This window comes from Zingiber officinale, chromosome 1A (genome assembly GCF_018446385.1).
Source record: "Zingiber officinale cultivar Zhangliang chromosome 1A, Zo_v1.1, whole genome shotgun sequence".
NCBI classification, from domain to species: Eukaryota; Viridiplantae; Streptophyta; class Magnoliopsida; order Zingiberales; family Zingiberaceae; genus Zingiber; species Zingiber officinale.
Genome location: NC_055987.1, coordinates 26523143 through 26595231, shown reverse-complemented (window position 1 = coordinate 26595231; position 72089 = coordinate 26523143). Strand labels below are relative to the sequence as shown.

The following is a 72089-nucleotide window of genomic DNA, read 5'->3' as shown; positions in this document are numbered from 1 at the left end:
GGTCTCCTCGTCAAGGAGAACACGCGGATAGGAAGGGATCGCAGAGATCTTCACATCATCCGAACCCTAGAATACTTCATCTTCTTCGGTTGTAAGTTAAAGAAGCAAGGTGAGTTGCTTCTCACCTGCAGTAGGAGTAGTTTCGATTCGTTTAGTGTTTTCTTGTTTGTTCGAGTTTTACGGTGAAGCATGATCAGGGGTTTTGTTTTCTGCCGTGAGTTTCTCGAATTGGGATTTGGTGTTTCCTTGTTTCTCTTGTTTTCTGTTGAAACATGCTGTAAAGATTATGGTTTTGTGCTTACTGCCGGGGATCTCAAAGAAAAGGAATGAATTGTTTAGTTTAGGCATATGATTTGGATTTCCTTCATGCCTTGCAATTAGAAATTCAAGTTAGAGTTAGAATTTTCTGTTGTGACCTTGCTGTGCAATTCGGGATTGTGACCTTGCTGTGCAAATTGGATTGGTACGGATTATGGTTTGTGCCAATTAGCCCTAGCTGTTTTTTTTCAATTGGCACATTAGTTTAGACTTCCTTTTCATGCTGCAATGGGCACGAACAGCCCTCATTGCCCGGTTTCGGTTGGTGCATATGAGGAACAGAAATGATGTATATAAATGTAGCATGTAGAACAAGTATGGTTTTGAGTTTACAGTAGAAATTCCCATTAGATTTATTGGATTGATCCCTCTTGCTAATAAAAGAGTATACCATTAGCTGTATGTGTAAGTTGACTCTCCATCTCGTATATCTAAGGTTATGGCTTTTCTTTAGTCACATATCAGTTATTTCACATGCACCTATTGACCAATTTCATTCATGCCCAACCAAGGTATTAGAGTATGATATGGCACATTCACAGTAGAAGCAACAGCAATTTAGTCAAGTAACTCCACCTTTAGGGAAAAGTCTTTAAGTATGACCATGCATTCCTAATATCCTTTTGGTTAATGACTTAGAACTACATGAACAGATTTAGATTTCTAGTCCCCTTGCTACTAGAATAACATATGCAGATTTTGTTAAGCATTGTAGTGCAGATTTGCTTAAAGTATTTAGTTTCTTTAGCAGTGTAGATTTTAGTTTTGTTCATTTCTATTTCCAGTAAGCATGAAAAGGGTTGCATTAGTTTAGCATTGCAGGTTGTGACTTTTCCTTGTTACTGCCGAACATGTTTAGGCCATATATTGTACATTGCAGATTTAGTTCCTCTACTAATTCTTACACATGAACAACCCTTTTAATTTAGTATGCTACTTAGTTTTCTCATCCTGTTCTTTGAGTTTAGATCTGCTAAAAAGGTAATCATATTATGATCCTTAGTATGTTTAGCATTTTTAGTCTTGGATTCCTATGCTCAACGAACATGAACAGCTTAAGCTTAAAGTATGCATAGTTGATTTTTTTTTAGCAAATCAGTATCTATTTCTTTAGCATTTTACAAGTACGAACAACACCTTGTAGCATTTCAGATTTAGTACTTATTGTTGATTTAGTAGCATGAGCAGCCTTGCCATTTTTAAAGTATCAGTTGAACATGAGCAGTAATGATTCCTATCTTTAGTCTTTTCCTATTGGACTAATATGAGAAGTTATAAGCTAAGAAAGACCAAGACTTTAACTTGATCCCAATTTCAGAAGTTTAAGATCAAAAGCGCACACAAGGTGTTTGCTTAAATGCCAAGTAAGGGCAAGTATAAAGAAGTTATAAAGAAAGTATTTTACTTTTAAAAGGGCATGTACCGGACACAAGATCCAAGGGATGGGCTCCAAGTTGCCCCTAGGCACATGGCCTAGAAGTATCTTAGTAGTTTCGGGATTAGCTACCTCGATTCTTATTAAGAATGCGCGCAAAGTGGTACAATGCCGGGCCCAAGAGAAGTTGATTATTATTTTCAAGTATTAAAGTATAAATTTTAAACAAGTGAAATAAAAGAATAAATTTAGAGTAAATGAAGTAAGTTTCACTTTGTTTTAAAGATCAGCCAGTTTAGCTTTCTTTTATGCTAAGCAACTTTACATGTTTAGTAGTTTTAAATGTTTAGTAGTTTTACATGTTTAGTAGTTTTACATGTTCAGTAGTTTTACATGTTTAGTAGTTTTACATGTTTAGTAGCTTTACATGTTTAGTATACTTCTTTTATAGTTTCATTCTTATGAGCATGATTAGCTATACATGTTTAGTATTTCAGTTAGCATAATTCCTTTGCTATATATGAGCATGAGTAGTTTTATATGTTAGCATTCAGTTTTAGCATGTTTTTATTTATATACATGCATATCGAGTTTTTGTGAGTAGAGAGCGCTCACTAGGCTTTTTGCTGATAGACTGCACGTCCTCCTACTGCAGATAAAGGAAAGGAAAGGATGAAAGGAAGGCGACAAGGTGGTGGTGATGAAGGTGTGTGATGGCTGGACTATGGAGAGATCCAGAATGAGCTGGCAAATTGCCAAGACTTTTCTGTTTAGTTATTTTAGTTCTCTTTTAATGCTATGATGAAGTTGAGATTGTAATTGAGTCTATTCCGCACTTGTAGTTTGGTATGTCTTATCGTTGGAGTTCTATTTGTTTACTATTGCTAGAATAGTTTCCTTTTAGTTATTGTGATATTATTACTGCGTGGTTGTGAAGTATTTATACCAGCCGCATGTGGCTGATGGTTTATTATTTGTTTGTATTATGGGAAATGGTCACCGGTACAGGGGAGACTCTGCCGAAATTTTTCGGTAAGGTTTTCCTAGAGATTTTTAATAAACCGGTTAAGTAGAGTTAGTAGATAAGTAACGGTCACTCTTAGAGAGTAGTAGTAGTAGTAGTAAGAAGGGTGGTCTTTACAGTTGGTATCAGAGCGAGGTTCCATTCTCCAGCATCACACACATCAGCATCATCCTTGCCGTCTCCAAGTAAGAAAGTATTTAAGTTCTTTCTTTATTGCTTTTCTTTATTATTATTTGCAGTATAGAGTGATTTCTTATAAGTGCTTAAGTAGATAAGAGTTTTTGTTATTTTTCTTTCTTCATATACAAACATGTATGTATAGAAAGGGGTAGAGAAAATATCAAATCTTTTTATTTGTTTAACTAGATGTCAAGAAGAGGGCGTCCCCGTACCGCTCGTATTGTGGACCGAGCACAGGAGAATGAAGAGCCCAGAGTAGCGGGATCTTACGTTGTTGCTCAACTTCGAGAGGAGTGGCAGCACAAGTGATCGTCAATCGATGGCGAATCCAGCTTCCTCTCCCTCCTAAGTCATTCGTGGAGATTCCAGGCTAAGTTCCACCACCACAGAGACGACATCTCGACGAAACATACCCTACAAACGGTCGCAAAAACCCAAGATCGAAGCCAAGACAATAGGGAGCCGTAAACCCCACTCAAGTAATCGAACTGGAAGGGCAAGGGTCACAAGAAAGGCAGGGAGCCTCGGGGTAACCAAGGGGGACCGAAACAAGCGCATACCAAGTTTCCTCTATGTCCCGAATGTGGGAACACATCAAGGAGCCCTGTCTTTGGGTAAGACAGATGTTATTCATGGCGGAAGGACACATGGTTAAAGAATGCCTAACAAGCTCAAGCACCTCGTCATGTGCAATGGGAATGTGATGGCTGCACCACATAAACGAAGCATGGAGGGACCCTATATCAGTAGGAAGGTTAGAAGCTCCACCGCCGATTGATGGTGCGGGTATTCTCCTCACCAAAGAAGAAGTCGCTAGTGCCTCCGGCCGTAAGGTCAAGTAGTTATTTTTACATAGTCTACTTATTTGGGGACGACCCATTCTTTATAGATACATTTGCCGATAGTTTACAGGTCCTCTGAGAGTACGAACTCCAGTTCCGACCCTACCTTGGAGAAGTCATGGGATCCAATCGGTGGCCGAGCCGTCTTGGTCGAATCAGTGCGGACAGAGGCTATATGTAAATTTGATAGTTCTCATGCAGGTGACGAGATCATTTTGGTATGGATTTCAGTGCTGTTGTTTTGGTGGATTGCACGGAAGGAAGGTGATTTTTAGTCCGGGAAGGTGAACAAACTTTGAGTTCACAGGAGTGCCAAGGAAGACCCAAGAACGGGGAGATCAAAACTCAGAGGGGGTGCCGGGTATTACTCAAATTCCGGATTTTGCAGGAGTAGCCTTCTTCTATGCAAGAAGAAGACTTAGAAAGAACAAAGAAGTTTGAATGCGCAAAAGTATGCTGAGGCAGTTCCTTCAATGAGCACAAGAGATTGACGAAGAATTTGTTTCATTTCACATACTTATGATGCTTGAAGAGATGGAAGGAGCTGCTTCATGCGGAAGGAAAAGTGATAGCTTATGCTTCCATAACCTCAAAGATTATGAGAAGAACTACCCTACTCATGATCTTGGGCTGGTTGTGGTCTTTGCACTAAAACTCTGGCGACATTACTTGTGTGGAGTTCAATGTAGAATCTTCACGGATCATCGAGTCTTAAGTACTTCTTCACTCGGAAGGACTTAAACATGAGACAACAAGGTGGCTGGAGTTGGTCAAAGATTACGCTGTGAGATCCTCTACCACCCGGGTAAAGCTAATAAAGTGGCGGATGCATTAGCGGAAAGTCCGTGCATCCTTGATGTCCTTATCATCATTAGCCCCGCCACTAAAAGGAGTTGTCGATTGGCTTGAAATTACTTATGGGCAACTTTCATTGACCCTAGAGTCACCCCTGCTGAGGATATCAGAAAAACAAAGTGAAGATTCGGATATTCAAAAGATCAAGCAAGGGATACAAGAAGAAAGAATTTCGAGTATTTGTGGAATTCTTTATCGGGAAGTCGCTTTGTGTTCCCAATGATGAAGAGAAAGAAAATTTAGAAGAAGCTCATAGTACACCTTATTCCATGCGTCTGGTTCTACCAAGATGTATCAAGACGTGAAACAGAGGTTCTAGTGGTCCCGACTCAAAAGAGATGTTGCTAAATATGTCGAGTACACTGACGTATATGGAAATCAGAGAGCACGAGACCAGAGGAGTCCCGCATTCTTCCAATACTAGAATAGAAGTGGGAAGACATATTCATGGACTTTATAGTCTTCCAAGAACCACGAATGAATATGATGCGATATGGGTAATAGTGAAAAGATTGACTAAGTCTGCCCATTTCGGAGCTATCAGAATAGAATTCAGTTTTCTCAAAGTTGCTCCTATGAAGGAGTGATGAGATTTGGCAAGAAGGGCAAATTAAGTCCTCGCTATGTAGGACCTTCCCGATTACGGACACGATTGGGAAGGTAGCTTACAGTTGGAATTACCACAAGACATGTCAAGAATACACAATGTGTTTCATGTCTCCATGTTAAAGAAGTGCCTCCATGACCCTAGTCAAGTGATTGAGCCTCAGTCAAGATCCAAGAGGATCTTAGTTTTGAGAGTAGAACACAAATAGTGTAGAGATTAAGAAGCAAAAGTACCACTAGTGAATGTCTCAGCGTAACAGTAAGACGGAAGTCACTTGGGAGCGGGAGGACACGATAGAGGCAGTATATGTGGAGCTATTCTAAGTTCGAGGACGAACTTTTTATAAGGTATGGGGAATTGTAACGACCCAATTTTCCCTATTTCAAGTTCTAAAAGTCCATAAAAATATTTGGAAATACTTTTAAAATATTCTAGAGATTTTTAAGAATTTTTAGAGTATTTTTACGTAATTTTTGGAGGTCGTTTAGTATGTTTATAAAAAGAAAGAACTTTTGACAAAAATTGTTGAAAGCGAGGTTCGACCCCACGACCTCGGGTCGGACTGACTCAAGCAAAACCGGCCCAACCAGCTGAGATACACGGTTTTATTAACCTTATATGGAGTGAATAATATTTAAGCAGTAGTTAGTGAATAGAGAATAAATAGGAAGAAAACTAGTTGCAGCCGAGACTCGAACCTGCGAGCCGCGCTTTAAGCAAAACGCAGCCAACCAACTGTGCCAGCGAGTTATGTTAACTCAAGAGGGAGAAATATAGTTAAGTTGTAATTGGAACCGAAAATAACCCTAGTTATAAAGTGAGGACTAAAGTGATTTTCGGAAAACCTAAAATTTCTTTTCCTCTCCTCACCTCTCGCGTGCGACGGCGGCAGATCAGGCGGAAGGTGAAGCCGACCTAGGGTTCCTCTCCGGCGGTCGGCAAGGGCTTCTTTTCAGAAGCCGTTCACGGATTCGTGGTCTCCTCGTCAAGGAGAACACGCGGATAGGAAGGGATCGCAGAGATCTTCACATCATCCGAACCCTAGAATACTTCATCTTCTTCGGTTGTAAGTTAAAGAAGCAAGGTGAGTTGCTTCTCACCTGCAGTAGGAGTAGTTCCGATTCGTTTAGTGTTTTCTTGTTTGTTCGAGTTTTACGGTGAAGCATGATCAGGGGTTTTGTTTTCTGCCGTGAGTTTCCCGAATTGGGATTTGGTGTTTCCTTGTTTCTCTTGTTTTCTGTTGAAACATGCTGTAAAGATTATGGTTTTGTGCTTACTGCCGGGGATCTCAAAGAAAAGGAATGAATTGTTTAGTTTAGGCATATGATTTGGATTTCCTTCATGCCTTGCAATTAGAAATTCAAGTTAGAGTTAGAATTTTCTGTTGTGACCTTGCTGTGCAATTCGGGATTGTGACCTTGCTGTGCAAATTGGATTGGTACGGATTATGGTTTGTGCCAATTAGCCCTAGCTGTTTTTTTTCAATTGGCACATTAGTTTAGACTTCCTTTTCATGCTGCAATGGGCACGAACAGCCCTCATTGCCCGGTTTCGGTTGGTGCATATGAGGAACAGAAATGATGTATATAAATGTAGCATGTAGAACAAGTATGGTTTTGAGTTTACAGTAGAAATTCCCATTAGATTTATTGGATTGATCCCTCTTGCTAATAAAAGAGTATACCATTAGCTGTATGTGTAAGTTGACTCTCCATCTCGTATATCTAAGGTTATGGCTTTTCTTTAGTCACATATCAGTTATTTCACATGCACCTATTGACCAATTTCATTCATGCCCAACCAAGGTATTAGAGTATGATATGGCACATTCACAGTAGAAGCAACAGCAATTTAGTCAAGTAACTCCACCTTTAGGGAAAAGTCTTTAAGTATGACCATGCATTCCTAATATCCTTTTGGTTAATGACTTAGAACTACATGAACAGATTTAGATTTCTAGTCCCCTTGCTACTAGAATAACATATGCAGATTTTGTTAAGCATTGTAGTGCAGATTTGCTTAAAGTATTTAGTTTCTTTAGCAGTGTAGATTTTAGTTTTGTTCATTTCTATTTCCAGTAAGCATGAAAAGGGTTGCATTAGTTTAGCATTGCAGGTTGTGACTTTTCCTTGTTACTGCCGAACATGTTTAGGCCATATATTGTACATTGCAGATTTAGTTCCTCTACTAATTCTTACACATGAACAACCCTTTTAATTTAGTATGCTACTTAGTTTTCTCATCCTGTTCTTTGAGTTTAGATCTGCTAAAAAGGTAATCATATTATGATCCTTAGTATGTTTAGCATTTTTAGTCTTGGATTCCTATGCTCAACGAACATGAACAGCTTAAGCTTAAAGTATGCATAGTTGATTTTTTTTTAGCAAATCAGTATCTATTTCTTTAGCATTTTACAAGTACGAACAACACCTTGTAGCATTTCAGATTTAGTACTTATTGTTGATTTAGTAGCATGAGCAGCCTTGCCATTTTTAAAGTATCAGTTGAACATGAGCAGTAATGATTCCTATCTTTAGTCTTTTCCTATTGGACTAATATGAGAAGTTATAAGCTAAGAAAGACCAAGACTTTAACTTGATCCCAATTTCAGAAGTTTAAGATCAAAAGCGCACACAAGGTGTTTGCTTAAATGCCAAGTAAGGGCAAGTATAAAGAAGTTATAAAGAAAGTATTTTACTTTTAAAAGGGCATGTACCGGACACAAGATCCAAGGGATGGGCTCCAAGTTGCCCCTAGGCACATGGCCTAGAAGTATCTTAGTAGTTTCGGGATTAGCTACCTCGATTCTTATTAAGAATGCGCGCAAAGTGGTACAATGCCGGGCCCAAGAGAAGTTGATTATTATTTTCAAGTATTAAAGTATAAATTTTAAACAAGTGAAATAAAAGAATAAATTTAGAGTAAATGAAGTAAGTTTCACTTTGTTTTAAAGATCAGCCAGTTTAGCTTTCTTTTATGCTAAGCAACTTTACATGTTTAGTAGTTTTAAATGTTTAGTAGTTTTACATGTTTAGTAGTTTTACATGTTCAGTAGTTTTACATGTTTAGTAGTTTTACATGTTTAGTAGCTTTACATGTTTAGTATACTTCTTTTATAGTTTCATTCTTATGAGCATGATTAGCTATACATGTTTAGTATTTCAGTTAGCATAATTCCTTTGCTATATATGAGCATGAGTAGTTTTATATGTTAGCATTCAGTTTTAGCATGTTTTTATTTATATACATGCATATCGAGTTTTTTTTTGTGAGTAGATAGCGCTCACTAAGCTTTATGCTTATAGACTGCACTTCCTCCTACTGCAGATAAAGGAAAGGAAAGGATTTAGCAAGGAAGGCGACAAGGTGGTGGTGATGAAGGTGTGTGATGGCTGGACTATGGAGAGATCCAGAATGAGCTGGCAAATTGCCAAGACTTTTCTGTTTAGTTATTTTAGTTCTCTTTTAATGCTATGATGAAGTTGAGATTGTAATTGAGTCTATTCCGCACTTGTAGTTTGGTATGTCTTATCGTTGGAGTTCTATTTGTTTACTATTGCTAGAATAGTTTCCTTTTAGTTATTGTGATATTATTACTGCGTGGTTGTGAAGTATTTATACCAGCCGCATGTGGCTGATGGTTTATTATTTGTTTGTATTATGGGAAATGGTCACCGGTACAGGGGAGACTCTGCCGAAATTTTTCGGTAAGGTTTTCCTAGAGATTTTTAATAAACCGGTTAAGTAGAGTTAGTAGTAAGAAGGGTGGTCTTTACTGTTGGTATCAGAGCGAGGTTCCATTCTCCAGCATCACACACATCAGCATCATCCTTGCCGTCTCCAAGTAAGAAAGTATTTAAGTTCTTTCTTTATTGCTTTTCTTTATTATTATTTGCAGTATAGAGTGATTTCTTATAAGTGCTTAAGTAGATAAGAGTTTTTGTTATTTTTCTTTCTTCATATACAAACATGTATGTATAGAAAGGGCTGAAGAACCTCTCAAATCTTTTCGCCTGATCTCGGAAGAGCCACCTCCGCCTCCGCCTCTCTCCTCTTCGAGTTCCCAACACACCTCACTTGATAACCGCAAGCACCTGGCCGAGTTCCTCCTCCGAAGTGGTGGACAATCCGACGCCGGTGAGCGCCGCGCTTCCTCTCCCTCCCTAGCCTTCCATGGAGATTTCAAAGCAGCAGTAGTTCCAAGGCCGGTGACATCTCGAGACCGAAACATACCAAGGGCTGTCATGAAACTAGTCGCGAGAGCCAAGACAATAGGGAGCCAGAAACCCCACTCAAGTAATCAGAACTGGAAGGGCAAGGGTCACAAGAGAAAGCAGTGGAACTCAGGAGGTAACCAAAAGGGAGGACCAGCAAACAAGCAGACCAAGTTTCCTCTATGTCCTGAATGTGGGAGAACACATCAAGGAGCCTGTCTTTTGGGTAAGACAGGATGTTATTCATGTAGGCAGGAAGGACACATGGCTAAAGAATGCCCTAACAAGCTCAAAGCACCTCAACCACAGCCATTGTAATGTGGAGGCCAGCCTGCACAGTTGCACCACATGGAAGCAGCATTGGAGGGACCCTATATCAGTCAAGGAAGGTTAGAAGCTCCACCAGTTCCAGCCTCTGATGGTGCCAGAGTATTCTCCCTCACCAAAGAAGAAGCTGCTAGTGCCTCCACGGTCGTAACAGGTCAAGTAGTTATTTTTCAGCACATATCTACTGTACTATTTGACACTGGGGTGACCCATTCTTTTATATGAAACTTTCCCACGGTGATATTATATCTTTTCAAGAAAATAACGCGAGAATCCGCGGTGAAGAAATAAGGAGATCTTTCTATATCGAAATATCAGTTGATAAAATCATAGACAAATTAATAAAAAAATATATAGGAAAAGATAAGAATATATATATATATATATAGGAAAACTAAATATATAGGCAAATTCCTTGATCACCCGGTAAGAATGTGGAGAAGATTCAAAACAGAATGTTTCCACCTACTCAAAACTAAGAGGGGATGCCGCTTACTACTCAAATCCCGGTTTTTGAAACGGTTGCGTTCTTATATGCAGCGAGAAGAAGACTTGGAAAGAACAAAGAAGTTTGGATCCGAAAAAGTATGCTTAGGCAGTTCCTTCGCTGAGCACAACAGAATGAAGAGGAATTTCTATTTTTTCAAATCCCTATTCTTATGGTTCTTATGGAAGAGAAGGAAGGAGAAAAACCGAGATCTTCCTACTCAAACAAGAAGTGCTATAGTTTATAAGTGTTTTTTAAAACTCTGGCGACATTACTTGTGTGGAGTTCAGTGTAGAATCTTCACAGATCATCAGAGTCTTAAGTACTTCTTCACTCAGAAGGACTTAAACATGAGACAGCGCAGGTGGCTGGAGTTGGTCAAAGATTACGACTGTGAGATCCTCTACCACCCAGGTAAAGCTAATAAAGTGGCAGATGCATTAAGCAGGAAGTCCAGTGCATCCTTGATGTCCTTATCATCATTAGCCCTGCCACTACAAAAGGAGTTGTCAGATTTCGGGCTTGAAATTACTTATGGGCAACTTTCTGCATTGACCCTAGAGTCAACCCTGCTTGAGGATATACAGAAAAAACAAAGTGAAGATTCAGATATTCAAAAGATCAAGCAAGGGATACGAGAAGTAGAAAATTCTGAATTTCGAGTATTAGACAGTGGAATTCTTTATCAGGGAAGTCGTCTTTGTGTTCCCAATGATGAAGAGCTGGGAAAGAAAATTTTAGAAGAAGCTCATAGTACACCTTATTCCATGCGTCCTGGTTCTACCAAGATGTATCAAGACGTGAAACAGAGGTTCTGGTGGTCTGGACTCAAAAGAGATGTTGCTAAATATATCAGTACCTGTCTGACATGTCAGGAAGTCAAAGCAGAGCACCAGAGACCAGGAGGAGTCCTGCATTCTCTTCCAATACTAGAATAGAAGTGGGAAGACATATTCATGGACTTTATAACAGGTCTTCCAAGAACCACGAATGAATATGATGCGATATGGGTAATAGTAGACAGAAAAGCTATGCTGACACACGTCGTAGGCCACTGGAATTTCAAATAGGAGATTCAGTTTTCTCAAAGTTGCTCCTATGAAGGGAGTGATGAGATTTGGCAAGAAGGGCAAATTAAGTCCTCGCTATGTAGGACCTTACCTGATTACGGACACGATTGGGAAGGTAGCTTACAAGCTGGAATTACCACAAGACATGTCAGCAATACACAATGTGTTTCATGTCTCCATGTTAAAGAAGTGCCTCCATGACCCTAGTCAAGTGATTGAGCCTCAGTCAGTGCAGATCCAAGAGGATCTTAGTTTTGAGAGTAGACCTACACAAATAGTGGACAGAGCAGTCAAGAGATTAAGAAGCAAAGAAGTACCACTAGTGAATGTCGTCTGGCAGAACCAGAAGCACGAGGAAGTCACTTGGGAGCGGGAGGACAGTATGAGACAGAAGTATCCAGAGCTATTCTAAGTTCGAGGACGAACTTTTTATAAGGTATGGGGAATTGTAACGACCCAATTTTCCCTATTTCAAGTTCTAAAAGTCCATAAAAATATTTGGAAATACTTTTAAAATATTTTAGAGATTTTTAAGAATTTTTAGAGTATTTTTACGTAATTTTTGGAGGTCGTTTAGTATGTTTACAAAAAGAAAGAACTTTTGACAAAAAATTGTTGAAAGCGAGGTTCGACCCCACGACCTCGGGTCGGACTGACCCAAGCAAAACCGGCCCAACCGGCTGAGATACACGGTTTTATTAACCTTATATGGAGTGAATAATATTTAAGCAGTAGTTAGTGAATAGAGAATAAATAGGAAGAAAACTAGTTGCAGCCGAGACTCGAACCTGCGAGCCGCGCTTTAAGCAAAACGCAGCCAACCAACTGTGCCAGCGAGTTATGTTAACTCAAGAGGGAGAAATATAGTTAAGTTGTAATTGGAACCGAAAATAACCCTAGTTATAAAGTGAGGACTAAAGTGATTTTCGGAAAACCTAAAATTTCTTTTCCTCTCCTCACCTCTCGCGTGCGACGGCGGCAGATCAGGCGGAAGGTGAAGCCGACCTAGGGTTCCTCTCCGGCGGTCGGCAAGGGCTTCTTTTCAGAAGCCGTTCACGGATTCGTGGTCTCCTCGTCAAGGAGAACACGCGGATAGGAAGGGATCGCAGAGATCTTCACATCATCCGAACCCTAGAATACTTCATCTTCTTCGGTTGTAAGTTAAAGAAACAAGGTGAGTTGCTTCTCACCTGCAGTAGGAGTAGTTCCGATTCGTTTAGTGTTTTCTTGTTTGTTCGAGTTTTACGGTGAAGCATGATCAGGGGTTTTGTTTTCTGCCGTGAGTTTCCCGAATTGGGATTTGGTGTTTCCTTGTTTCTCTTGTTTTCTGTTGAAACATGCTGTAAAGATTATGGTTTTGTGCTTACTGCCGGGGATCTCAAAGAAAAGGAATGAATTGTTTAGTTTAGGCATATGATTTGGATTTCCTTCATGCCTTGCAATTAGAAATTCAAGTTAGAGTTAGAATTTTCTGTTGTGACCTTGCTGTGCAATTCGGGATTGTGACCTTGCTGTGCAAATTGGATTGGTACGGATTATGGTTTGTGCCAATTAGCCCTAGCTGTTTTTTTTCAATTGGCACATTAGTTTAGACTTCCTTTTCATGCTGCAATGGGCACGAACAGCCCTCATTGCCCGGTTTCGGTTGGTGCATATGAGGAACAGAAATGATGTATATAAATGTAGCATGTAGAACAAGTATGGTTTTGAGTTTACAGTAGAAATTCCCATTAGATTTATTGGATTGATCCCTCTTGCTAATAAAAGAGTATACCATTAGCTGTATGTGTAAGTTGACTCTCCATCTCGTATATCTAAGGTTATGGCTTTTCTTTAGTCACATATCAGTTATTTCACATGCACCTATTGACCAATTTCATTCATGCCCAACCAAGGTATTAGAGTATGATATGGCACATTCACAGTAGAAGCAACAGCAATTTAGTCAAGTAACTCCACCTTTAGGGAAAAGTCTTTAAGTATGACCATGCATTCCTAATATCCTTTTGGTTAATGACTTAGAACTACATGAACAGATTTAGATTTCTAGTCCCCTTGCTACTAGAATAACATATGCAGATTTTGTTAAGCATTGTAGTGCAGATTTGCTTAAAGTATTTAGTTTCTTTAGCAGTGTAGATTTTAGTTTTGTTCATTTCTATTTCCAGTAAGCATGAAAAGGGTTGCATTAGTTTAGCATTGCAGGTTGTGACTTTTCCTTGTTACTGCCGAACATGTTTAGGCCATATATTGTACATTGCAGATTTAGTTCCTCTACTAATTCTTACACATGAACAACCCTTTTAATTTAGTATGCTACTTAGTTTTCTCATCCTGTTCTTTGAGTTTAGATCTGCTAAAAAGGTAATCATATTATGATCCTTAGTATGTTTAGCATTTTTAGTCTTGGATTCCTATGCTCAACGAACATGAACAGCTTAAGCTTAAAGTATGCATAGTTGATTTTTTTTTAGCAAATCAGTATCTATTTCTTTAGCATTTTACAAGTACGAACAACACCTTGTAGCATTTCAGATTTAGTACTTATTGTTGATTTAGTAGCATGAGCAGCCTTGCCATTTTTAAAGTATCAGTTGAACATGAGCAGTAATGATTCCTATCTTTAGTCTTTTCCTATTGGACTAATATGAGAAGTTATAAGCTAAGAAAGACCAAGACTTTAACTTGATCCCAATTTCAGAAGTTTAAGATCAAAAGCGCACACAAGGTGTTTGCTTAAATGCCAAGTAAGGGCAAGTATAAAGAAGTTATAAAGAAAGTATTTTACTTTTAAAGGGCATGTACCGGACACAAGATCCAAAGTCTTGCCCCTGTAGGCCAAGGCCTCTATCTTAGTATTGGGATTAGCTACCTCGATTCTTATTAAGAACGCGCATAAGTGGTACAAAGCCTGGGCCCAAGAGAAGTTGATTATTATTTTCAAGTATTAAAGTATAAATTTTAAACAAGTGAAATAAAAGAATAAATTTAGAGTAAATGAAGTAAGTTTCACTTTGTTTTAAAGATCAGCCAGTTTAGCTTTCTTTTATGCTAAGCAGCTTTACATGTTTAGTAGTTTTAAATGTTTAGTAGTTTTACATGTTTAGTAGTTTTACATGTTCAGTAGTTTTACATGTTTAGTAGTTTTACATGTTTAGTAGTTTTACATGTTTAGTATACATCTTTTATAGTTTCATTCTTATGAGCATGATTAGCTATACATGTTTAGTATTTCAGTTAGCATAATTCCTTTGCTATATATGAGCATGAGTAGTTTTATATGTTAGCATTCAGTTTTAGCATGTTTTTATTTATATACATGCATATCGAGTTTTTTTTTGTGAGTAGATAGCGCTCACTAAGCTTTATGCTTATAGACTGCACTTCCTCCTACTGCAGATAAAGGAAAGGAAAAGATTTAGCAAGGAAGGCGACAAGGTGGTGGTGATGAAGGTGTGTGATGACTGGACTATGGAGAGATCCAGAATGAGCTGGCAAATTGCCAAGACTTTTCTGTTTAGTTATTTTAGTTCTCTTTTAATGCTATGATGAAGTTGAGATTGTAATTGAGTCTATTCCGCACTTGTAGTTTGGTATGTCTTATCGTTGGAGTTCTATTTGTTTACTATTGCTAGAATAGTTTCCTTTTAGTTATTGTGATATTATTACTGCGTGGTTGTGAAGTATTTATACCAGCCGCATGTGGCTGATGGTTTATTATTTGTTTGTATTATGGGAAATGGTCACCGGTACAGGGGAGACTCTGCCGAAATTTTTCAGTAGGGTTTTCCTAGAGATTTTTAATAAACCGGTTAAGTAGAGTTAGTAGATAAGTAACGGTCACTCTTAGAGAGTAGTAGTAGTAGTAGTAAGAAGGGTGGTCTTTACATATGTTGAAGGGTTGAGAATCAGATGTATGACAACATTTATGGCAGCATAGTCTTTTAGTATAAGTGGGAGATTGTTAGAGTGTATACTAAAAGCCTAGCTTTTGTATAAACATTTATTTAGAAATAAAGAATCACAGTGGTCAATATCTACATTTATTTGTTAAATATAATTTGTTCAATTAATTTATATAGTAGACAACATGGTGTGTGGTGTCACACACAGAAGATCATGTTGTCAGTTCTTTATAAATTATAAACAGTTACTCGCGACTAAGATGGAAAGGAACAAACCGTTGAAGTAGTCGTAGTGTAATTAAGTATTAGTTTATCTTAACTAATAAATTACACTGATATACTCCAAGTGTATTGAGTAGGACCATTTTAGGTAAGTTCTTTTTTGTACTGACTTTATAAAAGAATTAGATCTTAGTTATTATGGAAGTGTGTGCTCTTAATCCTAATATAATAACAAATACATATATTTAGTATTTATTTCTTTGACTTATCAATGGGTGAGATTTAACTCGATAAGTCAATAAGCCCGATAAGTTGGAAAATGATATTACTTATAATGTGTGTTGTTGATTATAGAAGGAATCTGTGTCCTAGTTATCTAGGTTGAGAATGCCCCCAAGAGGAGCTCATAAGAATTGTCATGTTAAACCCTGCAGGTGGACTTAGTCCGACATGACAATGAAGTTGAGTGGTACTACTCTTAGAGCTAGATATTAATTAAGTAAGTTGTCAGTAACTTACTTAATTAGTGGACATTCATTATCTTAAACACAGGGAGACTAACACACTCATGATAAGAAGGAGCCCATAATGTAATTTGGGATTGGTGCGGTAGTGCGATAATAACTCTCTAGTGGAATGAGTTATTATCGATGAACTTGAGTTGTGTGTTCGGGGCGAACACGGGATACTCAAGCTCATCGAAAGGTCAAAACCAATTTCTCCTCTTGTTCCTTCAAGAATATGCAGCGGAAAATACAGAAACAAATACAACCACGCTAACACTAGGATTTTACTTGGTATCCACCTCACAAGAGGTGACTAATCCAAGGATCCACACCACGCACGCACCCTCCACTATGAAACACTCCTTTTCAGTAACTACCGAGGGCGGAGAAGCCCTACAAGACTCTCGGTACAAGAAGAAGGAAAGGGAAACAGAATACAAGCACAAAGCTTACAATGAATGCAGAAAACCCTAACCCTAGCTTCTCTTCCTGCCTTTGATCCGCCTCTTGACTCGGAGAGCTTCCAAGAACCTTCAATAACTGGCGATCACGAGCTTTGAGAGTGCTGTGGAGGAGCCGCGAAGATCCGAGATGAAGCGGTGAAGAGATGCGAAGAAATGAACGCTGCGGCCTTTATCGACGCCATCGGTCGGATCCCGTCGATTCGAATATTCCCAATCGATCGGGAGGCTTTGGATCGATCCACGGATCGATCCAGAGCGCCCAATCGATGGATCGATCCACGGATCGATCCAGCGCTACTGCTCAGCAACAGCTGGTCCAATCGATCCACCGATCGATTGGAACATCTGAATCGATCCACGGATCGATCCGAGCTCTGTTCGCTCGCTAAGGGCACGCCTGATCGATCCGATCGATTCAGCTCCGATCGATCCATCGATCGATCCAACAGCTTTTGCCCAAAACCAAGTTCCAAGCCTCTCAAACCAACATCCGGTCAACCTTGACTGTTGGTACATCATGCCTAGCATCTGGTCACTCCTTTGACTGCTAGGACTTCCCACCAAGTGTCCGGTCAATCCTTTGACCCACTTAGACTTTCTATTCATGTCAAGTATCCGGTCACTCCCTGACCTACTTGGACTTCCATCGGATGTCCGGTCAATCTCGATCTCCTTGACCTGCTAGGATTTCCTGCCAAGTCAATCCTTTGACCTACTTGGACTTCCCAACACCGGATGTCCGATCATCCTTGATCCATCTGGATTTTCCTGCCCGGCTTCACTCACGGGACTTTCACCTAGCTTCACTCACTAGGGTTTTCCATCCGCCTAGCTTCACTCACTAGGGCTTTCACACGCTTCACTCACTTTCCTGGCTTCACTCACCGGACTTTCACCTAGCTTCACTCACTAGGGTTTTCACCGGTTTCACTCACCAGGGACTTTCACCTAGCTTCACTCACTAGGACTTTCACCTAGCTTCACTCACTAGGATTTTCCTTCCGGCTTCACTCACGGGACTTCCACTAGTCAAGTCAACCTTGACCTACTTGACTCTTCTTCAATCAATTTCTTATTGTCAAACATCTAAACTCAAACCAAGACTCAGCTTGGTCACCCAGGTCAACCTTGACCGAGGGATGTTGCACCAACAATCTCCCCTTTTGATGTTTGACAATACCACAATAACACTTACAATACCACATGTAAGTTAGGCTAATCCTATAGCCTCAATCTTCATGCCACTAGGTAATGAACATATAAATTAAGCTCTTCATTCTCCCCCTACGAGGGCACACTCCCTCTAGGTAATGAAAGCCTAACTTACACCCATTCATAGGTCCTTTCATTCTCCCCCTATTGGCACACATCAACCCATCTTTGGGCACACATCAACCCATGCCCCAATTTTGGGTACACATCAACAAATGCCCCAATGTTGAAAACTCTCCCCCTGAAGAGTTGCTCATCGTTGTTCACAACTTCACTCGTTGTGGTCAACACGATAATGAAGGTCCCATACCCTTCATTAACCTTAACCCTACATTCTCCCCCAATGTAGGCCAATGCCCATCCTTGAGCATTATCCACTTGAAGCCACTTGAACAATGAGGATATCCACTCCCCATTAAAGTTCAAATGCTCAACCTTGAGTGTGTTCTTAACGGAAGGTTGACCACCTTCCAAGGTTCATGAAAAATAATTTTCATGTCTTTAAAGAGTCCCTCCCCCTAAAGACATGGTGGTAACTTCTGTCATTGCACCAACAATGACTTGGAATCCCTAAACCTTTAGGAAACCCAAATTTAGAAGTTTTGAGGTTCAAATACTCAAAATTTGAAACAAACCTCAACCTAAACTTCAATGAAGCCTTCCTTAACCAATCCATCCTTGTTTTCACATGAAAAGACCCTTTGTATGTATACAAATGTATTTTAGGGGTTTGGAATGGTTACCTAGACTCAAAGAGGTTCAGAGATGCTGAAATCAAGCCTTCCCAGCCAAAATCAGCAACTTGGATCGATTGGAGTTGGGTTCCAATCGATTGAACGTTTCGTAATCGATCCACTGATCGATTCAGACTACAGATCGATCGGTCGATCGATCCAGAGCTTCGCCGCGGGAGACTTGTTTCTGAATCGATCCACGGATCGATTCGGGCACTCAATCGATCCATGGATCGATCGGAGCTCGATAGTTGCTGAAATTCCATTTCACTCAACTTCGAAACCCTAGAAAATTCTACAAAATCCAAAATCATGAAATTTCGTGTAGACATTATTTAGGGCATACTTAATCATGGAAAAATAGCTTTCTATGAAAATACATCATATTTTCAAAGATTGACACAAACTTGAAAACTTGCAAAAATTTTAGTGTTTTTCTTCAAGTTTGTGTCTAACTATTCAATGGTGATTACTATCAAAAGATAGCCTTCACCAAGGTTTTCTAAAAACATTTTAAAAACATTTTCAAAACCAATATCCCATCATGTTCCTTGGGCATAATGCACATGACTTGTACATTAGCTTTCCCAATGATGGGAAAACACATAACTATGTGTTTTGATGAACCTAAAAACTCAAAAGAATGCACTAAATCAACATGTTGAGTTTTGTTCATCATCCTAACATCTCACTTATATCTAATGTGCACTAATCACATACAAGTCACCTTATAGTCTTTGTGAGATGTAGATTTTGGTTTTTGCCCTAATTTAGGGATCATGCATATTTATCTAGGCATTTTAGAAATATTAGTCATCCACCTAGGATGTCACTTGTCAATAAGTGTCGTTAAATGCCATTCGTCCTTAATTACAAGGAATTAAACTTAATGCATGATTATGTTATGACATACATCAAAAGAAAATAATTTTCAAAAGAAAATATCCTATTACTACATGATGTATGAATGTCATGACATGGTATTTTTGGATTTTTCATAATAAAACATGAATGCAAAACTAGACATGATGTCATGGCATATGATGGGCAAACAATCATGGCAAGATTTAGCATAAATAAAATATACCTAGATTAACTATCTAAGTATCCTTAAAGTCTTAGCTAAACTTACAACTTAAACCTAGATTGTCCTAAAGTGCTACAAGAGAATGCCAAATGTATGCCAATTGAAAGTAAACATGTCCTCAAATGTTGACATATTCCATTTTTCCTCAAGAGTGATTACATAAATCAAGGCCCGGATTGCTTTAAATTTCCAAGAGAATACCAAAATCCCAACTTGGTATTTCTCAAGGTTTTCCCAATTTGTGCCATTTTAGATTAAAATCAATTCTTCCACCATTAGGCACATTTTACTCTTTCAAGGAGTAAACAATAGGTCCATTTCATTTTCAAAGGTTAACTAAAACCTTGAAAATGCTCCTTGAGTGTCAATTTCCTCAAAGTTAGGTTAACTACCCTTCTAATCGGAGTTGACACTCTCTAACCCATCTATGGGGTAGAGAAGATGCTCCTAGGAACCCAACACCTATTGGTGCTCCTTGGATGCTCTAGGTACTCACTAGGGATAACTTCCCTAGATACCTTCCTAGTGACCTTGTTGGGCTTCTTAGAAGCCTTGGTCACTTCCTCTAGGTCAACTCTAGGGATAGCTTCCCTTGTGACCTTCTTAGTGACTTTCTTTGACTTCTTAGAAGTCTTAGTCACATTGGTCTTGGCAAAAATACTTCTAGGGATAACTTCCCTTGTATTTTTGACTTGACTCCTGAACCTAGGGTTGGTTACATAGCTATATGGAATACTATGATATGAAGCTACATCCTTCTTAGCCTTAGGTTTGTATCCAAAACTTCTATGGCCATTGGATAACTCTAGATGTCCTAAACCTAGGTTATGCTCATTTTACCATTTTAGAATATTTTTCATCCTTTTTAGGGTCTTTTCCATTTTATCAAGTCTTGACCTCAAGACTTGATTTTCCATCACTAAGTTTTTGGTTTTCCATTAAGTTCATGAGCATTTTGTGCCTAGGCTTGTAGATACAATCCTTAGAGTTCTTGCCTAGACTTTTACTTACATTCCTAGCCTTAGGTGTAGTAGTTTTAGCATAATATGTTCTTTTTTCTTTAACGCTACTTTCTATTTTCATGGTAAATAGCATTAAAATGATATAAGTTAGAACTATCATGTTTTTACCATAATGTAAAGGGTAGACTCAATAAATGTTACCTTAGAGGCTCCCCCTATTTGAGCCTCCCTTGTTGCCTTGATCTTCCCTTGGGATATTGATTTTGGTTGCAAGAAAAGCACACAATGTGCTCCTTGCTCCTTTTTATTCCGGGGATGGTCTCCTTGGGCTTCGCCTTGCCCTTTTGTGCCACTTGGCCCTTCTTTTTGGCCAATTTAGGGCACTTGCTCTTGTAGTGCCCATGTTCCCTACACTCAAAGCATATAATATGTTTTTTATTTTTAATTGAAATATTTATACCTTTGCTTGTAGGGGTGACATCTTTTCCTTTGGATCCGGAGGTAGAAGCTTCCTCTTGATCGGACCTTGATTCCCCTCCATTTGATTTTTCTTGACTTGTGACCGTAGAAGCTTCTTCCTCCCCTTCTTCTCTTGACCCGGATGTAGAAGCTTCTCCTTCTTCTTGATCCGGTGTCACCAAGAATTGCTCCCCCTCAATCCTAGAGGTGGAGGCTTCATCATCTTGAATATGAAACAAGGAGTATGCTCCCTCCTTGTTCCCTTCGTTGCATTCCCTTGAGGATGAAGCTTCTTGGATTTCTTCTTCTTCGGAGGTTGAGCATCTCTCAACCTTGGGTCTTGCTCCAAAGAGTCACCCTCTCCGGATTCTTCATGATCTTGTACAGTGGAGGGGATCTCTTCATGAAGCTTGGCCAATTTGCTCCATAATTCCTTTGCATCTTCAAATTCTCCAATTTTGCAAAGAATGGTGCTTGGCAATAAATTGACCAAAAGCTTGGTCACTTTGTCATTTGCCTCGCACCTTTGGACTTGCTCCGGGCTCCATTTGCTTTTCTTTAGAACTTTGCCCTTTGAATTTCTTGGAGCCTTGAAGCCTTCCATTAGAGCAAACCATTGCTCTATCTCCATCATAAGAAAATTTTTGATTCTTGATTTCCAAGAATCGAAACTCGTAGAAGTGTATGGTGGAGCCACCCTTGTGTCAAATCCAAGCCCATCTTGGAATTGCATCTTGAAGTTGAGCTTGATAAAGTCTTGAACTTGAAGAATTTGCTCCAACCTCTTCACCCTCTAGCTTTTCTTGATATGTTTGTCCCTTCCGGCGGTGATTCCGGTGAAGAGCAACCTTGCTCTGATACCACTTGTTAGGACCAAAAGTAGCTAGAGGGGGGTGAATAGCTCGTCGCGTTCGCTCGTTGCTCAGCGTTGCTTGTTCCTTCAAGAATATGCAGCGGAAAATACAGAAACAAATACAACCACGCTAACACTAGGATTTTACTTGGTATCCACCTCACAAGAGGTGACTAATCCAAGGATCCACACCACGCACGCACCCTCCACTATGAAACACTCCTTTTCAGTAACAAGGCGGAGAAGCCCTACAAGACTCTCGGTACAAGAAGAAGGAAAGGAAAACAACTACAAGCAATAGCTAAAACCCTAACCTAGCTTCTCTGCCTTTGATCCGCCTCTTGACTGGGAGAGCTTCCCTTCAATAACTGGCGATCACGAGCTTTGAGAGGCCTGTGGAGGAGAGATCCGAGATGAAACGGTGAAGAGATGCCGAAATGAACGCTGCGGCCTTTATCGACGCCAACGGTCGGATCCGATCGATTCGAATATTCCCAATCGATCGAGGCTTTGGATCGATCCACGGATCGATCCAGCACCTCACCCGCTGGATCGATCCACGGATCGATCCGGTAGCTGTCAATCGATCCAGCGAGTACTAGGCATCTGATCGATCCACGGATCGATCGAGAGCGCCGCTTCTGATCGATCCACCGATCGATCCCTCTGAATCGATCCACCGATCGATCCAACACTTGGTTTTGCCCAAAACCAAGTTCCAAGCCTCTCAAACCAACATCCGGTCAACCTTGATACATTATGACTTTGACCTTCTAGGACTTCCCACCAAGTGTCCGGTCAATCCCTTTGACCCACTTAGACTTTTCTATTCATGTCAAGTATCCGGTCACTCCTTGACCTACTTGGACTTCCATCGATGTCCGGTCAATCCCTTTGACCTATTTGGATTTCCTCGGTCAGTCCTTTGACCTACTTGGACTTCCCAACACCGGATGTCCGATCATCCTTGATCCATCTGGATTTTCCCTCTTCACTCACCAGGACTTTCACCTAGCTTCACTCACTAGGGTTTTCCATCCCTAGCTTCACTCACTAGGGCTTTCACCTCACTTCTTTCCCTTCTGGCTTCACTCACCAGGACTTTCACCTAGCTTCACTCACTAGGGTTTTCACCTGGTTTCACTCACCAGGACTTTCACCTAGCTTCACTCACTAGGACTTTCACCTAGCTTCACTCACTAGGGTTTTCCTTCTGCCTGGCTTCACTCACCAAGACTTCCCTGTCAAGTATCCGGTCAACCTTGACCTACTTGACTCTTCTTCAATCAATTTCTTATTGTCAAACATCTAAACTCAAACCAAGACTCAGCTTGGTCACCCAGGTCAACCTTGACCTGAGGGATGTTGCACCAACAATGTGTTCGGGGCGAACACGGGATACTCAAGCTCATTGGAAGGTCAAAGCCAATTTCTCCTCTAGGCTCCTGTCGTAGTCTCATTAAAGCCTCAAGTCCATCCAAATATAAGCCCATCTTGGTGTCCAAGAAGGGGGCTGGCCCAATGCTTGGTGACCAAGCAAGGGCCGACCACATTATCCTCTTAAGGGGCTGGCTACAATAATTCAAACAAGGAGGGGTATTTTTGAATTTTTTAAAATCTTCTCTTTGTAGAAAACTATAAGTTTTAAAATAGAGATTTTAAATTTTAAATTTTCCTTATTTGAATTAGGCCACTTGTTTTAAAAGAAAGTTTAAAAGTTTTAAAACTTTCCTTTTTTAACCATCCTCATGGTTTAGAAAAAAAGGAAGAGAAGTTTTAAAATTTAAATTTTCTATCACCATGTTAAAAAAGGAAATTTTATAAGAGAAGTTTTAAATTTTAAAACATGGTTTTAATTTTTAAAACTTTTCTTTTTTAACTCCTACTTTAGGAAATTGAAAGAGAGCTTGTAAAATTTTATAAGAGGATTTCTTCTTGTAAAATTTTATAAAAAATATATATATATTTCCTTCCTTATAGGGGTCGGCCAATAGGATTAAGTCATCATCCAATCAAATTAAAACTAATCTATAATTGGTGATTGATTCAATCAAGAGGAAAGAAAAGGAAAAATAAAAAGGGAAAAGGAAAAACATGAGGAAGATTTTAATTTTTGTAAAAAGTTTTTCCTTATTTACCTTAGGCAAGTATTATAAAAGAAGGGGAGGAGAGGCTTCATGGGTTAATGAATTCTTTTTCTCTCTTCTCTCTAGTCTCCTCCTTAGGGCCGACCCCTAGCTCTTTATCATGCTAGGGCCGGCCACATATATTGCTTGTGGTTCCTTTAAGTGGTCGGATACAAGAAGGAGAAGGAGAAGAAGAAGAAGAAGAAGAAGGAGGAGGAGACATCTAATTCTAGTCTCTTGCTTGTGCTCTCTCATGATGGCCGGATCTCTCCTCTTCCCTTTCCCTTGCTCTTTTTGGTTCCTAAATTGGTGGTGGTGGCCGGATTTTAGAGGAGGAAGAAGAAAGCTCTTTGGGTGGTGTTCATCTTGGAGGATAGTCACCCACACGACGTCCAAGGCGAGGCGAGGAATACGGCAGAAGATCTTGAGGTCATTAGCATACAAAGAGAAGGTATACTTAGCAATTGTTTTCCGCATCATGCTAGTTATTTATTTTTGTAAGAATTTCAAACACAAGAGGCATTAGATCTAGTTTTTCGAATTTATTTTTCGAGTTTATGTTTTCTTTGTTTTTCAAATTTGTGATTTGATTATTCTTTTTGGTTAACCTAGAGTTATTTAAGGAAATTAAATATTAGCTTTCCTTAAAAGGCTTTGTCTAGGCGGTGGTGGTTGCTCCCATATCCAAGAAGGCCATGTGCCTCGCCATGCAATCCTGGAAGCCAATTTTGGAAAATAATATTTAATGGAATTTATAACGTAGGTGGATTTGAATCAATAGTATTAAGTTCCGCTTGCGATTCAAATCTAAACCATTAAGAACAGATAAGTTAAATTTGGAATCAATGATGTTAAGTTCCGTCTGCGATTCATAATTTAACTTCTAAAGAACACAATAGGTTATTTAAGGAAAGATTCGATACTTGTACAAAATTTTTGTACAATGGAACTGGTATGTTTTCCTAGGACTAACCAACAATTATTCCTCATAATTTGAGATTATTTTTTAGTTTCAAAGTGTTGGAAGTGAAATGTGGGAAAACAGTGAAGAAATTTTTTTTTTTGTGAATCAAAAGTATCAAGTATGGAGATAGAGTATCAAGATTTTGGATGACCATCAAATTGAAGGGGAGGTTAGCTTGGTCTTTTGAATTGATAAAAACAAATGGTATTCATCTTTTTACACATCAAAATGGTCAACTCATCAAGTATATTCCTCCAATACTCTTATCTCTTCACTTTTTCATTGAATTCTTTTCTTTTGCCATTTCATTCACTTTTATTGTTCTTCTTGCTTCCATTTCAATTCTTGTTGATAAATCCTTTTGATTCATGTATGCTATGTTTTATAGTGGTGGAGAAGTAGAAAATAAGCAAGCTTATGGTAGTGAAATGTTGTGAGTTACATTGAGTGAGCTCCACTTATACATATTTTTGAGTGTGAGAGTTAGAATAGATGAATACCTTGTGAGATTGTAATTTGCTTAATTTTCCAATTGAATTGAAAGTACCATACCTACTGATTATTGTTTGGATTGTATTCATGATTGTTGGTGATCTTTAGATGATCTTAGTTAAATTCCTTTTGCTATCTTCTAGGTATTGCTAAGGAATTTTTTGTGGAGATGATTTTTAGTTTTCTTTACTTGCACGGGACGTTCAAGGCTAAGTGTGGGGGATTTGATAACCATGATTTTATTGTATTATTTTGATTCATACATGCATGGTTTAATGTTATGTTCATAGATAAAACTCATATTTACATGACATTTTATGCATTCTATGTATTCTCGGACTTAATTACAAATTAGCCTATTATCATGGTATTTGGTGCTAATATTTGATTCTTATTTTGTAGGCATCAAAAGGGTCATGAAACCGATCAGATCAGACCACACTTGGGTTCAAATCTAGGGCTAAACAAGACGATCAAGCTTCAGAGCGTTATGGGCCATTCATCCAAAATCAAGGAGATCTGAGTTATCCATTGAAGATCTGGCCCATCCAACCTAATGAGGAGGAGATCTCAGCCATAGATAAAGATCCAGAGGTTTTGATCCAAATCTGAATTCATCCAGCTGTTGATCAAGCCCGAATTAATCTGGACCGTCCGATCAGATTTAAAAAGGGTATAAAGGCTTTGAGAAGCTACAGTGTTTCTTCGGAGCTCGGCGATTCCGCGACACCGCCACTGTTCACCCTTCTTCTTCGTCCCCGTCGTAGCTTCCCATTCCATTTCTAGATCTCCGGCGAACCTCTATTGATCCGGCGACCAGCAAACGAAGGACAGAGCAGCGATTTGAGGGTGTTCCCCGGTCGTGATTTTGCTGTTCGTGAGCTTCATCCAAGCCAGATTTGAGGGCGTTCCCCGATCTGAGCTTCTGCCATTCACTCTGGAGTTGTTGAGGGTGTTCCCCGGTTCTCCAGAGTACAATCCATCTTCATCTTCACCTCGCGTTTGCGGATTGGCGAGAGTGCTCTGTTTCTTCGTTGGCTAGAGCATTCGGATGAATCTGAGCTAGTTAGGGTGTTCCTAGTAACTTGGATTCCTCCTGAATGAAGCTGAGCTAGAGTTTGATTCTTTGTCAGTGATGACCCGAAGGGTGTTCCCAGAGATAGATCTGCTTCACGGTAGAGAGGAAGGATTGAGGATACGGGTTTGGATTGTGGAATGCTTTTGTTTTGTTTTGTTTTCTTTTGATTTGTTTTTGAATTTGCTCAGATCTTCAGATATGATTTTCTCTTTTGCAATTTCAATTTTATTTGAGTTTTACAATCAGAGTTTTGTGCAGCTACTTGATTGTTTGCAATTCTTGTTCATTTTGTATCTACAATTCTGTTTACTGCTTGTTTGTAGGTTAGATTGGGTTCAGTAACCATAGTTCTTTTTAGATTATAATTGTTGGAATTCAAGTGCATTGGGTAATTTAGTTTCAATTGCTTTTGAAGTAGTTGTTCATCTTGCTTTAGCTTAACACATGGTTGCTTAGATCAGGTTTCCTTATTGTCCTGCTGTTTTATACCTTAGTTTAAGTGTGTTGAAGATGAAATTCATTACGTAGTGTGACAATACGTATTGGACTAATCGGTGACACCTAGTTAGGTTTCATTTATACACTAAATTAGTTTCTTAATTGTTGTGCTTTTCGTTTAGATTTAGATTCAGAGTTTAAACCCCCTATTTATATTAAAATCCCCAAAAATAGAAATAGAATACAATCCTAGATTACATCCTACCGTTAGTTCCTCGAGAGATCGATCCTGGGTTCATTATTACAACATAATTGTATAGTTAAGGGGTTCAGTGGAATATACATTGTTAATTTGTTTTACGAGTGTGACAAACTTGTTATCACTGCCCTACAATGTTGCTTCACCCCACTGCAAACAGATCAACTCCAACACCTGAGCTCATGACTTCTTCATCCTTGTGTTGGTAACGTTTATTTCAAGTCATTTACATTATTGCTTAAAGGAAGTGTAGGGTGTTACACGTTCCTCATACTCTGTATTCGATTCGAATTTAGTGGATTATCTATCGGAAAGATCCAAATGACCTGTGTCTTGGAATATGAGTCGTTGAAAGCTCCGAACCAAGTAAAACCACTTGTGTTGTGTTTTTTATTTAATTTGTTCGTATTTTCTTTCCACTACGTGCTCAATTTTAAAATTGAAAAGAAATACTTTTAAAATCACGTGATTCACTCCCCTCTCACGTACATCAATTCTACAGTTGCTACATAGAAGTTCAAACATTACTTGAAATTAATCAATTTCTCGAGTTGCTAGAGGGGATGCATCTCAACTCATTGTTTCATGTGGAGTTCTCGGATGTGCATTGTTCTCCTAAGAGGTGGATACTCGTCAAAATGAAGATTGTTGAAGTACATGTGGCTCATATCGAACATGATCATGGTCCATTCTGGAGAGAGCAGGGAATGCACAATGAGCATCGGGATACGATCGTGGGAGGAAGCTTCGTGTTGGAATTCCAGGGTGAACAAATGACGAGATACAACCAGGTCATGTTTTATTTCTGAGTGATTTAGGATGCGAATAATATAGGATATTTTCATCTAAACACCTTTATATAGCCAAAGTTGTATAAATAGAACATGTGTACCCCTAATTCACTATTCTATTAAAGAATTCTTTGTATTGCTATTGTGGAGTAGACACGTTGCCGAATTACATTGAATCTATATATTCTCTTCTCTCATTCTTATTTTCCTTTGGATTTTCTTCACAATTATTGTTCAAAAAATCCATGCTTTTGGTGTTCGTATGCTCTAACACCGAGATAAATTATTGGTAAGATCTCTTGGACCTCTTTTATATATATATATATATATATATATATATATGACAGAATTAAAGTTTTTTTTTACGAGGTGATAGTTTTTAAATTTGTTTAAAAAAAAAAAATAGTTTGCACCGGCTATTCTGCTTACTAATTTGAATCTTATAAAAATTTTCTACAGGGTCAGATTAGGTAACGTCGAACCGATTAAGTAACGTCGAATCTGAGATGACCGGCCCGGTCCTATAAAAATTTCCTACCGATCATCAGGATAAATCAAGAAACGCTCGCAGCAGACAGCCCAGGAGCCCAACATCCTTTAGTTACGTGTCTCATTTGGAGGAAAGATTCTTGCAAATTGACTATAGCCGGGACTCAAACCGCGGGTACCTGGCTAACAACTTACATACCGTATCACTGCATCATAACCCCGGGGGCTACAAAGCCATCTAATAAGTACTTACAACGGATGATCTATCAATCCAATATTTATAAATCAACTAATAAGTATTTGTAACGAATAATCTACCAGTCTAATATTTTTAAATCAACTATTTATTAAAAAAAATTATTGATATCTATCAATCCAATATTTTTAAATTACTGCTTATTGAAAAAAAAAATCAACTGCTTATTGAAAAAATGTATTCATTAATTTACAAAGCTAAGACTCGGGACAATAAGTTCAATAGTAGAACTAACTTAGTGCACATTTCTCAGAAGTTGTATTCTATTTTATTTTCCTCAATTTAGAAGGAGGATGCTCTACCGCACCGTTAGCTCAGTGTTCAAACTCAACCCTTAAATATATATAAAAAATAAATAAATAAATTAAGAAGATGCTCGCATTGTCACCCGGGGCAATGAGTTCGATAGTTGAACTAACCAAGAGCATATTTCTCAGAAGTTGCATTCTATTTTATTCTCCCCAATTGGATTTGGTAAAGAAAAAGTAAAAAGAAATGGAATGTGGTTTATTTTCTTAAATTATTGGCACACAATGAATTTATTTTAAGCTCCCATTTTTTTATCTTTCTTTTCTTAATTTCTTAAATATTTAGCAAACTTGTTTTATTCTCCCGCTCCTTCTCATCCTGGGGCTATTTATGGTACATTTAAATTATTAAAGTTATCAAAAAAAAAAAAAAAAATCCAATCTGTGTCGATCAAAAAAAAAATTAAGTTCGGATTAAGTATTTTCAAATTTAGATTAGAGGGTTAAAAATTTTCGAATTGAGTCGGGTCGAATTTAGATTGACCTAAATATAGGGTTTAGTAAATTTTTTTTTTTTAGGTTAAATCGAATTTTTTTTGAAAATTAAGATATTTTTATGTATATTAATATCATGTTTCTATGATAATGATGGAGTATTGACATAAAAGTGAAGAATTATAGGGAAAATAGTAAAAAAAAAGTCATTTTGAATCGAATTTTTGAATTATCCGGGTAGTGTTCGGGTCGATTGGGTTGGTCAGGTTCGCGTTCGGGTTTAGGAGTTTTAGGTTGAACTCGAGTTCGGATCGTATTCAGATTGGGTTAAAAAAAAATCAACCCGACCTAACCCAACCCCGACCCCACCCGAATTGACATCCTTACAAATTATCATCCAGATATCCGTGATTTAATTTCTAGATATGACATATTTATAGAATTCCAAATGGAGGGTTACAATTAAAAGATGCTGAACTTCTGGACTGATCGATAGAAAAATTTTATGGGATCGGATCGATCACTTTAGGAATAATCAATGAAACTAAAGGACATTATCATTTTGTTTTCTTAATTTTTTAAATTTCTAGTAAATACCACTGTAAAATTATAAATTAGCAGTTATTTATGGAAAAACTTAAAATAGTTCCTTTAATCATGAGAATCGTTAAAATAAATAATTATCCCTTGTTTTTAAAAATATAAAACAACACTAGCATATTTTTCATCATGAAAATATTCTTATTTCAACATAAAAGATAGACTGTACCTACTATAATATATTAAATAAATAGATTCAGTTTGATTAAAAAATATCATAACTTTTATATGATTTTTTATTAACTGACTAAAATTTTTAAAACTTAATTAAACTCAGATATGTTTAAAATTATTTTAAAATTATATAATTATATAATAATTTTAATTTTAAAAAATAATATTAATTAGATTTAATTTATATTGATTAAATTGATAAATAATTTTTTTATAATATTTCAAATTAAATTAAATTATTTTTTAATATGTTATAGTAATTATTTTGTAGTTGGTCCAAGATCATTTTTAATATGAAAAATAAGGTAGGTGTCTTTTTTAACTTTTTAAAATTAAGAGATGTTTCTTTTTTACTTTTTACCATTTTGATAATTAAGGATATTTTTTAATTTTTTGCCGCGAGCAGTTCAGGATGGGAATAGAAAAAATCGATGGCGCTGGAGTTCACTCAACGCATCGTTTTTTATCTCTCTCTTGATGCCTTTCACCTCTCAACCACGCTTTTTGTGGTTCATACGCATTAACGAAGGGAGAAGGGAGAAGGGAGAAGGGAGAAGGAGCCTAGCGATGATGCCGCTGGTCTCCTGCACCGACGTCTCGTCGCCCCTGCTCCTCTCCGTCCCCTTCTGCTCATCTCCGATCCGTCTCCGCCACCGCTTCATCTGTCCATACTCTATACCTAGAGCTACCATTTCGGCTAAGCTGGAACACCTGCGGCCCCTCATCTTCGTCTCTGTCCCGCAGATTCGGCAGTGCAGAGCCACCCGTGTCCCTGGCGGAGGCGCCGCCACGCCTGCGGCCTCCCGCCTCTGCGAGAAAGAACCCCTAGTCCTCGATGTGGATTCTCTTTCCGTGAAGGAGTGCGAGTCGGATGAAGAGCTCCTGGCCGCTGTTCGCCTGAGGATCCGCACCTTCTACGATGAGTTTTACAAGTCATCCGGCGGCGAGGTGAGCAATGCGTTCTTTCCTTCGATCTATTTCCTAGTGGTCGTTCCCTATTCGTTTTTTATTTACTAAGAAAAAGGTTTGATTGGGCAATGAGGTCCCTATAGTGCTGATGCTATCTATTGGTTTTCAAGTTCTATTAGGATCAGGGTAGACATCTGGAAGAAAGGGAGCTCCAAGCATTGAAAGACCGCATTGATGGTAAAAGAATAGGGTTCAAAAGAGCTGCTTGCATGAATGCCACTCTCCCATTATCGCCGTCCTTAAGACATGCTGATGAACTTTGTTCTGCTTGTAAGGTATGGAGATCATTCGGTGAAATTGAATTGCTATTAGTGTAGTAAGCTATTTCTCATATATGTTCTATAGAATCAACTTCAATATCTCTAATGTTACACTGATGGCTATAAATCAATGGAAGTACTGCATAGATAGATAGTCATGTAGCATCTCATATGGAAGTACTGCATAATTGTGAGATGCTTAATTATGGAACTAGCTTGATTAGTAAATTTTAATGTTTTCATAGAAGATGAATCTTTTATGTGCTAATCATGCCTCAACTTTGCTCATATGAAATCCCTTCATGATTGAGACTGTTTTTCTTGAAATGTCGAGGACTGTTGCTTGATGGAATTATATGTATGAAACATCGTAATGACTATGAGTAAGAACCTCAACTTCCCGACAACCTACGTTTCAGGATGACTTACATGCCACTTCAATTAGATATATCTTATATGGAATTTCCTAACTCAGTTAAACCTGATGTTCACAAAAAACAATGCTTTGATGTGTCTTATTATATTAGCTGATTTACCTCTTTTGAAGTTCATCGTTCACACTTATGCAAAATGAGAATACTTGCAATTGCACGGCCAATTGATGAAATTGCTAGGGATAACTAAGCTGCAATCTAAAATGGTTTTACCTTTTATACATTTTAAATATTTAATTCTTGCATAACCCAAAATCTCTAATGAGAAGGTGATTATTTATTTGGTTATACTCAAGATTTCTCTTCTTGAATAGATAGATTAAATTCCTTCTTCAAGGATCATACTAGTTTCTGAAGACATTAAAGGTGTTGATATTTTGGCTTTTAAGGTTTCTGTTCTATTGATTTCATTACTTGGTCTCGTGTCAGTTATTCTCCTGAAATATTGATGTATGTTTTTCCTATAAACCGAAAAGTTTTTGTTATTTCTTCTTTCTTTGTAATGTATAAAAACACAAGATTATAATTTTTATTTAAATTTATAAGGTCACAGGCCTTTTTTTTAATATAAATTTGCAGTTTTCTCAAAATGGAGAAGAAAGAATAGTTGTGGCAACTCTAGATGTTAACCAATGTATCAAATTGGCTGATGAATTGACAGGAAAACGCCCTGAGGTACATTCTGCTCAAAGCATATTTGGATTATACCTTCATTAAGGATTTTAGATGTTCTTATCTTTTATTACACAATTAGCATGAATAAAAGGTTCTCCTTTTTCTCTAACTATTCTTTAAAATTTTTTTTTTCAGTCTCAATTAGACTCTGGAAATTTCTTCACCATTTTCATTAATCTACATTCATGTGATTTAAGATGGATAGAAACATATTTTTATCCCCTATGAATAACAAATTTAAGTTGTTAACTTTGTTTTAAAACTACCGGATGTTGTTCAACCGTTTACTGCACAACAGGAACTCATTTCACAGCTTTTCTTGGTCCACATTACTTCAAAAGAAGGTTTAATTTTAAGCTCTACTATTTCTATTATTTCCTGTTGTGCAACTGCCTGCCATGGATTCTCTCCTGAAATGAGACAACATATTATACATTAAAGATCGTTCTTCCTTTTTTTTTTCCCCAAAACTTAAACAATCCTCTCTTGATTTGCTGCTGTTATTGTATTTATACATGTTGATATTATTGATTATGTTTTTGTCTAAGTCATGATTGCACCCAAGGGAGACATTAATTAGCTGCCAATTGAAAACATGAACAGGTCCCAGGAGCTAGTCTGATGAGGGCATATCTAAGTAATGTGTGTGTTGCCAGGGAGCTGCAAAGAAATGGATTGGGATATGCAATAGTTACCAAATCTAAAATAGTTGCCTACTCTTGGGGTAAGTTTTCCTAGTGTTGGTTTCAATAATTCACCTACCCTGCATCATTTCACTTGGCAATAAATCTCTTGAAAATAAGGAAATTTCTATTTAATGGTGGATTAAGTATAAATATCTATTCTGTGTTTGGTAAAACTTATCAAGGACAATTTGTATTCCCAAATCCCATAAATTTAGATTCCTTTCAAGTTTAGTTTCCTGTTTAATTATGTTTTTTTAGTTTGCTTCAGGTGCTCGGTCATCCTTCACGGAGGATGCCACTTAGCTATCTAGCAACCTTAATTATTAGTTGGCCTAATAAATCCAGCACAATTTGAAAATATTTTCGAAAGAGGTGCAGGGTGCCTTTAGTTTGATGCATTTAGTGCTTACCTTGCATGACTTGGATATTCATCTTCATGAAATTTGCTTTGGTCATTAATCGGTTTAACAGGAAAATATTCTGAGTGGCAATTTCGCTAATCACATGTTCTTCGTAGCTAGGTCCCTGACTCACTTTATGAAGAAGCATATATCCAGAAAGCATCTGTTATCTTGAGGTTTATAGAATTCTTCTTGCTACTATGGATTCCTTTCATGCCTTGGATCACAGTCAGAAATCCGAACCACAACTTAGAATTTCTCCTATTCAACTGGAGAGAATGTGACCTCCGTGACACCAATTCGATAAAATCGAAATTATTAGGATTTTTCAGAATACTTGTTATCTAGTATCAATGACATTAAAGTGAAACAGTGTCACAAGTCTTTACTCTGTCATTTCATAATTTTCTTAAAAATGGAATCATGGTAAATCCACAATACACAGATGTACCTTGTGGTTTCTCCGCTTTATCAGAACGCCATATATTTTCACCTTATTTATTCTTGATTTTATTGCATCTCCATATTTACTTACCGAAATTCCTACTATTTTTTCAGGCATAAATGATCTTTATGTTCATGTTGCCGTTGACAATGAAGCAGCAAAGAATTTGTACAGAAAGACTGGTTTTGTTTATGAAAACGAAGAGCCTACATGGCAAGCTAGATTTCTTGGCCGGCCCCGACGGCTGCTACTGTGGGCTGATCTTAGCCGAATTAACTTGTAACACATTTTGGGTCTTAATACTTTTGACATATGTTTCAAATCCTATAGGTCTTCAATCAAGCCCTGAGCCGTATACTTTTTTTTTGTGCCCAACAATGTTTAGCTTGCTGTTGTAATCATCATTTTTACATCATTTATGTAAATTATACAGTTAAAAACAAACTGAAGTTACTGCATTTATAATTATTAGAAGTTCTAGACCGTGTGTGCGCTTCTGTGCTAGGTCAAACAAAGTATGTGAATATTTATAGCAGCCTTAGCATGTCGAATTTTCGTATTCAAACATAATTAAACATCTATCAGAAACACTTCTTGACTAAAGAAATCAAGTGCATATTACTTTTAGTTTTAACATATAAATGTCAAGTTAAAATTGTAAATATTTTTTGCACAAAAAAAATGTGGCTACGAAGTTTAGAGTTTATTTACTTAGTAGAAAGTACACGGTTCTGGAGAGAGAGCAATTAAAGAAATGAACTAATTTCTTGCCTGATTCTTAGAAAAAAAAGTTAAGAAAATTTAATTAATAATGATAAAATAGAATAAACTTAAATAAGAGTATATCTCATTTATTAAATCAGGTTTAGCTTGATCACAATTAGTTTCGGGTCCATTTGTTAAAGTTTGGCTTCATTTTAGGATTAGTCGGGTTGATTTATTATTATTATTATTATTAAAGTTTGGCTTTAGAATAATAATAATAAGTTGAGATTTTATTTTTAGATTGAAGTTGATTTAGAATTATCTTGAATTTTGTTTTTAAGTTGATATCAAATATTTAATTTACGTTGATTAAATCTGAGTGACTTATTCAATTTCACGAATTTTTTTTATTAGTCATCAAAATAAATCAAGAAATACTCATAATGAATAATCCATCGACTTAACATTTCTAGATCAACCGTTCATTAAAAAAAAAATTCATTAGTAAAATGAATTTCACTATTTTAAAGTCTTGAACCTCTTTAACGGGGACAGATCTACTAGAAAAACTAGGGGGTTTAGGTTATTGGTCGTCAAGGGGCCCATCATGTGCCTGCAATACGCTCTCACGGAGCAAGTTATCGCACGACTAAGAAACACAACAATTCGGCTCCCAAACTTAAAATCTGGCATCTGCCCGCTGTTTAGACTCTTGAGAGTTGAATTATCACCAAACTTTATAAGTGGGAAAAAAAATCATTGGATGCTAAGGCGATGGATCATGGATGCTGGCCTAACTCATTCATAACAAATTGGTGGAAGGGCACCATCTTTTGCAGTCAAGATCATACCTCTGCCATCCACCAGCTTCACTATCGTCACTAAATATACCACTCACTAAAGAAAGCAAAGAAACAAATACATGAATTAAAACAAACAGGGACGTTCTACCTTTAACTCTTTGTCTATAAATAGACATCAAACATTGTAGCACGAAGCGAATACTTCGGTGGTTCCCCAGTTCTCTCTTGGTTCCACTGCCTCACAACACAATTTGTTTGGTTGAATATTTTCCTTCATCTTCTTCTTTTTTGCCTTTCTTCAGTTCTCTTTATCGACCTAAACAGGAATTCGAAGAGTTCAAGGTTCTCTGGCTCAATCACCTAGCAAAATAATTAAGCATTGTTTAGAATTGCTTTCTATATTTTTTTTTATTCTTCAAGCAGGAATTTGACCTGAAAAAAGATGGTTCTTGAATCATTGTCATCCCCTCATAGGAGAAGCCAAACCGTGATTCTTGTATCACCCCCACCGGAGAAGCAGTCGCCGATAGGTGGCCAAGAATTTGATAGTTGGTCCATTCTGCTCCAACGGCACAGGTTTCTCCTGACGATGCTAACGCTCTTGGCAATCCTGTGCACCATCTATCTCTATTTCGCGATCACTTTTGGCGTGGCTATAGATTCGTGTTCAGTTTTGTCAGGGGCTAAGAAGGCACTGTGCCAAGCCAAAGCTTTGGAAGTCAAGAAGTTTAAGCCATGATCGGAGCCTACGAGTTCAGATCGAGATGTCTCAATATTTTTTCCTTGAAAAAAAAGGAACACAATATATGGATCTTGATGCCAAGTCAAAACTTTGGAAGTCAAGAAGTTTAAGCCATGATCGGAGCCTACGAGTTCAGATCGAGATGTCTCAATATTTTTTCCTTGAAAAAAAAGGAACACAATATATGGATCTTAATCTGTCTATATGACACTTCTTTCTTGTGTTTCTAAGCTTGTTCAATGCTTAGTGATGGTTAATTGTAGCTATGCATGCCATTTTAACAACTGCTTTACTTTCTTTTCAATTTTAACTGATATTTCTTGTGTTAACAAATTTTATTCCGTGTTTCACATGATATCTCTGTTGTGCATGTTATGCCATGACTTTTAACTTAATTAAAATTGATTTAATACTAATATAACAGCTAGAGCCATAGCTATTGACCATAGTTTCTACAATTGTATAACAATTTTAAAGCAATTTTGATCAAATTAAAATAATTTTAATAAGTTGATAAAGTGTAGTTAGAATAATTTATGGGATCCAGGTCAGTTCCTTGGCGCTGATTCACAATCCCAGAGTCCAAGGAGGATGGACAGTGTAGCAGTAGGAAAACAGAAAACACAGTATAGATGATGATACCAGAGAATTTCACATAAGAAAGAGAAATGCCTTGCCATCCAAGAGTAGATGTGGCTCTTAAAAAAGTAGACAAAAGTTCAGCAATAAGTACTTATTTCAAGGAAGACAATTTTCAGCATCAAATTTTGTTTTCGAAGAATAATACGATATAAAAGTCAACAATAGACTGCAGTCTCATCAGAAAGAATGATGAGAACAGGCTACGATCACAACTGGAAAACATTTGTCTGGAACCTTTCGTCATACAACCTCCAATGACCGTATCTCTCTGTATTAAACACAGATCTTGGAATGTAGAAGTTGGGCCTGATGAATGTCTTAAGATTCTTCAAATAGGCAGAAGCTTTCTTTATCCCTCTACAGGTCAAATTTGCACAGCCAGAGATATCCAAGAATTCTAGATCTCTACATCCCTCTGAAAGTGAAACGAGGCCCCTAACTGATAATTTAGAAAAACGAAGTTCAACATGCTTCAGTTTTGGCATGAACTTTGCAATTGTCATAGCCTCCCTGTCTCCATCTTGAGGGCAGGCTCCTAAGTAATCATTTGGAACAATACCAGAATGCTGTGAAGGATCAAGCCAGTTCAAGAAGTTTCTTTTGAGAACTTTAAGGTTAGGACATTCCTTCCCAACCACCTCAATTGACTTGAAAGAAACTTCATAGCAATTGCTTATGTCTAATTCCACAAGCATGGGACAGGAAGATGCAATTTTGAACATTGACCTGTCAGTTACACTCTGGCTACTCTTTATAGTTAGGATCTGCAAATTTGGTGATCTGAAAAACACAAGTATTTGAAACCTTTGGTTAAATAGTAAAAAATCAAAGTTCTAATTTAACAACCATGTTATCTGTAGCCTTGATTCGCAGCTAATGTATGAGAGAGAGAGAGAGAGAGAGAGAGCGCGAAAATTGCAATCAGATTGATACGAGGATATCCTAGCCATTTTTTTTTAATATACAAAAAAAAGCACAGCTGCTAATTTACATACTCTAAGTCAAGTTCTTTATACGCCTGGATTTTTATAATGTTAGTTATGGAAACATAAGTGGGAATCTGTTTGTTCTTCTTACACTTACATACCTCATGTAAAATGGGCAAAAGATAACCTCCATTGAAATGTGCCCTTAAGCTATGAGAATTTCCTTTGTGAATACAAGAGTAACTAACCATAACAATGAAAATAAAGACAGCTCACTGAAATACACACTGTAAATTAAAAACAAGAACAGCAAACAGCACAAAATTCACATGTGCAATAGGCACAGAAAGGCATTTATAAAAAAAGTTCCTTTTAAATGAATTAACTAACACAGGAAACATACAAAAAAAACTTGAAGAGATGCAATATCAAATTATTAATACAGGAAACATATAAAAAAAATTTGAAGAGATGCAATATCAAATTATTATTATATCGTTACAAATCATGTAATTGCACCCCTAAAACAGTTAGTGATCTTTAGTCGTTGGCTAGACTATGGTTGTCAAGGGTGATCTAAAGAGGAGTTGGTGATAAGAAGGGCTTAGATATTATCTTCTAACTCCTCTTCAAACTGAGGATATGAAAGCTTCTGAAACTTGTGAAAATGAGATGGCTTGTGAGACGTTGCAGAGAAAAATAAATAGAATAGGGAAACGAAAGTTAACATCAAAAGAGACACTAAGGATTGATATTACAGCAAGAGACATGGATGTCTGAAAAGACTAAATAAAGTTCTGACACCTACTGAAGAGAAGAGGATACTAAAAAAGGATAAAAAATACTGATGTATCTTTTTGAAGTTGCATGTGCTGAAGACATATATTGCAAAAATAAATAAGATTAGGATTTTAATCATCCACCCAAAGAGGGGAGAATGTCCATAGGAGACTTATTTTCCAATCATATTAATCCACCAACAGGAGAAGATGATGGAAGCAATAGACTATAACTAATCTCATCTTAGATCATGAACACAACTGGATGAAAAAAAGAAACAAAAGGATAATTGATGAAATTTGAATCTCAAAGTTATTGAGAAAAAGAGAAGGGAGATGGAAAAAGAAATCTTGAAGGAGGTCACCTTTTTTGTTGGGGTTTTTTTATCACCGCAACCATCTCTCTCTTTTATAAGCCACTTCTGACATTTTTTTTAAAATATCACCCCTTTTTGTCATCTCAAACTCCTTTTTAATGAGCTTTTTTCATGTTGCTCCCTCATTTTTGCTTTATTCTTTTCTAATATGCCATCCTACCCACCCACCACCCGTGCAATGAAACTGATTTTCATAAGAGAAGTGAGATTGGGGACAGAGATAATCTGTTGGTAGATGATGAGAATGGTGGCCTTAACATCAGCAAGGGGAGAGGAGCAAAGATGGAAAGCATGGAGGGTTATGAAGATGACAATGAATAGCTAAGGTGTTGACATCACAAGATATGGTGCCACATAGATCAGCTTGGGCGGAGGAGCATCACCTTGACCCTATGCCAACTAATGCATCACCTTGTCTGTGGTGGCAACATTGATGACTTGAATTCTGTTATTGTTGCCAGGAGAGTTGGATTGCAACACAGGGAGAATGGTTTCTCTATGGTTGTAGTCATGAGGATCATCGTAGTGCTTCCAAAAGGAGGAAATTGGCAATAGGAGAATGACAAGGACACTAAACTGGAGGTAGGTCAGGTTGCATGTCATATCAAACTCTGCCTCCCATAGGAGATTTGAAGAGGAAAACCTTAGCCCTAGGAGAACACTCACTCTAATACCAAGTTGAAATGGATGAAACATTGTGTTACTATTATATAGAGTTACAAGATATACTACTTGCATTAGTATGCCTTAAGACTAGATTATGTGTAATATAGTCGTCTAACCAATTTCATAGGCCAAATAGATATTGCTAAAGAACTTAACTTACTCAGACAAACCCCCATAATGATAAAACTTGAGCTATGATAAGAGTTGGGTTATATTTCTTGCTAGAAATTTTAAATGTGAAATTGTGCATATATAGGAGAGTAGAAAAATAATTGTTAGAACAGAAATTTCATCTTCCAAAAGAAAATTGAAAATTCCATATTCTACCATTAAATTCCACCCATTTTTAACCAAAAACAAGTTTTATTCCCATATTAGATCATGTAATGAGTACAAGCATGATGTTGGACTTCAAGTCCATGACATATGGAATTCCTTTACGAAGCTCGCTATAAATTTAACACAAGTATTTTGTTTACAAAGACTTGTTTTTTAGTCTTAATTCTTGATAAACTAATTTCTATTGTGGAATTGGTTCCGAAGAAGCTTAATTTAGAAAGAGGTGCATTATGTGAATGAGCCAATAATGCACCTCAGATATCAATACGCAAAAATTGCAATCAGTTTTTTTTTTCTTATCATGAAGATTCAAAGGAATCCTTGTACATGGAGTTTAGATTATCATAAAGCATATCGGAATTTCCTATTTCAATCTTTGCTTACAGTAAACCAGATGCAGATCAGTCAAACTCAAACACAAGGTTATTACTCTAGGGCACAAAAAAAAAAAAATCGAAACATGATGATAAAGCAGTAAGGAATCGAATATCTCACCTCTCGGCAGCGAAGCAGAGGGAGTCATCAGAACAATGGCGAACTCGGATCTCCTGCAGCGATCCTTCCGCCCACAGGGCAGCGGACCGGAGCATGCCGTCAACGCGCCTCTGGAACGCCGGGGTCCACCACTCAGCGCAGTCAGAGCGACAAGATCCCGCGAATTCGAACATAGGCTCAAGGTCTAGGGCAACAAAGAGGGACGGATCCCGCGAAGCGTCCCGCCAAGATCGCGAGACAAGCATCGTCCCCTTCCAACGATCCTCCAAAGTCAGCCTGTGGAAGACGTTCGTCAGGCATACTGGCGTCAGCTCCGACCAATCACGGGTCGCCCCCGCCTCATTCGTCCCTCCGCCGTCGTCAGTGACCTGTGCCATGGCAACCCTCTTCGAAGGGAACGCAAGCGGCAGGCCGAAGTATCAGGGCCTTCAGGTTCGGGTTGGATAACGAGGCTAAACCGGTAAGCAGCAAATTTAAAATGAATTTCACCTCAGTCTCGGAAAGAGAGGCAGGATTTTCTGGACTTTTTTTTTTTTTATAAGGGATATGTCATTCGTATTTATAGTCGAATTATAATCATGATTCGATCATAAATGGATTTGATCTTTTCTTGAATTCATCGTTCGTAATATGTTATAGTTTTTATTCGGAGCGGACGATCGGAGGTCGTCCGAAGGATATTCTCGCTCGCCGCCCAGTGACATGATCATTTATCCACCACCGGAGGTCTTCGGACGACCTCCGACCACTCGCTCCGAACAAAAATTATAACATGGTGGAGATGATGAATCAAAGAAGAAATCACAACCATTTATGATCGAATCGTGATCATGATCCAACTGTAAATACGAATGATATATCTTCTAAGTACAAAAAAATGATCCAAGAAATTTGTTCTCCAGAAATACATATCAGCCTCGGAAAATTTACCATTTTTTGTATTTAAGAATTAATTTCATAATCTTTTTACGAAGTTTAATATAAAATGAAAAGTTACAATAATAAAACGACCATAAATCTTAATGGTCAGACTAGTTAAAAAATTAATCAGATATTATTAAATGCGTGTGACTCCCATTAATGAGGATTACAATAGTAGACACATGACAAGAACAATTTGACACCAACCAAGGAATAGAGCAGACGCACCGTCTATTCCGATGGCACCGCACCTCCCCGTCGCCATCCAAGTAGATGATCTGTGCTGCGACAGCTGCTTCAGGATTGGCCTGTATTTGTCCAACCATTAGAACTGGCTCATCGAGACTAGGGTTGGAAAAAAATATCGAAATACCGAAAAATCATACCGAAAAAATACCGTATATATCGAAATTTTCGGTATACCGAAAAATTCAGTACGGTATCATACCGTACCGAAATTTTCGGTAATGGTAACGGTAACGATTTAAAATATTTCGGTATACCGAAATACCGAGTAATTATAGATTAAATGATTAATTTAAATTCCCCTAAAGCCTAAACCAAACCCTAAACGGCCCCAAACCATGTTCTCTCCTTGCGCCGTCGGTGCACACGTCACGACTCGTGATTAGAAACTTCTTCTCCATCCCTAATATTTTTTTCCCTTCATTGAATCTGAAGAAATCTAATTACCGAGCTTTGTTCTGAGAGTTATGCTTGCGCAAGTTCTTGTCCGATTTTTCGATGAGTTTTAGCTTTTGTTTCTTTGGTGGATTTATGGTATTTTTAGTAGGGATTGAAGCCTATATGCTTCCCCTATTTTTCCAGCTAGCATTTAGTTATTTCTGGCAAGATTTCGACAAATCTCCGGCGAGCCACCACCCTGGGACCACTAGCTACTGGTTTAATCTTCAATCTTGCATATTTGGGTCCGAAATCCCAACTCTTGTTCTTATATGATCACTGCCTTCATTACAAGAGAATTATTTTTTTATATATTATATGTAATATATATATAACTTCGGCATGACGGTATTTTATCGATACCGTACCGATATTTCGGTATACCAAAATTCGGTATACCGAAATGTCGGTACGGTATCGGTATCATTTCTTAGAATATCGATTTTTTCGGTACGGTATACGGTATTCGACTTTGAGTACGGTATACCGTACCGATCCAGGCCTAATCGAGACGACGAATTGCATATTTGCACAACACCGTCAAACTGCTGTACCATTATGAATAGATATTTATGAGTGATTCATATTTTGATGTGGTCAACGCGATGAATATTATGAAAAAAAAATTTTATTAAGATTTTTTCATAATAAAATTCTGTTACGATTTAATATAAAAAAATTTTATTACGATTTTTCATAACAGAATTTTGTTACGATTTTTTATAACAAAATTCTATTATGATTTTACGGGGTTTAGGATTTGTGCATTATTTATAGAGGTCATTGTAAGCCTATTGTACAACAATAATCATAAAAATCATGTAATGTGATTCTCTTGTATAGAGAGTTCTAATAAAATTTCGACTTTTTTTGGAGTAGGCATGTAGTCGAACCACGACAACTTTTTTTTTTTTCTCTTCTTTTTCTCCTTCCTCGTGTTTGCTCTCCTTTTGTGCGTCTTTATCTTGTTGCTCCGCGCGATCTATTTTCTCTCTTCCTCTTCTTCCGCGCTTTAGAGGTTGAGAGGTGTTACCCTATCTTTGTGGAACAATTGATATCCGAGCTACAAGTTTTTGGCGAATTTCTTCAACATGTTGGGGATGACTTCTGCGAAGTTTGATATGGTGAAGTTTGATGAAACCGTAAACTTTGGATTATGACAGAGAAGGATCAAAGACTTGTTGGTGCATTAAGGAATGGTGAAGGCGCTAGAAGAAAGAAAACTAGAAAGCATGGAGAGATCAGATTGGGAAGAACTTCAGGCGAAGGCAGTAGCAACAATCAGACTTTGTCTTATGGATGACATGATGTACCGTGTCATAGACGACGAGTCATAGGTGGCAGTTTGACAAAAGCTTGAAAGCAGGTACATGTCAAAGTTATTGATAAACAAGTTGTATCTTAAGTAGAAATTATTCGGGCTGAAGATGACAGAAGGAACCGATCTGAGCTAGCACATCAACGTATTCAACCAGATTATAAGTGATCTGAAGCGGGTTGATGTGAAGATCGAAGATGAAGACAAGGTGGCTGATGTTGTTTAATTCTCTATCTTCATCTCCTATGTACGAGAATTTGGTTACTACTTTGATATGAGGTAAGGAAACTCTCAAATTGGAGAGATTACAAGTGCGTTGCTAGGTTTTCACCAAAGGAAGAAAACAAACGATGAAGTTTCTCAGTGAGAAGGACTTGTGGTAAATAGCAAACAAGAGCGTGGTAGGAGCAAATCTCGACATGGATTGGGTAACAACAACAAGGCTCATTCTAAGTCGAGAAGGAAGAAGGTGATCACGTGCTACAAGTGTGGAAGCAAAGGTTATATCAAGAGATATTGTCAAGAGACAAAGTATGTTGCAAAAACAAAAGTAGTTTGAAAATCTACAAATATAGTTGAAGAAGAAAATTGAGAGAGCAAAGGATGCAGATGCTATCCTACAGGTAATCAGTTGGACGAATAACGGATGCATAGATTTTAGACTACATGTTTATATCACATGACTCCAAACAAGGATTGTTTGACACCTATAGGGCGGTGGATTCTAGTTCGGTGTTGATGGAAAAGCGCGTTGAATGCAAAGTTACCATAAGAAACGTTAGAATCAAGATGTGATGGTGTTATTAAACTTTGTGTGATATCATATATACCAAATATAAGGAAGAACTTGATCTCACTAGGCTGCTGTGGTATTGGTGCAATTATTACAAATGAGTGATCAAGGTCAACAACGAGCTCTAACGGCAAAAAGGACAAAAGGTAGCAGAAACATCTACAAGTTGATAGGGACTACAATGGGGTAGTAGGAGTGCCTCGAGTCTAGCGGCACAATCTCATATTGGCAGGTATATGGGTGAACGTGGGATGCTAGAACTTCACAAGAGAGATGTTGAAGGTATCAAGATGTAAGGTTGAATTCGCAATTACGTGTTCTTGGGAAACAAAACAAAGTGCAATTCAAGACAACAAAGAAAAACAACGATGGGGATTCCGGACTACATACATCGATCTCTGGGACGCCACCAGGTAGCATCACATGGAGGACACTTGTATTTTGTAAATTTTACTGATAATTTCTCTTTATGTGTCACAAGTCGGAAACTTTTGCAAAGTTTAGATTGTGGAAAATGAAATGGAGAACTAGCAGGAAGGAAGATCAAATGTTACGTCGAGATAATGGGATCAAGCACACAGTTTAAGTTAAGATTATGAGCAGATGGGATAATGAGGTTCTCGTTCACATGAGGACACTTGAAACATCACAAGTAAGAAGCGGATAGGTTGAACAGACAATCATTGAGAAGGCAAGATGTCTCGAATGAGGGCTTGCAAAGACGCGGAAAATAGTTAACATGACATGTTATCTCATTAATAAATCACCATAGTAAATCAGGAACTATGGACAGGAAATCAAATAGATTATTCTCATCTTCGAGTTTTTGGATGTCCAGCCTATATGCACATATCTAGTGAGGAAAGATCAAAGATGGATGCAAAATCAAAGTAATGTATTTTTCTGGGGTATCAGAAATGAGTTAAAGGCTTCAAGCTTTGGGATCCTAAGACAAATAGGTGATGATTAATAGAGATGTGGTGTTTGACGAGAAAGATATATTACAGCGTACTTAGGAAGATGGAAAGGAAACACCACAAAGCAACATGGAGAAATATATTATGCAGGTGGAGCTAGAGACTCATGACTCCGATGATCTTAGCTCAGAGCACACGGAGCATCGCACTATAGCTAGTGATAGAATGAGACGAGTCGTAAAACCACCCACTAGATACGGATTCGAAGACTTGGTATCTTATGCGCTTAACACTAGTAGCAGAGACTCTACATCTTTTCAGGAGGTGATACATAGTTAGGACGACAGTGGACGTATGGCAGAGGAGATGGAGTTGTTGCATAAGAATCAAATGTGGGATCTAGTGGAACTTCCTGAAGGAGAGAAAGCTATAGGGTGCAAGTGGATATTCAAGAAGAAAGAAATAATGTCAGAGGGAGAAGAAGTGAAGTTCAAGGCTCAGTTGGTAGCAAATGGGTATTCACAGAGAAAGAGGATTGACTATGAAGAATTTTCCATAAAAACAAGCGGTGTTGACTTTAGTGGCACATCATGATTTGTAGCTTAAGCAAATGGATGTGAAGACGATATTTCTTCATGGAAATTTGGAGGAGCAGATTTTTATATCACAACCCGAGAGATTTAGTCGGTTCGGACAAGAGCGGTTGGTTCGCAAGTTGAAAAAATTGCTCTATGGATTGAAACAATCTCCTAGGTAATGGTACAAATATTTTGATTCATACATTATTCAAAATGAATATAGGAGATGTGAGTATGACTACTGCATATATGTGAAGAGTCTTGACGATGAATCATTGATTTTCTTACTACTATACGTAGATGACATGCTCATTGTTGTAAAGAAGATGAAAGAAGTTGACAAATTGAAGAGACTACTGAGCAAGGAATTTGATATGAAAGATTTGGGAGAGGTCAAGAAGATTCTTGGGATGGAGATTCACAGGGATAGAGCTGCAAGGAGATTATGGTTGTCTCAACGTGAATATTTGAATAATATACTACTGAAATTATATTCAATGCAGCTGTTGATTAACCAAGGTATGGAACATTACTTTAAACCTTGGACTGACCTGACCTATGGAATTGTTCATCTCATTGACCTTCTTGTACCATTTGCACTACCAAGTTGTCATGCTTCCCTGTTTTGGGATCTTTGTGCACACGAAGTGTTCAAGTTTGTTCCGAGGTACCAATGCAACAAATATGACATAGAGTCATGCTTCTCAAACTATTTGGGATTCATAAATGGATTTGTTACCATCATTAACATCTCTCTGAAACGTCGTCAATATGAGCCATTAAATGTTCAACCTATAACTTATAAAAATACAATCCTTATGGGTAAAGTTCAGATCATATGTAAACATGCAAAAAAAAAAAAAAAATTGATTCCTTAATGTAGTGGATTCTGTCATGTTTTATCAGGTAAAGCCATGGATTAAGACAAGTCTTGCTCCTGGTTCTGGAGTTGTAACCAGATACCTATGTGTTCAATAAGGGAGAGTCCAATTGTTATATAATAGTCAGAGTGCTATCTATTTAGCGAAGAATCAAGTGTATCATGCGAGAACCAAGCACATTGATGTGAGGTTTCACAAGATTAGAGAGTTGATTGCTTCCGGGGAAATTCAACTTGAGAAGGTTTACACTGCAGACAATGCTGTAGACATGCTGACAAAGCCAATGACCACAAAGAAGTTTAAGCATTGATTGAACTTGATCCGTATCTCTAAATGCTAGAGGAAGGAAGCTCAGACCCAAGGATCTAGGTGAAGTTTTATTCAGATGCTCGTGTTCTTCGAAGGGGTGAATATTCGCCAAGGTGGAGATTGTTGATGAGTGACTCATATTTGGATGAGGTCAATGCGATGGATGTTATGAAAGAAAAATATGTTAAGATCAGACCCAGGGATCCAGATGAAGTTTTATTCAGATGCTCGTGTTCTTCGAAGGGGTGAATATTCGCCAAGGTGGAGATTGTTGACGAGTGACTCGTATTTGGATGAGGTCAATGCGATGGATGTTATGAAAGAAAAATATGTTAAGATTTTTCGTAATAAAATTCTATTACAATTTTATATAACAGAATTTTGTTACGATTTTTCATAACAGAATTTTGTTGTAATTTTTCATAACAAAATTCTATTATGATTTTACCGGGTCTAGGGTTTGTGCATTATTTATAGGGGTCATTGTAAGCCTATTGTACAACAACAATCATAGAAATAATGTAATGTAATTCTCTTGTGTAGAGAAAATTCTAATAAAGCTTCGGCCTTTTTGTGGAGTAGGCACGTAGCCGAACCACGGTAACTCTTCTTCTTCTCCTTCCTCGTGTTGGCTCTCCTTTTATGCATCTTTGTCTTGCTACTCCGCGCGATCTCTTTTTTCTCTTCCTCTTCTTCTGCGCTTTAGACGTTGAGAGGTGTTGCCCTCTCTTTGCGCAACAACAAAGGAATCATGCACACCCGTGTAATCATGGTAGTAGTTTCTGGCGTATCCTTCGATCGCAAACACCACAACAGGGTTGGACGTCTGATTGCCGGTGCAAGCCGGCACGACGGTGTTGGCCGACCGCACGGTGACCTCCTTGATATGTTGCATCGCAGATCCATCGAACTTGCTGGCGTAAGGCTTGATTCGCCACGCCTCCTCCCCTGTTTCTAAACCGATGACGACGACAACAGAGGAATTGCCATGAATCCGAACGTCGCCAACCATCTCACACACGTCCATCTACCGATCGAACGACGCCGAGGCAGGCCGACCGCATGGTGACCTCGTTGATATGCTGCATCACAAACCTGTTGAACTTGCGGGCGTAAGGCTTGATCCGCCACATCTCCTCCCCTGTTTTTGAACCCACGACGATGATGACAGAGGAATTGTCGTGAATCCAAACGTCACCGATCATCTCGCAGACGCCCGTCTGCTAATCAAAAAGATTACAAATACTCTTCTCTCTTCTCTTTTGCTCTGTAAATCATGAACCAATCTCCGATTAACTACCACATCTTCAAGAAGGAAGACTAAATCTAAATGGCTAGATGCCAAGTATATAGCATTACCAATTCTAGTCATCTAGTACTGTTCATAAAATAAAAGGATAGATGATATAAAGGACAGTACATCATATGAACTATTTATAATCGACTGTCAAATAGCTAGAATATGGAAGAGATTTTTTTGAAGGGCATACATTCGCCAGGAATTAACCCCTTATCCCATCACCTTTTAATTAAGCATTAATTATTCTAGCAAAAGGTAATTATGTTTATCTCAGGTGTCTTTTACAGTCCATCTCCAGGATATGTGAAGGGAGGTAAATCATGAGGTCAGCTTATAGCCGATCGTTAAGTGGCTAAGGAGTGGTAGGATTTTTTTTTCCCGAATTAAGCATTAATTATTATAGCAAGGCGTTAATTATTATAGTGAAAAGTGATTCACTCACTTCAAGCGCCCCTTACAATTCATCCCGAAGTTATGTGAAGGGAGGTAAATCACGGGATCAGCTTATAGCCAACCGCCAAGTTGGTTAGGGGTGAGAGCATTTTTTTTTCTCAAGAGCATGCGTCTACCATGAATTGATCCCTTGCCCTACTATAGTAGGTCTGTCACCCTCTAGTTAACACTACAAGAAAAACCCTCATAGATATCGGTTTTCCACCGCTGTTTATTACATTTTCGACCGATGTTTATGAAGGCGATGTAAAAAGTCTGCCATTTTAGACATCGGGTTATAACCAGTGTAGTATCACTTAACGACATCGGATGTAAAACCGATGTAATATTATATGTTAATAACACCAGTTTTGGCAGCGGTATACGACCGATGTAATATTACTTAATGACACCGGTTTTGCAGCGATGGAAAATCGATGTAATATCAGTATTATTTAACGACACAAATTCGATTTCTGAAATAGTGAAAAACCAATATTATCACCAAGTAAATCATAAAATTAAGTTAATATTATTAATTCACTAAGAAAATCACAAATAAAAATGCATCGATGTATCTAAACACACCAAGTCAAATATCCATATAACCAACACATAAATATTCTTCTTATAACATAAAAAGATAATAGATATTGTGCACATCAAGTCAGTATCCACAAATTACACATAACTATTCTTCTTACAACATCAAAAGGTAATAGATAGTACATAAATATTCTTCTTACTGGTGCCAACGTTATCCTTCTTGCTTTGTGCAGAGATTTAACTAAATCTTCCCCAGTAGTTTTATTTGTTAATAGACAATTCTCTTTATCTATTATTGGATGGACACCTCTGCTTGTTTGATGTCCTGAGGGTGACAATTAATTGGTGATTCTTTGTAAAGGAGGCCTCCATCTTAAAGGAGCCACTGGAGGCTTTGGGAACTTTGCAACATCCTTCTTGATTGTCCTCTCACCATTTAATTGATTCTCCAGTTCTATTATTTGAATAGAATAAAGCAAAATAATCTATTATAAGGCATCTTAAAGGGTACCGTGCCATTTGGTTAAACTCACACCTTTGGTTCATCAGGAGGATCATATTGCACAATCCAGTCCTATGGCCAATCAACAAGATGTGGCATTAAGATTAGACAATGCATGAATATAAAAGCAAAGTTTAACTTACCACATCAGGAATATCAAGTCCATGAGCAGCAACATCAGTGCAGAGCAGTATACCCTTTTCGGCTTTTCAAAACTCAAAGAATGTACTAGTTCATTTCTGCTGCTTCTGCTTTCTATGGATATTGAGACAATCGACATGAATGTATCTGAGAAGCTCAGAATGGTACTTGATCGAATTGCATGAGGAGAAGAAGACCATTATCTTCTTCGAAAGGTTCCTCTTAAGAAAAGCATACAAGACCAGAAACCTTTTATTGCTAGGCACGACACAATAGCCTTGCTGCAACCCTTCGACGGTCACCTAAGAAAGATGAATTCGTGTCAACCTTGCTATTGACGAAACAACTGAGTAAAAACAATGATAATCTGGAGATTATCTTCGACCTTCCATCATCAACACCTACATATACAGGCTTTTCCTTAAATGACAAGTTCGCAAAATCCTCAACCTGTAATTTTTTTTATAAGTTAAAGAAAATGAAAACCAAAATGATTATGAATAGTAGTTAGAAAGAAATAGAAACTTGCTTAGTTTGGGTAGCTGTAAATAGAGTAGTTTGCTGTGTCTGCGTATTAGGGAGTGAATGTGATAATTATAAAACATGATGCCGACTTTGTAACACTCCTGTAATAACTATAAACCGAAGGGAACTAAATAGCATACCTTTGACAGTCGCTTAAATATTTGCTTCATGTCTTCCTCAAAGTTAGCCTCCAATATTCTGTCGACTTCATCGATTATAAAAAAAAAATGATAATTCCAGTTAGCCTCATTGACTATCCCTGGGGGTGACCGGCCCGATCCCACGGAAGTTTCCCACCGGTCACCAGGGTAAATCGGGAAGTGCACGCGGCGACCAACCCAGATGCCCAACATCCTTTGATTGCGCTCCCCATTTGGAGGAAAATTCCTGCAAATATGCCGTAGCTGGGGATCGAACCGTGGGTGCCTAGGTGACAACCTGAATATCCTACCGCGACACCATGCCCCGGGGACGACCTCATCGATTATAAGAAACTACATTTGGTGCACCAACACCCAAAATTAATATCTCAATGTCAAACAAAGGAACATATGAAAATAATTATTGATCTCGTGGTTAGGATTAAACATACTAGCAAATAATCATTAGCATGGATATGCGATAAGAGGAAACACGCAACTAGTCGGAGAACATAAGTAGAGCTCATTAAAGCAAAAAAGAAAAGAAACAACAGATTATTTAGTAAAAGGAACTCAATGAGTACTGACGACATTCAATGGAAAGATATACAATTTCAGTATGCAACCACTTCAAACTACATTCAGTCACCTCCACTTTGACATTCTAGTATCTTTCTCAATATGGCTAGCATGCTGTGCTGTGCTTAGTTACATTCAATTTCCAAAAACAAATTTCAATAGAACAATGATAAATGAGATTTTCAAAAAACTCTGCTACCTAAAAATGCAATACCAGAGTTCTGTGTGCTAAAAGAAAGAACAATTCCTCAATCCAATAATCAACGGTTAAGGTATTGTTTAAATCAGTTCCTCACTACTTTTTCTGCTATCATTCCATATAATTGCATAATTTATCAAAACATAAATGACCAGGAACCAAAACACTGAAAACAAGAAAGTAAGCCAATAATTCATATACATAGGATCAAATGCTTTACAAAAATAAACCATTTACCATAATTTTACTTGTTTGCTCAGCTTCTTTGATCTGTAAATTTGAAATAATCTGTTATAAGACAACTGATTTGAAAGAAGCTAAATATAGTGATGCATGGTGTATAGTAGATTATTATGATTTTTCTTGGAATATATAAAATAATTTATTCACACTATCTTCAAAAAGATTCTACTTATATTAACATAATAAATTTTCAAAAGAACAAAATGAAAGATTCTTCCTTCATTCTTAAACCTCATAAATCTAAGCAGCATGGAGGAGGCATGATTATAATTAAACTTCCACATAATCAATAGATGTGAATTCACATTTTGTGATCCGAATACATTAACACTAATTTATTGAAAGGTTCATTAAACATGAGATTGAAAAGGAACATGACTTCTTCCAAAAAAAAAAAAAAAACAATGCTTCAGCTCAAAGGAGGTGCAAAATGTGGGCTGGAGAGCACCTAGAACCTTGGCCTACATATTCCTTGACCTCTTAGATATAACTACAATCTTGGTAAAAATTAAACAGAATCAAAGCAAAAGGAATAATATTTATCCAACTCCAAGGCATCAAAAGAAAATCAGAATATCAATGGAAGAAGTAACAAATAACATTTGATCTTCACATACTTAAGAACAAATACTATGACAAATTGCCAAATAAAAACAAATATCACATAATTCCTTGACCTACATATTCCTTGACCTCTTAGATATAACTACAATCTTGGTAAAAATTAAACAGAATCAAAGCAAAAGGAATAATATTTATCTAACTCCAAGGCATCAAAAGAAAATTAGAATATCAATGGAAGAAGTAACAAATAACATTTGATCTTCACATACTTAAGAACAAATACTATGACAAATTGCCAAATAAAAACAAATATCACATAATTGCACAAATAAAATTGAAAAAGAAAACCACCGTTTATACAGATAAGACATGTCAATTCCTCACCCAAGTAGAATCCTTTATCACACTTTACCTCAATATTAATAACCATTAAATTGATGGGATAATTGACCAAGATCCTGATACAGATAGTAAAGTGTAATAGCAAAGTGTAAAAATACAACCTGATTTAGATTAGGAATACTGAGAGAATGACCAAAACACTCAGCATAAGGTTCAATCCTAATTATTGTAGACTGTTTAAACTATTTCAAAACATGGAAGCAAAATTATGATATCCTTGGTAAAAGAAAAGAAAGATGGCTGCAAGTAGATCTTCTGTTGATGTTTCCAATTGCATGATGTAACTAACTTGTTTAAGTCCGTATCAATTAAGTGTACAAAAAATTTTATTTCCTCTGGCTATATGAGTGTTTAATACAGTATGAAGAATTAGAGGTTTAACATTCATATACTTGAATTATTCACAAAACAAACAATAAGTATAATTTCTATTGGAACTTACCCTATCAGGAGATGGAACCATACATACTTCAATCCCCTGTACAATAACAACTGGAGTTACCAAAAATAAAGTGCTATCTCTCAGATTGTCATCTATTATTAACAACATATAGAAAAGGTAAAAAATGCATGAAAACAAAGTCACTAGATTATCCTATTTATGAGAATGAGCTATGGTAATTTCAAACAGAAAAAAAAACATCAGTGAAGGTTAAGAAAGGATTAGTAATGCAAGCAGTAAGTTAAGAGTAAACTCTAGAAGAAGTAAATGGAAGAGAAAAATATGGTGTATGTGGTAAAGCATTTTACAGAAGCAAAATTCAGTAAAAAGAACAAAATATCTTAGAAACTGCAACTTTTTTTTTCATAAACAACAAATTTACATGACCCATCAGCAACTAGAAACCAATAATAGCAACATTTTAAAAAACTAGCCAAGGCAGATCTCAAAATTTTTGGAGGTAGATTCTATGAATCATTTCTTCCACTATAATTTTATCTTGGATATATCTTCCGCAAACACAACTTTAGTTCCAGTTAAGCCACAGGAAAAGGAGACAAAGAACAAGCTTATGGCAATTACCTCCCTCGAAAGCATAGTATTAAGTTCAAACTTAAGCCTAGCATCATCAATCTCCCCTACCCTCCTCCTCTGATAATGTGTGTACAGATCCCTAATTTCAGAATAAAAATAAGCAACCACAAACGAACTCAACTATCGATCACACAAATATGAGTGGTCCAAGTCGAAGAACCTGAGTTCTTGGACAAGAGCCATCAGCTTCGATGGATCTTTTCCGTTCCAATCACACAAGATGCTCTTGCTCAACCGCATTTCCCCCTCCCTTTCTATATCACCTAGGGTATCGAAGTCATCGTCCTCTAGTGAAAAGACGACATCGACGCTAGTGATGGGTGGGGCGCGTTGTAGATCACATCCCCTGAAAGGAATCCGATTCCAATTAGGGCAAAAAAAAAAAAAAAGAAGAACGACAATAACTAAAACAGGGGGGGGGTCTTCGATTATTCTCACATTTGATGTAATCAAGGCAGAAGGGGATTGAGAGAGTTAAGCGGTCGGAGTATCGATCGTTCTTGGATCCGGACCATACTCGCTCGACCTACATCAAAAACATCGCCATGAGATCGAGAGAAAATGAGAGAAGTGGAAGGACTGCCCCCATTCCCACTCGTAGATGTCTGTGACGAGGTTGTAGAAGGTGTCGATGAAGGCAGGGACATTATCGTCGTCGGACGCGGCGGCAATGCCCTCCTTGGAGCGAAGAAAGAAGGACCAGTACTGCTTGTACTTGTCCTGCACCTTATCCCGCATGATCGATCCCATCTTAAGGTTCACTGCCCGCTTGCCTTTCACTTCCGCCGAGCCCATCACCCACACGAACCAGTAGACTACGACAACACCGACGACCACCGCCGTCCACATTGCCATCGAGAGATCCATTGCTCGTTTCAAATGGTAACTCCTAAAAGGAGGATGCGGAGGATTAGGGTTTCGATTTATGGTGGGCGAGGAGAAGCCCAAAAGAAAGCGCGCTAAGAAAGTCTGCCAAAATTTTGGTTCATAGACACCGGGTTTTAAAAATTACAGTTAAAATTGGTGTCTATTAATGAAAAAAATGTGCTCATAGACATCGACTAAAAAAACGGATGTCTATGAGCGAAAATCTGCACTCATAGACACCGGTTTTTGGAAAAACCGGTGTAAAATACTCAAAGACATCAGTTTTTGCTTAAAACCGTTGTTGTTCCACCGATGTCTATGAGGGTCATTCTTGTAGTGTAACCGGGCATCCCGTAGGAAAGCAAAACATAAATGATTATAGCAAAAGGTGATTATGCTTACCCCAGGTGCCCCTCATAACTCGTCCTCAAGTTATGTGATGGAAGGTAAATCACGGTGTCAGCTTATAGCCGACCACAAAATGAGCTAGAGGTGGGAGAAGTTTTTTTTTCCTGAAGGCATGCGTCTATCGTGAATTAATCCCTTATCCCATTGTAGCAAGTCTATCACCCTCTAGCCAACTGAGCATCCCATGGGGACAGTTGGCTGCTAATAATCCTTGGTTATTGTAGCAAAAAATAATTACATTTATCCTAAATACACTTCACAGTCCATTCCTGGGTTATGAGATAGAAGGTAAATCACAGGGGCAGAATAATCCTTGATTATTATAGTAAAAATGTGATTACGCTTATCTCAGATACCTCTCACAGTCCGTATCTATGTTATATGAAGAGAGGTAAATCACGAAGTTAGCTTATAGCTGATTATCAAATTGACTAGGAGGCGGGAGAGGTTAAAAATATAAAATAATCCTTGATTATTATAGTAAAAGATAATTACACTCACGCCCTCACAATTCATCCTTGGATTAGATAGATAAATTATAGAATCAGTTAATAGCCAGCTGTCCAGATATAAAATCCTCAATTATTAGTATTACATGAGGTGAAGATTAATGCAATGAAATGGTATTTTTCAAAAAAGAAAATATGGAAAAATATCATCGTGGATTTATTTTTTTCCCATAAGAAATTATAAAAATCGAACTAGAGATGGAAGATTGTACGAGGAAGAAAAATAAAGAGACGTCGAACTGAAGATAGCTGTCGGCGGGTTCCTCCTCTACGCTACCACCATTAGTTACCTCACGACCCTTTATGACAAGTTGAAGCCCTAAACTAAAAGCTCTGAAAGAGTAAATTTGATTTTTTCTAATTTATCGGATAAGTGAACCTCTGAGAAGATGGTTTACTTTTAATTTATCGAGTGTACCAAGCTGTGAGGGTCGCTTGGAACAAAGAAACACACACACACACACACACATACAATTTTGATATCTCGCACACCCTTATATAAGCAACCGTGGGTGACAACATCCATGGGTTGGTGACGTGGCGTAAACTTGCATTTTTTAATATTTTTCTTCCTTCACATGAGTTATTTTTGCTCCTTCTCTTCCTTCGCTTCCCTCTCTTTCCTAAAACAAAAGCCCTAAACCCTCTTCGTTGCTCATCCGCTTCTCTCTTCCTCCGCTTCCAACCCTAGATACATGTCATCATGTTCAATTCTCAGCTCGTGCAAAGTGAGTTAGTGTTTTTGCTCACAACTATACTGGTCATCTCCACCCTCTCATTTTTTTACTTGTGTTTCAAAATAGCGCAAAAATGTGTTGCAAAGGTATGTTGAGTATTTGTCTTCTACCCATCATAGTTTCTAAGAACCAACTATTTAAAACCACTGCGAGAACACTTTGGTGTTTGATTTCAAAGAATATGATGTTACTGGTTTTCAAAAATTACAACATTAGTGTTGGTCTTCAAAAATCAACACCAACGTTTGTGCTAGTTTTCAAAAATCCATTGACTACATGTTGGCTATGGTTTTCAAAAACCCATTGACTACATGTTGGTGCCAGATTTTGTAAACCAGCGCCAACGTTGGTTCTGATTTTCAAAAACTCATTTATTACTACATTGGCACTAGTTTTAAAAAATGGGCACATTGGTGCGGGTTTTAGAAAACCACCATTAATGTGGTGCTGGTTTTAAGAAACTAGCACCGCCTAATTTTAAAAAATACAGAAGTTACACCAACATGTTTTAGTATATGTCAAAAGCTAATATCAATGTGGTACCATAATATGAAAACTAACACCACCCTAACATATTGATAAAGACATAGAAATAAGAAAACATATTGTTATATCGATGTCAAAATCGTAGAACCATTATTTGTGCATATATACATTTGTTTATTTATGTTAATAATGTACACTTTCAATAATTCCAGTCATTAGTTGATGTTGGTCATAAACTCCAATGGACAAGTATTTTAGGTCACTTTAATGATTTTTTTAGCTATCCAACAATGAAAGGACGTGATTGCAGGTCGGTTCGTTTACATGATTGACACAAATCAATCATTAAACATTCCTCTTTTGTTGATTTTTTGGACATATAAGATATTCAGCAAATTCATGGTATACTAATCAATATATTTTAAAGTTGGGATTCAATATCTCAAACCTTTAAATTTTTTGGTTTTCTAGTTTTGAAAGTTAGAAACACATAATAGAAAACTAATCATTGTAAATTTGTAGGTATCCCAGTTACTTTTACTAGAAGAGATGTATCTCTATTGCTTGGTATTTCAGATAAAGGTGCTTATGTTCCTATAAACTCAACTTATGCATCAGGTGACCTCTTTCTTGCTCGCTTCTCTAATAAAAAAGAACCTACTAGATCAGAATCGAGGAGTTACTTAAACTATATTCTTATAAAGTTGAAATAGATCATGATGTTTTAGTATTTTGTAAATTTTACATTTTGTATATATTTATTTGTGTTATTTTTTTCTAGTACATACAAGGTTCCATTTGGTCTTATAGATGATTTTGAAAATCTAGGTAGATTCATTTGGGTTGAAGCAATTTATCAATTTATTGATCTTCAATTACCTACCATCGGGGATCTTTTCTGATTAAGTCAGACATATCAAATGACTACTCCAGTTCCATATCTAAAGGGATTTTCTGATCTTTTGGCTGTAAGTTTTTTTAATGGTAAATGTGATTTTCTATATAGACATTATTATGCATTTAAGATTGCATATAATGAAGCAGACATGGTTTTTGAATTGCATGTCCCAATCCAGAAACCATATTGCCATAGAAACTTGATGACCATCTTCTCTATAATTTTTGATAAGGCTTTCGCCTTCACTCACTTAGAGAAATAATCTATGACAACTAGTAGGAATCTCTTCTGTGTTGGCACCATAGGGAATGACTCTATAATATTCATTCCTCATTAGTTGAAGAGGCAAGAAATCATAGAAGTCTTAAAAGTTCTGTGGGATGGTGCAGAATATTCTGATGTTTCTGACATGATAAGCAAGTAGCTATCAGCCTTGTCGAGTTTGCCTGTTGAGTAGACCAAAAGTATCCAACCAATAAAATCTTCTGAGCGAGTGAGTTGCCTCCCAAGTGGCTCCTGTAAGACCCTTGATGAACCTCCTATAGAACATATTCCACGTCTTCTGATCCAAGATATTTAAGTAAATAACAGGAGAAAACCCTTTTGTATAAGTAATCTCCTATCATGGTGAACCGACCGACTTTCTTTCTTATCATTTTGGCTTGCCCTAGCTCAACTAGTGTGACTCCCTATTGAAGGAAAGAAATTAATGGAGCTCGTATATCATCTTGCAACTGTATCCTCGCTTGTCGATCTATATAAGCTATTAACAATGTTTGCTCCACTGGTTTATTCAGCACCTAGGAAATCAAGGAGCCAACCAATTTTGCTAACTCATCAACCTTCTAATTCTATGCCCAGGGAATCTTTTGCAATGTGACTTCCAGAAATCCTACCTTCAATTTTTCAAAGTCTTGTACATACATCTTTCTTAAAATTATTAGCTAATTATTGGGTTGCCAACTGAGAATTTGAATGTATCACAACGCGGGAGTCTCCTACATGTAGGATCGAAAAGAATTTAGATATCTCCACAATTGCATGATATTGTCCACTTTGGGCCTAAGCCCTCATGGTTTTGCTCTTGGGCTCTCCCCAAAAGGCCTCATACCAATGGAGATATCTTTTCTCTTATAAACCCATGATCTTTCCCATGTGTTTCCAATATGGGACTATGTTTGCAACCTTGCAACCCCAACAATCCCCCCTCAAACAAAGGACCATAGGCTTCCCACGTCCGATCCTCGACCCACCACGTTTTCCCGCCCCTCGGTCCATCTGACCTACTAGGACTTCCTTGCCTAGTCGCAACTAGGACTTCCTGCCTGGTGTCTGGTCCTCTTGATCCGAACATAGGAGCCCCCACTTTCTTTATTCGAGGTCAATATTGTACCCACATGGCTCAATCAGACCATAGCTCTTGTGCACAGTCCGGGCTCTGATACTAATTGTAGGATCGAAAAGAATTTAGATATCTCCACAATTGCATGATATTGTCCACTTTGGGCCTAAACCCTCATGGTTTTACTCTTGGGCTCTCCCCAAAAGGCCTTATACCAATGAAGATATCTTTTCTCTTATAAACCCATGATCTTTCCCATGTGTTTCCAATATGGGACTATGTTTGCAACCTTGCAACCCCAACAATTATATCATAGGCTTAAGTACTCGCTGAATTACCTAGAAAATCTTAGGAGTCTACTTCAATTAAGCTATCTTTAAATCCATTAAGAACCAATTCAAACTACTTCATGTGTAGGAATTGGAACAATGGATGTTGGATAGTGGATGCTCTAGACATATGACTGGAGATAGATTGAAGTTTACTAAACTCAAGTACAAGAAGTTAGGATCAGATTCATTCAGAAACTCGAACTTAAAGAAATCAAAAGGTAATATTGAACTTAGTTCCGATTTCATTATTCAAATGTCTTATTGGTTGAAAATTTTAATTTTAATTTGCTAAGTATAATTATGTGACAATGGATATCTAGTCAATTTTGACAAACTGGATGTTTAGTTAAAATCAAACCCTGAAATTAGGCTTAAGGGACTTAGGAAGAATAACATCTATACAATTGACTTATCATTATCCTCAATAAAGTGTCTATTGACACAACAAGAGGAAACTCAATGTCAATATGCACACCAGACTCATTTCAAAAATGAGTCACAATGGACTAGTAGAACGTAAAAATAGAACACTACAAGAAGCCGCTAGGACAATGTTAAACGAATATAAGTTAAGTCATCAATTTTGGGATGAAGCAATAAATACGGCAAATTATATTCAAAACAGAATTTTAATAAATAAATATCACAATAAAACACCGTATGAACTCTACTATCATAAAATTCCCACCCTAAACTATTTAAAAGTATTTGGTTGTAAGGTTCACATTTTAAATACTAAAGATTACTTAGGAAAATTTACACCCAAGTCTAACCAAGGAATATTTTTAGGATACTCCTCAACCAGTAGAGCCTTTAGAGTTTATAATCAACACACCTTAAAAGTTGAAGAAACAACTAATGTAATATTTGATGAAGAAAACAATTTATCTAATATAATTGACAATGTTGACATTCATCCAAGAGCTGTAGAAGATGATGAAATCCAACCTAATCTTAATGAGGTAGAAGAACCAGTACCTGAACCACAACCAAGACCAACTAGAGTAAGTACTTCTCACCCACCTGACCAAATTCTGGGTGACCCAAACCTAGGAGTCAGAACTAGATCATCCCATAGAAACCTTAGTCAGATTTCCCTCATTTCTAAAATTGAACCTAAAACTATAGATGAAGCTCTTCCTGACCCAGACTGGACCATTACAATGCAAGAAGAATTAGCACAATTTGAGAGAAACCAAGTCTGGGACCTTGTACCTAAACCCATAGATAAATCAATAATAGACACCAAATGGGTTTTTAGGAACAAGTTGGATGATCATGGTGAAATAATAAGAAACAAAGCTAGGCTAGTAGCCAAAGGGTTTAGTCAAGTCGAAGGCTTAGACTATGATGAAACCTATGCTCCGGTAGCTAGACTCGAGTCCATTAGGATGTTATTAGCCTATGCAGCAAATAAAGGGTTCAAATTGTACCAAATGGACGTTAAGTCAGCCTTCTTAAATGGTTTTATCAAGGAAGAGGTCTATGTAAGCCAACCTCTAGGGTTTGAAGACATAGACTATCCTAACCATGTATTTAAATTAAAAAAGGCATTATATGGACTAAAACAAGCCCCTAGAGCATGGTATGAAAGATTATCTAACTACTTAATTTCCAAAGACTTTAACCAAGGAAAAATCGATCCGACCTTGTTCGTAAAAACTATAGAAAAAGACATCTTTATAGCCCAAATATATGTTGACGACATAATCTTTGGTTCAACTAATTCAAAATTTTTGAAAGAATTTGTTAAATTAATGGAAAGTGAATTTGAAATGAGCATGGTTGGGGAACTCAACTTTTTCTTAGGCTTACAAATAAGACAAACCAAAGATGGAATCTACATTTATCAAACTAAATATGCTAAGGAGTTAGTCAAAAAATTCAGCATGGAAAATTCAAAAATTATAAATACTCCAATGACAACCAACATAAACATTGACTCTGACCCTGAAGGAAAACCTGTAGACCCAAAATACTATAGGAGTGCCATAGGTAGTTTACTTTATCTAACTGCAAGTCGACCTGACATACTATTTGCAGTAGGTATGTGTGCAAGATACCAATTATGTGCAAAAGAGTCACACCTAACATATGTTAAAAGAATACTTAGGTATATTAAAGGAACTCTAAATGTAGGACTTTGGTATCCAAGAACTTGCACCTTTGACCTATGGCTTCTGATTCTTGATCATGCAAGCAAGTTAGATAGAAAAAGTACAAGTGGTAGTGCCAAATTCCAAATTTGGTTAGTGCCTAGTAAGTTGCAGAGAAAGCAACATTGTGTTGCTTTATCCACTATGAAGAATACATAGCCCTAGGAGAATGTGCATCTCAATTGTTATGAACTAAAACTATAAAAATACTAAAATCTTTATTGATAATATCAGCTCGATTAATCTGACCAAAAATCCTATTCACCATTCTAGGACCAAACACATAGAGGTAAAACATCACTTTGTAAGGGATCATATAGCTAAAGGTGAAATTGCACTCAACCATGTTGAGTCCAAATCAAACCTAGCTGACATCTTTACAAAACCCTTACCTGAACTTGAGTTCAGTGGACTTAGAAGACAAATAGGAATGTGTTGGGTAGAGTAGACATCTTACCATTATTTCTTTTATTATTATTTTTTAAAATTCTAGGAAAAACAGTTTTCAAAACTCCAATTTTTGTTAGATTGTTCAAAATTTTGGAATTAGCCTAGGTTTTCCCCTAGAAATCATGTTCCCCTAGACTTAAGCCAGAGCATCTCACAAACACCTAGGTTTACTTTGATTGTGATTGAAAAACATAGAACGGCGTGAGATGTATAGGGTATAGCCTGGACTCAAGAATGCTTATATCTGTGCATCAATATGAGTCTGGGCGTTAAATACGCAATATATATTAATCAAGTTAAGTCCTCTAACTCTAGCCAAGTCTAACTGGACCAAAATAACTTAACTTGACTAACCAAGTGAAAGCTATTGTCCTGTAGACAATGAGCAAGTAACTAAAGGTTAGACAGTTGGGAAAGGATACTCAATTTTCTAGTCAAGAATGTTTTGATCTTTAGGGCTCTGATACCTTATAAATCAATCTAGTGAACATGACTTGTGCTTGGACTTAAGGATCAACTGAACTTGAATGAATAACCTTGTCCTAAAACCTAAAATATTATTGAAACAATAATATTATTGAAACCTAAAGCAAAGCTCAATCGGTCTATGGGTCTATGGACACAGTAAGTAAGGCTTCAAGGTCTATGGACTAAAGCAAAGCTTCAAGGTCTTGGATCATCTAGTAATCCAGACCTATGGATTTATTCAGTGTCCAGATGAGTCTTGTGTATATAAGTAGTGTGATGGAAGTGTGGTGGTATTGCTTGTACTATACATATATGACATTTTTTGTAGTTGGAAACAATATCAAAGTGTTGTCGGAAGTAAGGGTATGGTTGTCCAAACAATTCAATATGAAGGACTTAAGAGAATGCAGACATATTCTTGGGATCATAGGGATCACAAAAAGAAAATGCTTATCCCAAGCTTCATATATCGACACTATCCTAGCTTGGTTTTAGCATGCAAGACTCCAAGAAAGGTTTTTTATCTTTAGGCATGGAGTATCTTTATCTAAAGAGATGTCTCCAAAGACATCAAAATAGATAGAGGACATGAAGGCAGTTCCTTATGCCTTGGCTGTCAGAAGGCTAATGTATGCAATGCTATATACGAGACAAGATATCAATTTTTCCCAGGGCATAGTTAACAAATATCGAAGTAACCCAGGACTGGGATGCTAGACTGCCATAAAGCATATATTAAAGTACCTTAGAGGGACTAGAGATTATATGCTAGCTAACAAGGCAGATAATTTAATCGCTATGGGTGACACGGATTTTGACTTTAAATCAGAAGGGACAATAGTAAGTCAACCTTGGGGTTTTGTGTTTACTTTAGGAGGTAAAACCATAACAATGGAGGAGTGTTAAGCATAGATGTTTTTCAGACTCCACCATAGAAGCTGAGTATGTAACAACCTCTGAGGCAGCCATAGTAGCTATATGGCTCAAAAACTTCATGATGGACTTAGATATGATTTCTGGTTTGTCCAAAATTTATTACAATTTATTGTGATAATAATGGTGCAGTAGCAAACTCGAAGAAACCATAAGTGCATAAGGCAAGTAAACACAATAGAGCGCAAGTACCACCCAATACGAGACATCGTATAATGAGGAGAAGTTGTTGCCGCCTAGATTGCATCAGGTGATAACCTATAGATCCTTTCACTAAGGTCTTTAAGGTAAGAGCTTTTGATGAGCATGTTGAAGGGTTGAGAATCAGATGTATGACAACATTTATGACAGCATAGTCTTTTAAGTGGGAGATTGTTAGAGTATATACTAAAAGCCTAGCTTTTGTATAAGCATTTATAAGAATCACATTGGTCAAGTATCGACATTTATATATACTGAGTGTAGTCGTTCAATTAATTTATATTATAGATAACATGGTGTGTGGGGTCACACACAGGAGATCGTGTTATCGGTTCTTTATAAATTATAAACAGTAGCTCACGACTGAGATGGAAAAGAACAAACCATTGGAATAGTCCTAGTGTAATTAGGTATTAGTTTATCTTGACTAATAAATTACACTAGTACACTCTAAGTGTATTGAGTAGGACCATTTAAGGAAAGTTCTTTTTATACTGACTTAATAAAAGAACAAATCCTTAGTTATTATGGAAGTGTGTGCTCTTAATCCTAATATAATAACAAGCACATATATTTAGTATTCATTTCTTTAACTTATCAAAGGGTGAGATTTAGCTTGATAAATCAAAATGCCCGATAAGTTGGGAAATGATGTTACTTATAGTGTGCCTTGTTGATTATAGAAAGAAACTGTGTCCTAGTAATCTAGGTTGATAATGCCCCCAAGATGAGCTCATAAAGATTATCATGTTAGACCCTGCAGGTGGACTTAGTCCGATATGACGATAAGGTTGAGTGGTACTACTCTTGGACTAAGACATTAATTAAAATGAGTTATTAGTAACTCAATTAATTAGTGGACATCCGACATCTTAAATACAGGGAGAGTAACACACTCATAATAAGGAGCTGAAAATGTAATTTGGGATTGGTGTGGTAGTTCAATAATAATTCTTTAGTGGTATGAATTATTATTGATGAAATTAAGTTGTGTGTTCGGGGCGAACACGGGAAGCTTAATTTCATCGGGAGACCAAAATCAATTTCTCCTCTCGGTCCCTATCGTAGCCTCTTGTATATAGAAAATTATACCCACCTATACCCACCTTCTTACCCACTCTTTGGTGGCCGGCCAAGCTAGCTTGGAACCCAAGCTAGGGTCGGCCAAGACCAAAGGATTGAGCCAAGATTAGTGGTCGGCCCTAGCTTGGAGTCCAAGCTAGGTGTGGCCGGCCACATATAATATAAAAGGGATTTTATTTATAAATTTTTCTTATGTGGATAACATATTTTTTTTAAAAGAGAGTTTAAAATTTAAATATTTCCTTTTATAGCTTTCTACAAAAGATTAAGAAAAGATTTGAAATCTTTCCTTATTTGTAGATTGAAAGGTGGATTTTAATTTTAAGAAACTTTCTTTTTTTTTGTAACCATGTTCATGATTTAAAAGAGAGTTTAAAAATTAAATATTTCTTTTATGAGTTTCTACAAAAGATTAAGAAAAGATTTTATATCTTTCCTTATTTGTAGATTGAAAGGAGATTTTAATTTTTAGAGAAACTTTCCTTTTGGAAATCATCTACATGTTTAAAAGAAAGATTTTAATTTATAAAATTTTCTTTTTACAACCCACCATGAAGGGAAAAATTATTGGAGAAATTTTTATAAACTTCCGGAAACAAATTAGGAAGTTTTAATTTTTGTGTTAATTAAAACTCTCCTTGTTTTGGAAGCTTTTAAAGTGGCCGACCATATGGTTTAAGAAGAGGATTTTAATTTTAATTAATTAAAATTTTCTTTTTCATGGAAAAGGAATTAAGGAAGTTTTTATTTAAATTTCCTTATTTGTCAAGGCTAAGGATTATAAAAGAGAGGGTAGAGGTATCTTCAAGGCTAACGACTCTATTCTTTTTCTTCCTTGGTGTGGCCGGCCCTAGAGCCTCTTCTCCTTCTCTTCTCTTCCTCCTTTGTGGCCGGCGGCATCAACACAAGAGAAGTCCATGGTGGCCGGTTCTATCTAGGAGAAGAAGGAGAGAAAGGAGGCTTTGTTTCTAGCATCCCTTGAAGCTTGGTGGTGGTGGCCAAACCTCACATCTCTTGGAGTTTGTGTGGTGGCTGAAACTTGCTTGGAGAAGAAGGGCTTGGGTGGTTCTCATCTCGGAAGATCGTTTCCAGCACAACGTCCGAGATTAGAAGAGGAATACAGTAGAAGATCAAGAGGTTATTTTTACTTACAAAGAAAGGTATAACTAGTAATTGTTTTTCCTTTTGTATAGGAAATACCAAACACAAGAGGCATTAGATTCTAGATTTTCGGATTAGATATTCAAAGTTGTGTTTCTTTTCTTTTATTTTTCAAATTTGTAATTCGATTGTTCTTTTTGGTTAAACCTAGAGTTATATAAGGAAATTAAATATTAGCTTTCCTTAAAATACTACGGTGGACTACCCAAGAAGGTCTTTACACCGCCATCGGATTGGAAATTAATTTAATTGAATTTATAACATAGGTTGATTTGGATCAATAGTGTTAAGTTCCTCTTGCGATCCAAGTCTAAAACATAAATTTAAATTTGGAATCAATAATGTTAAGTTCCATTTGCAATTCCTAATTTAACTTCTAAAGAACACAATAGGTTGTTTAGGAAAGGTTCGACACTTGTACAAAATTTTTATACAGTGGAACCAGTACGATCTTCCTAGGACCAACCAACATGTCGACGACCCCCTAGGACTTCCCACCTAGTGTCCTCAACCCCAAGGACTTTTGTCCGATGTCCTCGATATGCCAAAACTTCTTCTTAGTCAGTCCATTCGACTATGACTTCATTGTCGAATCCACTCGACTAGGATTTTTTACCTAGTCTCAACTAGGACTTTCCTACATACTTAGTTAAACTCGTTAGATTAGCAATAATGCTTAACTATGAATATTTTCCAATATCAAAATACAGGTTTGATTAGCTAATCCTTCCAGCACTAACAGTATAGTACTGGTAACAAGAAGAATAATGAAACCAGAAAATAGGAATGACCCAATGTAGATGAAGTCCTTGCCCTTTTCTAGATGCCCAGAAAGTATATCCATTCAAGGATGAAACAACAGTGGAAGTTAAGATCAATGCCTCAAACACAATCTTTCTTGAAAGTTTAAAATCAACAATGGAAATAACTTTTCGATCTATAATTTCAATATTTCCAAGAAGTTTTTTTTCCAGATTTTGAAAGATAACAATTTTGAAATTTATGTTTACCGATAAAGGAGCTTCGTCACAGTGAGGAACAATGGGAAACCCTAGATTTGTCACAGTGAGTGAGGGAGGATCGAAGGAGGGCACAACAAGGGAGGGCTGACGTCACAGGGAGGTTCATGGCGACGAGGGAGTGTGCGATGAGAGAGGGCAGGAAAACCTAGATTCATGGGAGAGTGCGGCAAGAGAGGGTTCATCATGGAGAGGGAGGGTACAATGAGAGAGGACAAGGGCTTCAGCGAGAGAGGGCTGGAAAACCTAGAATTGTGAGGGCTTTGGTGAGGAGAATTACCAGAAGAAAAGTTGATTTTATAAAAACAAAAGGGTAAAAAGAATAACGCGGATGAGAAAAAGTTATATTTAATAAATTAAAAAAATGTGACACGAACCCTCATGTACAATACACAGCATTTCACAATAAAATATGTGTAACTTAGCAATTCTGATATACAAATTTCTACTGCGGACATTATGCTATTGACCTTATCCACTACAATGTCATTTTAATTTTATTTTTGATTTCTTTAATTATTTTTTTAAGCACCTGGTTATGCCAATAAGTTTAACCCCCACCTAGTAGCTCAAGACTATGATAGGATGTTTCAGTTCACATAGGGTCTCATAACCTATATTCAGATTAGGATGTTTGGGTCTTCTATCAACACTTATCTGGAGGCGTTGGACTGAGCAATATTAATCGAAATGACCCATCAAGAAGTATCCCAGGAGGAGTCCAAGAAGCAGACAAAATCACAGAATCAGAAACATCAGACATATGGTCAAACGACACAAAGATAGAATCAAAGGCCAAGAGCTGCCGCTAGAGATTTTTCTCGATCACGAAAGACGACCCGGGTCTCTGATGGATCTTCTCGATCCTCTCAGCAAAATCAATCTTTTGAGACGAGGTGCACTTAGTGTGGTTCACAAAGCCATACAAAATCAGAATGCCCTTTGGATCAACCGATATGCTACTACTGTAAACGTTAAGGGCATATGAGTAGTGTCACACCTTGAGGATATACTTGTCTGCCAAATCAGATGGTATCCCTCAATGACAATATAAGAAGTAACTAATACCAAAACCATTTAAAGCCAAACCAAACAGCAATGTATATATTATACATGAGATCACACTAAATTACACTAAATAATAATTATACTATTATAACAAACCATGACGATTAGATGAGGGAAAGAAAATAATAACCAACAACAGTGAAATAGGAAACAATAAAACATCTCGAAAAGATAAATCCAACTAGAGTGAGACTGATAGTCAGGACCTCTAACCGACACAATATATCCTATATTTGCTAACTTGGATGTCAAAGAAAATAAATGGTAGTGAGTACAAAATACTTAGTTGGTATAAGAAGATAGTGCATGATACTATTATAAGGAGATCAAAGGATAAAAGTTTCAGGTAAGATACTAACTACAAAAGTAAGAGAGTCAATATAAACAACTGCTAATCAAAACATAAATAACTACATAATCTTCCACTAACCTGCTCAACCAGGTATGATCAATAAATCGAGAGTACATACAGTACTTCTAAATCCTGCACAAACAAATACACAACTAGCATATAACAAACATCTAACAAGTCCTGACTAGCATAATAATATTCTATCATGAATGGGTCTCGTGGCGGTCAGGGTATATTGACTCTAACAAGTCATTGTCCACGAGAAAATGTTCTACCACGGATAGTTCCATGGACGGACAGGATGAAGTAACTATCTAGCTCATTAGCCACTGACTGCGGGAGAATGCTTTACCATGGATGGTTCCATGCCAGTCATTGTCTGTGGGAGAATGCTTTACCATGGATGGTCCCATGCCAGTCATTGTCTGCGGGAGAATGCTCTATCATAAATGATCCAATAGACAGACATGATAAGTAACTAGTCACTATTTGTAGGAGAACGCTCTACTAGGGATGATTCCATGAGCAAATAGGATGTATAAATGTACAAATAAAAAAATGATAAGTAAGAAGTGACAATCACCTACAAGTGTAGACTCTGCTAGTTACACCATGGTATGGTCTTTCTAGCAAATAGTCACCAGCCCAAATAACTAGAAAGGGGTCAAGTAGGATACTCAGTTATCTAGCTACAGTTTATGTGCAATATCTCAATAACACTATTTACTCTAATGGGCAGTTCAAATGTATAAACATGTAATAAGTGACAAGTCTAATGACATGTGCCTAAGTACCACAACAGTAAATACAATAGTAAAAATCTCAACCAAGGGAAAATCTTAGTCATCTAATCATAATATCTCATCTAATATAATACTTTGTAACTACACCTCAGTGTAATCTCACTAGCATATAGGCATGAACCTAAATAATAAATAAAGTTCTAATAGGATACTCGATACCGTACACTATGGTATGATCTTACTAAAGTATAGGTACGAGCTTACAAAATCAACAAGGTCTAGTAGAATACTCGATATCCTACCCTATAGTATCACTACATAAAGGCACAAGTGTAAATAACATGGATATCAATGAGGCTGCATGAATATCATATAGATAAAACTAAGCACAAGCAATTAAGTATTAATTCAAAAAATAACTAGAATGGAGTCAGGGTAAGTAAATAAATGCTACCTAATTAATATATAAGTAAATATAATCATGCAATAAGATTAAAGATCTAAAGAAAATAAGCAGAAACTATCCACCTTATTGTAGATCGTTCTAACCATCATTAAGTATCGCATTTACCAAAATTTGAAATAATATTTTTTTATTAATATTTTATTATTTTTTTGAAATTAGTGAAATACTATATTTTTTCTCCAGCACTGCTAATCCAAGACCAAGTCTTGGTACTTCTTTTTAGTTTTCTATCATTAGTGCTTAATGACTCAAGTCGAAGGATGAACCATTCACGAACCACCTCCATATGAGATGCACAAGAGACATGAATTCAATCTGTGGAGGATGCACATGGAAACTTTTATCCTCATGAAAGACTTCGATGGTGGCATGGTACTAAAAAGATCAACACAAAACTCGAAAGCAAACCAAAAGATAATAAAATTAGTTTCAGATTTATTACCTGACACAGTTACTTGCAGGATAGGAAAAGTCAAGGATGCCCACGAGTTTTGGACCTGCCTAACCAACCTTTACGAGGAGCCATTGGAGTTAGACGATCAAGTCAAAATCGAATCCAGACTCGAGTCAAATCCAACGGAAGAGCCTACTGAATTAGGGGATGCGCTTAAGGTTAGCATAATTTACCAAAATACTCCTGTCAGTAGTAGTTTAAATAATATGCATGGAAATTTAGATAAGTATGAAATTATCCCAAGTATGGTACATGATAATCTAAATTTACATGATTCAAATTCAAAACCACAAAATAATCTAAATTCTGATCAAGTCAATCAAGACTTTGATCAAATCAGCATCAACCTTGACTTGGTCAAATAGAACAATGACCAAATCAATTCAAATAATTCAGAAAATCTAAAATTAAGTAAAAATTCAAAAATAATTAATTCAAACATTAAAATAAATTTAAATTTAAAACTTAAAATTGAGAAAATAGATTTAGATAAAATCAATAAATACCTTAATAAAGTATTTAATAATCTAGACAATATCAATCTAGAAAATTCTATCCAAAATCAAGATAATTTAATTAACAAAAAATCAACTTTTAAAGATAAGACTAATGTAATAAATTCAACTAATAATATAAATGATCCTGTCCGAGTGTGAATAGACGGACGCTGGGAAGATGGCACTCACGTTGACTGGATATCGACTAAAGTTGGCGTGGACCTTCGACGAGCTAAACCTGCAACCATAGAGTCGTTAGTGACGAGCCAGGGAGGGGTTCCCTGGCGATGGCCCTCTGATGCTCAAGTCAGCTACCGGCGATGAGTAAACGAAGTAGAGAAGAAAGAAGCAACGACGTAATTGTAGCTATAGTAGTAAAAAACATACCTCCGATGAAACTTTGGGGCTTCTTATATAGAGCTCTCAGGAGGTGCGCGCACGCTTCTCGAGGTGTGCATGCTTCCCAAAGCATACTTGGAAAGGTCGTGTCAGAAAAGCATGTCTGACGCCATACCTTAACAGACCGAGCATATCCCTGACGTGACAGTGGAAGCTTCCACCGTATGATCCTCTCCCTGGCCATGCCGCCGATCATGCCGCCTGTTGATGACACTGATCCCTAGGAAGATATTGCCAACTGCTTCCTTTGTCTGTTATTACGCCGAGCGGGAGAGCCGCTTGGCCAATCTAGCATCCGAGCAATATAGTGGTCGGGTCAAGCGTCCGCTCAACAAAATGATTGCGCCCGATCGAGACAGACGCTCGGCCTTCGTCTTTTCCTGCTGAACTTTATGAGCGTCGGAAGCTCGGTGTCAGACGGAGCTGTCAAAGTGTCAGGCCGGCTACTCTTCCTACTGATCGAGAAGGTAGCTCTCCCAATCAGACGCCTACCCCGGGCGTTGACCACTTTGACCTCCTGCCTTCGTCTTTTCCTGCTGAGATTTATGAGCGTCGGAAGCTCGATGTCAGACCAAGCTGTCGAAGTGTCGGGCCGGCTACTCTTCCTGCTGATCAGGAAGGTAGCTCGCCCGATCGGATGCCTACCCCGGACGTTGACCACTTTGACCTCCTGCTGGGCAGGTCCCACCTTACCACCGGATCACGTGTCTCCCCCTCAAGTCTAGTCGAAGAAGGCTGCAAGTTCGACTGACTGGACAAGTAGTCTGGTGACCGATTGGCCGATCAGTTGATAGGTGAGTTGGATCCCGATCGACCTCTGTAGGACTGATCTTTCTCTACCGATCGGCGCCTCGAGCCTTTGTACTTAGATATTTTTCCTCATCGCTTTCGGAGGGGTGCGAGCTAGGCGGTCAATGCTGACGCCACCCAAATCTCCTTGGGATACGTGTAAATCACCTCCATTAAGGTCGAGAACGCACCCACCTATTAAATGCTGCCCTGGGGGAGGACACCACGTGTCGCCGGCGCAGCCGCCGCACGTCCGAGGTGACAGCTGCTGATGTGACATTTGGCGGTTCGAATTCAACAGCCGGATGTGCGCTTCAATTCCCGTGCCTTAGATCGGACGACTCCGGTTGGCCATACCCATCTTTATAAAGCCTCAGTATCGCCATTTCTCCCTCTGCATTTTCTTCGTGCCCTCCCACTTCTACGTCCAGTGCTCTGATAGTTCTTCTGTGTTCAGTGCTCTGGCGATCCTTTTGTGTTCAGTGCTCCGGCGATCCTCTCCCTCTTGTAAGCTCTCCCTTTCCATCTCCATTGTTGCTTTCCTGTTGCTCCTTTTCGATCACGTACTTTTCAGTTTTGTGTTTTTCGGCCATCTTTCCTCTCGAACCTTCTGCCTCTTTGTTTCCCGGCAATGGTGAGCTCCTCGCAGCCGCCCGACCCCATTTTCGATCTCTGGTACGCCACCATGGAGACTCGGTTCGATGCAGGCGACGCCGCACATCTGATAAATGCTTTCGACCTCCCACACGACCATGAAATAGTTTTAGCCTCCCCGTCCGACCGGCCCAACGACCCGCCGAACGA

General features: G+C 37.6%; 2 protein-coding genes and 1 long non-coding RNA gene across 3 annotated transcripts; 2 read left to right on the top strand and 1 right to left on the bottom strand.

The window, feature by feature from the left end:
- Positions 1 to 30588: 30588 nt before the first annotated feature.
- LOC122021554 lies at positions 30589 to 34463 on the top strand. The gene is made up of 5 exons (XM_042579676.1): positions 30589 to 31061; positions 31202 to 31357; positions 32356 to 32451; positions 33055 to 33175; positions 34097 to 34463. The coding sequence occupies exons 1-5, from the start codon at positions 30591 to 30593 to the stop codon at positions 34264 to 34266; spliced, it is 1014 nt and encodes a 337-aa protein (XP_042435610.1). The 5' UTR covers positions 30589 to 30590; the 3' UTR covers positions 34267 to 34463.
- Positions 34464 to 35628: 1165 nt separating this feature from the next.
- Positions 35629 to 36458, top strand: LOC122001488. Its single transcript, XR_006117390.1, has 2 exons — positions 35629 to 35833; positions 35915 to 36458. It is a non-coding gene; the product is annotated as an uncharacterized LOC122001488 (long non-coding RNA).
- Positions 36459 to 36882: 424 nt separating this feature from the next.
- Positions 36883 to 40903, bottom strand: LOC122021543 (F-box protein SKIP1-like). The gene is made up of 2 exons (XM_042579668.1): positions 40458 to 40903; positions 36883 to 37655 (listed from the first exon to the last, which is right to left on the bottom strand). Exons 1-2 carry the CDS (start codon positions 40832 to 40834, stop codon positions 37082 to 37084), a joined length of 951 nt encoding a protein of 316 aa, XP_042435602.1. The 5' UTR covers positions 40835 to 40903; the 3' UTR covers positions 36883 to 37081.
- Between the last annotated feature and the right edge of the window lie 31186 nt (positions 40904 to 72089).

Bases quoted from the DNA above. Each gene is read 5' to 3' on its own strand.
- LOC122021554 (XM_042579676.1), top strand. From the start codon at position 30,591: ATGCCTTTCACCTCTCAACCACGCTTTTTGTGGTTCATACGCATTAAC. The intron at 31,062-31,201 runs GTGAGCAATGCG...AAGTTCTATTAG, and splicing joins ACAAGTCATCCGGCGGCGAG to GATCAGGGTAGACATCTGGA. The intron at 33,176-34,096 runs GTAAGTTTTCCT...CTATTTTTTCAG, and splicing joins AATAGTTGCCTACTCTTGGG to GCATAAATGATCTTTATGTT.
- LOC122021543 (XM_042579668.1), bottom strand. From the start codon at position 40,834: ATGGCACAGGTCACTGACGACGGCGGAGGGACGAATGAGGCGGGGGCG. The intron at 37,656-40,457 runs GTGAGATATTCG...TGTGTTTTTCAG, and splicing joins CTCTGCTTCGCTGCCGAGAG to ATCACCAAATTTGCAGATCC.